This window comes from Triticum aestivum, chromosome 5B, assembly GCF_018294505.1.
Source record: "Triticum aestivum cultivar Chinese Spring chromosome 5B, IWGSC CS RefSeq v2.1, whole genome shotgun sequence".
NCBI lineage: Eukaryota > Viridiplantae > Streptophyta > Magnoliopsida > Poales > Poaceae > Triticum > Triticum aestivum.
Genome location: NC_057807.1, coordinates 34,286,751 through 34,358,839, shown reverse-complemented (window position 1 = coordinate 34,358,839; position 72,089 = coordinate 34,286,751). Strand labels below are relative to the sequence as shown.

The window sequence follows — 72,089 nt, the reverse complement described above, 5'->3', positions numbered from 1 at the left end:
ATCTTGATAACCCACAATCAAAGAATCAATGTTATATTAAGAGAGACTTCGTTGCTAGGAAGCACGGTAAAGAAAGAGAACCATGGGTTCAGAAACCCATGCCTTTTCCTCCTAAACCATCCAAGAAAAAAGATGATGAGGATTTTGAGTGCTTTGCTGAAATGATTAGACCTATCTTTTTGCGTATGCGTTTTACTGATATGCTTAAAATCAATCCTTATGCTAAGTACATGAAAGATATTGTTAAAAGTAAAAGAAAGACACCGGAAGCTGAAATTTCCACCATGCTTGCTAATTATACTTTTAAGGGTGGAATACCTAAGAAACTTGGAGATCCAGGAGTACCAACTATACCATGCTCCATTAAAAGAAACTATGTTAAAACTGCTTTATGTGATCTTGGAGCCGGTGTTAGTGTTATGCCTATCTCTTTATATCATAGACTTGAATTGAATAAGTTGACACCTACTGAAATATCTTTGCAAATGGCCGATAAATCAACTGCTATACCTGTCGGTATTTGTGAGGATGTGCCTGTTATGGTTGCAAACGTTACTATCTTAACGTACTTTGTTATTCTTGATATTGCCGAGGACGATAGTATGTCGATTATCCTTGGTAGACCCTTTTTGAATACTGCAGGGGCTGTTATTGACTGCAACAAAGGCAATGTCACTTTTCATCTTAATGGTAATGAGCATACGGTACACTTTCCGAGGAAACAACCTCAAGTTCACAGTGTAAATTCTATTGGAAAAATTCCATCGATTATTATTGGAGGGTTTGAATTTCCTCTTCCTACTATCAAGAAGAAATATGATATTCTTATTATTGGGGATGTATATATCCCCGTTGACGTAACCTAGTGCTATTCGAAAATTCTCCGGTTTCATGTGATTTGGAATGAGTTTGTTAACAAGACTTGATCAACCTTTTTAGTGGATTCCTTTTGATGAGCATGATATGGATGAAGTTAGAAAGCACAACTCTGTGTACCCTCCTTTTACTTTCTATCATTTAGATATAATAAAGCAAAAATAGTATTTTTTGTCTGTCTTCTGAATTATCCTTGCAATAAAAAATACCCCGAAAATAAAAGTTCTCCAAATGCCCTGAAAATGAAATATGATTTTTTTCTAGAATATTTAAGAATATTTGGCACATAGAACACGCCAGAGGGCACCTGGCCACAAGGGTCCAGGGCACGCCCACCCCCCTGGGGTGTGCCCCCTGCCTCGTGGGCCCCTGGTGGCCCCCTCCACTTATTCCTGCACCCACGCACTTCTTCTTCCTCTCAAAAAAAATCACCAACCAGCTCAAGCACCAGTTCTAGCTCATCTTGCTGCCATTTTCGATCTCCTTGCTCAAAGCTTCACTCACAAAACTGCTTTTGGGGATTGTTCTTTGGTATGTGAGTCCTCCAATCACTACTAGGGAAAAGCCTATACACAGAGGTATAGCAGTAGCGCCGGTTAAAATAGGGCACTACTGCTAATTTGCAGTAGCGCGTTCGTGCAAAGCGCGCTATAGATTAAAGTATAGAAGTAGCGCATGTTCAGAAACAAGCGCTACCACTATAATTTCCACCGTGTTGGCGGTAGGCTAGGAGTAGTAATAGCGATTCTGAGCGAAGCGCGCTACCACTATGCTCATTGTTGCAATGTGTTTCCTGCGTACAGTGCTACTGCTAAGAAAGAAAAGAGAAATGAAAAAAATAGAAAAATAAATGAAAATGATAGAAGTAGGAAACAGAGAAATGAAAAGAAAAAATGTAAGGATAAACAAAAGAAATTACTACGTCCTATAGCAGTAGCATGTTTTTGTAAAACGCGCTATAGCTAACTTAGCTATAGTGCGTTTACGAAACAGCGCTACTACTAATTCGACTTAACCACACGCGGGCTCAAAATTTTGCTAAGTCCTATCCTTTCCCCCCACTCCCCCCGGCCCTGTTACCCCAACTCCTCTGTCGCCGCCGCCCGAGCCTGCCCTCACCGCCGCCGCCCGCCCTCAACCTCAGCGCCGCCACCCGCCGCCGCTCTCAACCTCACCATCGCCGCCCTCGACCTCACTGCCGCCGACCTCGACCTCATTGCCGTCGCCCGAGCCCGCCCAGCACCGCCGCCTCCTGATCCCGAGCCCGCCATCGCCGCCCCTACCTCTCTGTCGCTGAGCACCTCCCCGCCACCGTCGCTCCCCTCTCTATAAGCCCCCCACCCCTCCCCCACCCCCTTTCTCTCTGCTTAGTTAGTACTAGATGTTTTTTAATAGTAGTAGATGTTAATTTAGGGTTCATGGATAATGATTTTTAGTAGTTGAACTAGTTTAGTTTTAGTTGAACTACTTTAGTTTTAGTTGAACTAGTTTAGTAAGTAAATTAATAAACTAGTTGAACTAGTTGAATTAATAGAACTAATGTATTTTTAGTAAGTAAATTAATAAACTAGGTGAACTAGTTTACTTTTAGTTGAACTAGTTTAGTAAGTAAATTAATATAACTAGTTGAACTACTTTATTTTTAGAAAGAACTAGTTTTTTCTATTTATAGTAAGTTTATATTTAGTAAGAACTAGTTGAATTAGTAGAACTAGTTGAAAACATGTCATATTTGTTGTTATTTTTTTAGTTTAAGCAAATATTCGGGGTGTATTAGTGATAACTTATAGGGTTTTTGCTTTTGCAGAAATCAAGGAGCCCCTCCATCATCCCCGCCGTCATCCCCGTCACCGACCCCCTCCGACCTCGAGGTGAGACCAGCCAAATCTCCATGTATATCTTGTGTTGCTCATATAGGATATGTGGTTGCCCAAGTGGCCGGTCATGTTCAGGTTACACCTCCGAGTTGAAGGAAATATGCCCTAGAGGCAATAATAAAGTTATTATTTATTTCCTCATATCATGATAAATGTTTATTATTCATGCTAGAATTGTATTAACCGGAAACATAATACATGTGTGAATACATAGACAAACATATAGTCACTAGTATGCCTCTACTTGACTAGCTCATTAATCAAAGATGGTTATGTTTCCTAACCATAGACATGTGTTGTCATTTGATTAACAGGATCACATCATTAGGAGAATGATGTGATTGACATGACCCATTCCGTTAGCCTAGCACTTGATCGTTTAGTATATTGTTATTGCTTTCTTCATGACTTATACATGTTCCTATAACTATGAGATTATGCAACTCCCGTTTATCGGAGGAACACTTTGGGTACTACCAAACGTCACAACGTAACTGGGTGATTATAAAGGAGTACTACAGGTTTCTCCAAAGGTACATGTTGGGTTGGCGTATTTCAAGATTAGGTTTTGTCACTCCGATTGTCGGAGAGGTATCTCTGGGCCCTCTCGGTAATGCACATCACTATAAGCCTTGCAAGCAATGTAGCTAATGATTTAGTTACGAGATGATGTATTACGTAACGTGTAAAGAGACTTGCCGGTAACGAGATTGAACTAGGTATTAGATACCGACGATCGAATCTCGGGCAAGTAACATACCGATGACAAAGGGAACAACTTATGTTGTTATGCGGTTTGACCGATAAAGATCTTAGTAGAATATGTAGGAACCAATATGGGCATCTAGGTTCCGCTATTGGTTATTGACCGAGAATAGTTCTAGGTCATGTCTACATAGTTCTCAAACCCGTAGGGTCCGCACGCTTAAAGTTACGATGACAGTTTTATTATGAGTTTATAAGTTTTGATGTACCGAAGGTTGTTTGGAGTCCCGGATATGATCACGGACATGACGAGGAGTCTCGAAATGGTCGAGACATAAAGATTGATATATTGGACGACTATATTCGGACACCGGAAGTGTTCCGGGTGATTTCGGAGAAAACCGGAGTGCCGGAGGGTTACCGGAACCCACCCACCCCCCCCGGAGAGTTAATGGGCCACATGGGCCTTAGTGGGAAGAGAGAGGAGCGGCCAGGGTGGGCCGCACGCCCCCTCTCCCTCTGGTCCAAATTGGACTAGGAGGGGGGCGGCGCCCCCCTCTTTCCTTCCCCCCTCTCCCCCTTCCTTTCCCCTCCTAGTAGGAGTAGGAAAGGGGGAGTCCTGCTCCTACTAGGAGGAGGACTCCTCCTCCTTGGCGCGCCCACAAGGGCCGGCTGGCCTCCCCCCTCCCTCCTTTATATACGGGGGCAGGGGGGCAACCCAGGACACACAAGTTGATCTACGGATCGTTCCTTAGCCGTGTGCGGTGCCCCCCTCCACCATATTCCACCTCGGTCATATCGTCGCAGAGTTTAGGCGAAGCCCTGCGCCGGTAGAACATCATCATCGTCACCACACCGTCGTGCTGACGGAACTCATCCCCGAAGCTTTGCTGGATCGGAGCCCGGGGATCGTCATCGAGCTGAACGTGTGCTGAACTCGGAGGTGCCGTACGTTCGGTACTTGGATCAGTCGGATCGTGAAGACGTACGACTACATCAACCGCGTTGTGCTAATGCTTCCGCTTATGATCTACGAGGGTACGTGGACAACACTCTCCCCTCTCGTTGCTATGCCATCACCATGATCTTGCGTGTGCGTAGGAAATTTTTTGAAATTACTATGTTTCCCAACACGAGTGGCCTATGTTTTGCCGAAGTGTTGATTAATTTCCGTTCCGGCAAATTTCAGGCGCTCGATATGTCCTTTTTTAGCAAAGATCATGCCGGATTTTTCCGTGAATTCTGGCATGACTTGTGCTAGAATATGTAGGAAATATCGAGTGGCCTGGATTTTCTCGAAAAATAATGATCTAATTTAGGTTTTTTAGTACATATATTTAATTGTACAAGTTTAATCTTTGAATTATGAACATAGGAAATGTCGTACTCGGACGACGACAGTCTCCCGGAGGAGTGCAGCTGGTGCCACGATGATCGAGGTATGTGCGACAGGTTCGTTGAGCTGGACGAAGATCGGCGCTTCAGCATTAAGCTCGAGGAGACCTTCGATGTTGAAACGGTACGCAACAACGACAAGTGTTTTTTTGTAATTAAGCATGACTTCAACTATTTCAACGTCTAATTTTCATCTTTTACAATTCGACTAGCTTATCCCATGCCATGCAAGATGCTATGTCTTGGAGAGGATGGGTTTTGAAGACCATGAAAATTTTGAAACAAAGAAAATACACCTAAGGACCCATCATGATATGGATTTTGAAGTAAATCTGTGCAATGCTTAGAGCGTAACCTATTTTGGTTGCCAAAATTGGGAAGCACTTTGCAAAATGTATGGTTTTTATGAGGGTATGATTATCACCATGGATCTTGCTGATCCTGACATCGAGCAAGACAATATGGACATTTGGGTCCTTGTTGATACGCTTACGATTGTACCACAATGTGAGTTTCTCAAACATAGTTATTAACTAATTTATATTGTTTATTTCAAAATAGTTGACAGCTTATTTCCATTGACAGCTTATTTTGATTCTTCAAATAATGTGCGGAAGATGGTAGACAAAACCCACTACACTGATGGCTCCGAATTAACTTATAAGGAGAAAAGTCATCTGATCGCATTTTGTACTTATCTTGAGGATTAAAATACCTATTATCAAACTCCTCCAAATTATGGCGAATATGTGCCACTAGTGCACGTGTTGAACCACGGTAACTTCTATGGAGATACCCTGGTAAGATTTTTTACTATTACAACATATGTGCATCTTTTGCAAACTTCTAAAACTAGTACATCATTGCTAACTATGAAGTAATTACTATGTTTTTCAACAGAAACTCCCGATGGATTGTGTGCCTCATCTGATGTATCTGAATGGTTGCCTTACAGTTCTGAACATACTGCCAGGTAAATCTAGGGAGCTCACATGTGCATATCAGATTTCTAAAACTGGTGAACACATGCTCATCAAAGAATGGAAAAAATGTTTGTACATTCGCAAGGAGGTTCTTGGAAGTAACATTCAGCAAAAGGCAAGAATTGGAGACAGGATAATCTCCATTCTCCATAATGGAGAGTCAGGGGCTATCTTGTTTTTTGCTATTTTACCTTAGAATTGTAGTAGGTCCTAAGAGAATGTAGTAGGTCCTATGAGGTACAATATGTTTATTATGTGGTACAATGTGTTAGAGTTGATGATGAAGAGTACTTGTGATTACGACTAGTGACCAAATTGCTATGTGATGTCATTGATGAAAATGATGATCTTGAGGAGGTGTTATATGACAATGATGTATTATGATGATAAGTTGTTAATGATATGATGATGATGATGATATTGTTAAATCATTGGGTGGAATAACCGTGGATTAGTTTCAAGTGGATGGACATCTACTTGAAACTAGTCCACGGTTCTTTCACCCCATGATGTAATAACTCAGCATGATGTAAAAACAATCTCTAAATTCATGTTGTATGCAAACTTGTGTAAAGGTGTATGAATACAACATGAAATAAAAAAGAAATAAAATATGAAATAATAGTAGTAGCGCGGGCAGGGAGAAGCGCTACTACTAATTACCAGTAGCGCTCCTCTGGGGAAGCGCTACTACTAAGTCGATTTAGCAGTAGCGTGGGTCGAGGCACGCTACTGCTAAGCTTTAGCTGTAGCGCCATACCAGTAGCGCTCCAGCCCGCACTACTGATAGGCCTAAAACCCGCGCTGATGCTAGGCTTTTCCCTAGTAGTGAATGGTCCAATTAGTTTTTGTTTTAGTGCTTTATTCATTGCAAATTTTTGCTGCTAAGGTGACCCTGTTCTTGAGCTTACGTGTCGAATTTATTTGGTCCCAAGTAGTTTTAATGCATGATATAGTCTCTAGGCACTTGTGGGAGTAGTTGCTATCAATTTTGTTAAGTTTGGTTCACTTTTATTATGAGTTACTAAAAATTTCAGAAATTTTTTAGAGAAAGAAAAATGCATAGGAAAATATACCAAGGTGGTTCTTCAAGGAAGCAAGGACCAAGGCTCGCGATACGTGAGCCAGATGATGAACCACCAAGGGAAGCTCAAATGCGTCCTTGTGAATGGCCGTCAGAAGATTTCATGGTCCAAGCAGGAATTAAGGAGGAATTTGATGCATATGTGCGTAATGCTGAACTCAAGGGCTTCATGCTAGATAAGTGCCCTTAGTATTACCATTTAACTGACTCTTTTGTGAGAAGGTTCAAATTTACATCATCACGCAATTCTCACACTATCCTGTTTGATCTTTATAATAAATCTTATACCATGGACTTAGAAGATTTTAATACTGCTTGTAAACTCCCGCAATGGGGTAGTGCTAGTGAACCTCGCAAATCTGAATTTAAAGATTTTCTTGCTAGTATCATTGTGGGGGAATCCAAATAAATAGCACAAGCTACCATAGGGAGCTTCCATTTTCCTGCTATACATTATTTTCCTCTCTTTATAGGTAGATGCATAAATGGTAAGGACGAGGCATGTCACATGTGTGTTCCAGATCTTAGTGTTCACAAAAGTGTTGTGTTAGGAGATAAACAATATAACTTGGGGGGCCATTGTTGCATGTAGGTTGCATAATAATAGTTTAAATGGAGACTTGTTTGGTGGGATTTATGCAACCCATGTGGCTAATTTTCTTGAGATGCCCATACATGAAAACGATACGGAGTTGCTTCTTGCTTATCTAGATTATAGTGCCATGGTTAGCCATCAGTTTCTTGAGAGGAATGAACAGTTCCTCCAGTATCAACTAATCTTTGACAGACGGTGTACCGTCCATATTCCTCTCCCTGCTCCTATGTTCTTTGACTTTCAGGCAAAAGGGAGATACTTTATAACCAGGGAGGAGGTAAACGAATATGAGAGGAGGACAGAGCCATCTCGCCTCCAAGCTGTAGCTCTTGAGGCAGTAGCTGCTGCATCCCAGTACAACCCAAGTTACAACTTTGATCCATGGGCATAGACCAACTTAGGCCAAAAACCTAAGCTTGGGGGAGTACATATTTCTCACCGACATTACATTCATGTTCACATAGTCATGCTAGTTGTCGGTGTTCATACTTTTTCATTGTACTATCCATGCTAGTTTATTTTCCTTTTCTTGCTTTCTTCTTGTGCGTTTGAATAACCTTAAGAAAAACAAAAAAAAATTAGTTGTAGCTTTTAGCTAGTTTACTTTCCATGCTTGTAGTAGTAGTAATTAAAAGAAAACCCAAAAAATATCTCGTTCTTCTTTTGCTTGTTGGGAGCTTTCCCGTGTAAATAGTTTTATTTCTATTTCTTTTCTTTGGGGGTCGAAAGGAGAAGGCCATGATGAAAATGTTGAGTGGCTCTTTTATGCATTATTTATTGATTTAACCAAGAGCCCATATTACCTTGTCTGCTCCCTTGAATTGAATGTTTGCAGATTTCAGCTTAGTCCAAGGCACGTGCACTATTATTATTATACACATCGTTCAATCGTGCAAGTGAAAGGCAATGATGACGATATATGATGGACTGATTGAGATGAGAGAAGCTGGTATGAACTCGACCTATCTTCTTTTTGTAAATATGATTAGTTCATCATTCCTGATTCAGCCTATTATGAATAAACATGTTTGCAATGACAATTAGAGATTATAGTTGCTTGTGTCATGCTTAATTAGCTAGGAGTTTATAATGGTTTACCTTGCGTGCCAACATGCTATTAAAATGGTTGTGATGTGGTATGATAGGGTGGTATCCTCCTTTGAACGATTCAAGTGACTTGACTTGGCACATGTTCACGCATGTAGTTGAAACAAAATCAACATAGCCTCCACGATATTTATGTTCATGGTGGATTATATCCTACTCATGCTTGCACTTAGTGTCTATTAATTTTAATGCATGTTCAGATTGTTGTCGCTCTCTAGTTGGTCGATTCCCAGTCTTTTTCTAGCCTTCACTTGTACTAAGCGGGAATACTTCTTGTGCATCCAAAATCCTTAAACCCCAAAGTTATTCCATATGAGTCCACCATACCTTCCTATATGCGGTATCTACATGTCGTTCCAAGTAAATTTGTATGTCCCAAACTCCAAACCTTCAAATGAAATTCTGCTTTGTATGCTCGAACAGCTCATGTATCAACTAGGGTTGTCTGTATATTCCATGCTAGGCGGGTTATTCTCAAGAGGAGTGGACTCCGCTCCTCACTCACGAGAAAATGGCTGGTCACAGGGATGCCCAGTCCCATGCTCAAATCAAATCAAAATAATTGCAAACAAACTCCCCCATGATTGTTGTTAGTTGGAGGCACCCGTTGTTTCGAGCAAGCCATGGATTGATGCTTGTTGGTGGAGGGGGAGTATAAACTTTACCATTCTATTTGGGAACCGCCTATAATGTGTGTAGCATGGAAGATATCGAGATCTCTTGGTTGTTATATTGACAATGAAAGTATACCGCCCAAAATATTATTTATCTCTATTTCAAAATCGAGCTCTGTCACCTCTACAAATCCTTGTTTCCCTCAGCGAAGGGCCTATCTATTTATTTTTATGTTAAGTCATCGTCCTCTTATTAAAAAGCACCAATTGGAGAGCACCGCTGTCATTTGCATGCATTACTATTAGTTTATATTGAGTATGACTATGACTGGATCTCTTTTTCCATGAATTACAATGTTTAGTCAGTCCTTGATCTTCAGAGGTGCTCTGCATTTGTCTTTTGCAGTCTCAGAAAGGGCTAGCAAGATACCATCTTGTTATATCATATTATGATTGTTTTGAGAAAGTGTTGTCATCCGAGCTTCATTATTATTCCTCGCCAGTTGATTATGCCATTGACATGAGTAAACATGAGACCTAAGTGTTATTGTGAATATGGTTAGTTCATAATCTTTGCTGAAAACTTGAATGTTGGCTTTACATATTTGCAACAACAAGAGCAAACAGAGTTTGTAAAAGGTTTTCTTTATCACTTTCAGTTTATCAACTGAATTGCTTGAGGACAAGCAAAGTTTAAGCTTGGGGAGTTGATACATCTCCATCGTATCTACTTTTCCAAACACTTTTGCCCTTGTTTTGGACTCTAACTTCATGATTTGAATGGAACTAACCCGGACTCACGTTGTTTTCAGCAGAACTACCATGGTGTTATTTCTGTGCAGAAATAAAAGTTCTCGGAATGACCAGAAAATCCACGGAGAAACTTTTTGGAATTAATAAAAAATACTGGTGAAAGAATAAAGACTAGGGGGCCCACTCCCTGTCCACGAGGGTGCCCCCCCTAGGACGCGCCCCCTGCCTCGTGGGCCCCCTGGATCTCCACCAACCTCAACTCCAACTCCATATATTCATGTTCGGGAGAAAAAATAGGAGAGAAGGATCCGTCGCGTTTTACGATATGCAGCCGCCGCCAAGCCCTTAACTCTCTCGGGAGGGCTGATCTGGAGTCCGTTTGGGGCTCCGGAGAGGGGATTTCGTCGTCGTCATCATCATCAACCATCCTCCATCACCAATTTCATGATGCTCACCGCCGTGTGTGAGTAATTCCATTGTAGGCTTGCTGGACGGTGATGGGTTGGATGAGATTTACCATGTAATCGAGTTAGTTTTGTTAGGGTTTGATCCCTAGTATCCACTATGTTTTGAGATTAATGTTGCTATGACTTTGCTATGCTTAATGCTTGTCACTAGGGCCCGAGTGCCATGATTTCAGATCTGAACCTATTATGTTTTCATGAATATATGTGAGTTCTTGATCCTATCTTGCAAGTCTATAGTCACCTATTATGTATTATGATTCGTTAACCCCGAAGTGACAATAATCGCGATACTTATCGGTGATGACCGTAGTTTGAGGAGTTCATGTATTCAGTAAGTGTTAATGCTTTGGTCTGGTACTCTATTAAAAGGAGGCCTTAATATCCCTTAGTTTCCAATAGGACCCCGCTGCCATGGGAGGGTAGGACAAAAGATCTCATGCAAGTTCTTTTCCATAAGCACGTATGACTATATTCGTTAACATGCCTACATTAAATTGATGAACTGGAGCTAGTTCTGTGTCACCCTATGTTATAACTATTACATGAGGAATCGCATCCGAGATAATTATCCATCACTGATCCAATGCCTACGAGCTTTTCACATATTGATCTTTGCTTATTTACTTTACCGTTGCCACTATTACAATTACTACAAAACTGCTATTGTTACTTTTGCCACGGTTACCATTACTTCCATACTAGTTTGCTACTAAATACTTTGTTGCAGATATTAAGTTATCCAGGTGTGGTTGAATTGACAACTCAACTGCTAATACTTGAGAATATTCTTTGGCTCCCCTTGTGTCGAATCAATAAATTTAGGTTGAATACTCTACCCTCGAAAACTGTTGCGATCCCCTATACTTGTGGGTTATCAACGATCCTCCCATCAGGATAGACATGTTACAAACAAATCCTTTGATGACCCCGTTCATCCTCTTGAACAACATCATGTTGTGAAGGATTGTCGGCCTGAGGTCGATGATGTCATCCATGATGTGGACACACAGATGCACCATGATGTCAACGTGGGCGGGAAGTACATCTCAAGCTCACATAGTATGACAATGATCTCTTCCTGTAGCCTTCGGAACTGCTTCACACTGATGGACTTTCGAGAGATAACATCGAAGAAGTTGCACAGACCAGTAAGCGTGTCACGGACGTGCTTCTCCATTATCCCTCTAATGGAAACCGAGAGTATATGCGTCATCATCATGTGACAGTCATGAGACTTCATCCCGCTGAACGTTTTCTTCTTGGTGCCTAGAAATCTGCTTATCTTCCCACAGTAACCAGAACTGACTTTGATTCCCATAAGGCACTTGATGAATTGATCAATCTCCTTCGCACTTAAGGTGAAGCAAGACAAGGCAATAATTCTCCTCCTTCTTGTTGACTTTTCTGCCCCTTTCCCCCGCCTCTGTCTCCGTCGACTTTTTACGGTGGAGATCTATCCTGATCTCCAAATCTTCCAAGTCTTTCCTTGCCTTCGGGCCATCCTTGGTCTTCTCCGGCATGTTCATCAGTGTGCCAAGCAAGCTCTCGAGGACATTCTTCGTGATATGCATTTGATCAAGGCAATGAGGCGTGTCGTGATTGGGCCAATACTGCAAGTCCCAGAAAACATACCTTGTTTTCCATACCTTCAGCAGCGGCTCCGACACCTTTTTCATTTTTCCTGGCACAGGGCAGTTTTCCCAGTTTTTCAAGAGCTCGTTGATTTCGGCCCCGCTCCTCTTATGTGGAGTTCCTCGATGCTCAGCCAAACCATTGAATAGATCTCCACGAGTCATCCTTCTCAAGCCATCTATGATGCCCCATGTGCACAATTTACCCAGATCCGCCATCTTTCATTGACGTAAGCTGCTGAGACGTTGTATCATCCATGCACCTTGTGCATCCGCAGTATCCATGGCACACCTGGCCTGAGGTGTACCTATAACCGAGATATTCATGCACCATCGTCATCAGTGCGGCTCTCATATAGAAATACTCTCCTTTGCTGGCATCCCATGTCCATGCCAGTGTTTTCCATAACGTGTCTAGCTCCTTTTTCAAAAGCCCCATATACAGGTTAATATTATTTCCTAATTGTTTCGGCCCTTGAATCAACATGCTCATGTGTATGTAGTTTGTCTTCATGCACTTCCATGGGGGGAGGTTGAGGGAGTCCTGGATTATGGGGTCCTCGGGGAGCTGGCCTATGTGACATGGGCCGACTGATGGGCTGTGAACATACAAGACAGAAGGCCTTCTCTCATGTCCGGATGGGACTCTCCTTTGCCTGGATGGCAAGCTTGGTGTCCAGATGTGTAGTTTCCTTTCTCTGTAAACCGACTTTGTACAACCCTAGTCCCCTCCGGTGCCTATATAAACTGGACGGTTTAGTCCATAGAGGCAATCATAAACATACATGCTAGACATCTAGGGTTTAGCCATTACGATCTCCAGGTAGATCAACTCTTGTAACCCCTATACTCAGCAAAGTCAATCAAGCAGGAAGTAGGGTATTACCTCCATTAAGAGGGCCCGAACCTGGGTAAACATCATGTCCCCTGCCTCCTGTTACCTTCGATCCTTAGACGCATAGTTCGGGACCCCCTACTCGAGATCTGCCGGTTTTGACACCGACATTGGTGCTTTCATTGAGAGTTCCACTTTGACGTTGCTAGAAGGCTCAATAGCTCCATCGATCATCTACAACAATACCGCCTTGACGGAGACTTTTCTCCCCGGCCAAGTTTTTGTATTCGTCGGCTTCGCACTGCGTGCCAACTCGATTGGCCATCTGGAGTAGATCGACAGCTACGCCCCTGGTCATCAGATCAGTTTTGGAAATCTGAACTATGTCGCTGATATCCGAGGAGACTTGATCTTCCAAGGGTTCGCAGCCCCAACCACCGCTCTAGCCTCAGATCCGAAGCGCAATGCCAGGTCCGAAGACAGGAGTTTAGAGCCCGCCGGACTCTCAGCATCTATAAAGCTTGACACTGGAGAACCAGAGGGGATCGTGTCACCCGCAGGCCCGGAGTTACGCCAGGCTCCCTTTATCATCATTAAGCGGGACTCGCCTCCGGACACTAGCTCCGAACTCTCGAGGTCCGCGTCATATGAGATTGGCATGGGAACTTCTGTCCCACCCAGCTCCACGGACTCTCGCTTCCCCGTCCTAACCTCGCTCTTAAACGAGGCCCTGGACTTAATGCGATCTCTCGCCATTGCAGAAGAATCACTGCCGAACTACGCCCAGCCCATAGTAGGGGCTGAGAACGGGGAATTTTACATCCCAACCACCATCCACTTCATAGCCACTATCGAGGACTTAACCGACATGCTCGACTACGCTTCCAAAGACATCGACGGTATGGACGACGATGTCGGAGAGCAAAGCCAGAACCCGCTGTTCACCGGACACTGGACGGCCACTTCCACATATGACGTGTACATGGTGGACACACCCAAAGAGGATGACGGTGATGGTGGGAAGGATCCAGTCGAGGACAAGCCTTCTGAGGCACCACCAAAGCATCGACATCAGCATCGTCACTCAAAATCGCGTCGCGACAAAGACAGCAATATCGGCACCGGAGACAATAATACTCCAGAGAATGTCGAAGACCAAGAAGCCCCTATTGAGCCAACATCCGAACAGGACAATTGGGAGGATGGGCAAGTTAACCCCGACGATCCTGCCGGGAACAAGGGCTCGGAGGGTAGTAACTATCTACCGATCTCCGAAGAGGATGAGAGCCTCGGCGATGAAGATTTCATCATGCCAGATGAACCCCCTCGAACAAGAGCGCTTTAAGCACCGGCTAATAGCCACTGCAAGAAGCCTGAAAAAGAAGCAACAACAGCTCCAAGCTGATCAGGACTTACTCAATGACAGATGGACTATCGTCCTAGCGGCCAAGGAATACGGCCTCGAACGCCCAACAAAGAGTTACCCAAAGCGCAAGATGCTACCCCAATTCGACGATGAGGCCCTGGAGCCTATACTGCCAACGCATAACGCCGCCGATGGATAGGACCCACCACCACGTGGTCCGGACAAAGCGGCAACTCAAGCCGAACACCAGCCCGCACCACCCTGCCGTAGAGGCCGAGAGACAGTGGCTGCAGGATACACTTATGACCTACGGCGGGACCTGGACAATAGAGCCAGTCAGACTAGATCAATATATGGATCAAGGGGGCGTGCCCCAGCGTGAGAAGACGGCCATTAGGCCTAGCGCGACAAGCATAACCTCACCCGGGCCAAAAACCGCATACGGACTTCATCCGAACTGCATCGTGACGTTGCCCGATACAGGGGCGCTGCACACAGCCTATGCTTCACCGATGAGGTAATGGAGCACCAGTTCCCAGAAGGGTTTAAACCTGTGAACATTGAATCATACGATGGCACAACAGATCCCATAGTATTGATTGAAGACTTTCTTCTCCACATTCACATGGCTCGCGGTGACGATCTACATGCCATCAAATACCTCCCCCTAAAACTTAAGGGAACAGCTCGGCACTGGTTAAACAGCCTCCCAGAAAACTCTATTGGAAGTTGGAAAGACTTGGAAGATGCCTTTAGAGACAACTTCCAAGGCACTTAAATCCGGCCTCCGGACGCCGATAACCTCAGTCACATAGTCCGGCAGCCCGGAGAGTCAGCCAGAAAATTGTGGACCATGTTCCTAATTAAAAAGAACCAATTTGTTGATTGTCCGGACGCCGAAGCCTTAGCAGCTTTTAAACACAGCATCCGCAATGAATGGCTGGCTCGACACCTCGGCCAAGAAAAACCGAAGTCCATGGCAGCCCTCACAGCACTCATGACCCGCTTTTGCGCGGGCGAAGATAGCTAGCTAGCCCGTAGTAGCAACAGTACCAGCGACCCTGGCACTTCTGAAGCCAAAACGGCAATGGCAGGCCCCGACGCAACAAAAACAAGCGTCGAAGCAACAATGACAATGTCGAAGACACGGCGGTCAACACCGGATTCAGTGGCTCCAAATCCGGTCAGTGGAAGAAGCCATTCAAAGGTAACAAAGATGGTTCATCTAGCCTGGACCGAATACTCAATCGACCTTGCCAGATTCACGGCACCCCCGACAAGCCTGCCAACCATACCAACAGAAGTTTTTGGGTCTTTAAACAACCGGTATGTTAAACACCGAACATAAGGGGGAAGGGTCGCCCAGCGAGGACAATGACGAGGAGCCTCGCCCACCGAACACAGGGGGACAGAAAAAATTTCCCCCGAGGTCAAAACGGTGAACATGATATACGTTACTCACATCCCCAAGAGGGAGCGCAAGCGCTCGTTGAGGGACGTCTATGCGGTAGAGCCAGTCGCCCCAAAATTCAACCCATGGTCAGCATGTCTGATCACTTTCGATCGCAGAGACCATCTAACCAGTATCAGTCACGGAGGTTCGTCCATGTTGGTCCTCGACCCAATTATCGATGGATTCCACCTCACAAGAGTCCTCATGGACAGCGGCAGTAGTCTTAACCTACTCTATTAGGACACGGACTGCAAAATGAGAATTGACTTGTCAAGAATCAAGCCCACCAAAACTACCTTCAAAGGAGTAATACCTGGTGTAGAGGCCCGCTGCACGGGCTCAATCACATTGGAAGTCGTCTTTGGTTCGCCGGACAACTTCCGAAGCGAAGACTTGATCTTCGACATCGTCCCTTTCCGCAGTGGCTATCATGCACTGCTCAGACAAACTGCGTTCACTCGTTTCAATGAAGTCCCGCACTATGCCTATCTAAAACTCAAGATGCCAGGACCATGCGGTGTTATAATAGTCAATGGAAACATGGAGTGCTCCCTCCGTACTGAGGAACACACTGCGGCCCTCGCAGCAGAAGTACAAGGTGGCCTTATCAAGCCAAACCCTACATCGGCTGTCAAGCCCCTGCACACTATCAAACGAGTCCGGACAACCCCGCAGAACGACAGTCCAGCTTGTCAGGAGCTCGATTAGTAATTCGGCCTCCGTCTGAGCCCCAACCGAATTGCGGCATATGTGCCACACGTACATAACTGTGCACTAAAGATACCATGGGCAAAGATGGAGGCATATCAAAGATAAATTCCACAATACGACTCGACCCTACCTGGACCCTCATATCCTCTTTTTTCTTATTTCTGTTTTTAGGTTCCTTACAACCCACATCACCTTTTGATGGTGCCAAGGGCCCTTTTTTCAGGCCCCTTATGAAAACCCGATCATTGATCCTCTCAAAGGATCATACACCAAGGTGAAAAGCAGCGCAGACATACGGCAGAGTATCTAAAGGATCTTTAAAGATCACCTCTTCCTTTTTAAGGACCTGTACACAGCTTTCCCTTGTGCTCGACATGTAAAACAGCCTCGATGCTTATAGCATTATCTGTACAAATACGTTTTAACGTATCAATCAGACTATAACGGAAACAATTTTTTACCCAATCTATTTGGTGCTGGCTTATTTCATAACCTGTATTCCCTCTTTTTTCGTCCGATTGTCATGTACACCTCGGCACGACTTAAATCGCCACGGGCTCCATTCAGCCACGTACATTTCTTAAAAATAAAATAAGTCCGAGCACTTTTATAGTACAATTCGGCGTCCTGAATATAGCATTATTGTTGGGGAACATAGTAATTTAAAAAAAATCCTACGCACACGCAAGATCATGGTGATGCATAGCAACGAGAGGGGAGAGTGTTGTCCACGTACCCTCGTAGACCGAAAGCGGAAGGGTTAGCATAATGCGGTTGATGTAGTCATACGTCTTCACGATCCGACCGATCCAAGTACCGAACATACGGCACCTCCGAGTTCAGCACACGTTCAGCTCGATGACGTTCCTCGAACTCCGATCCAGCCGAGATTTGAGGGAGAGTTTCGTCAGCATGACGGCGTGATGATAGTGATGATGTTGCTGCTGACGCAGGGCTTCACCTAAGCACCTCTACGATATGATCGAGGTGGAATATGGTGGAGGGGGGCACCGCACACGGCTAAGAGATCAAGAGATCAATTTTGTGTCTCTAGGGTGCCCCCCTGCCCCCGTATATAAAGGAGGGAAGGAGGAGGAGGCCCACCCTAGGAGGGGCGCGCCAAGGGAGTAGGATTCCTACTCCTAGTAGGAGTAGGTTTCTTCCTTTCCTAGTCCAACTAGGAGAAGGGGGAAAGGAGGGGGGGTGGAGAAGGAAGGGAGAGGGGGGCCGCCCCCAAACCCCTTGTCCAATTCGGACTGGGCTTGGGAGGGGCGCGCGCCACTTCCTGGCTGCTCCCTCTCCTTCCCACTAAGGCCCAATAAGGCCCATATACTCCCCATCGAATTCCCGTAACTCTCCGGTACTCCGATAAATACCCGAATCACTCAGAACCTTTCCATATCCGAATATAGTCGTCCAATATATCAATCTTTACGTCTCGACCATTTCGAGACTCCTCGTCATGTCACCGATCTCAACCGAGACTCCGAACTACCTTCGGTACATCAAAACACATAAACTCATAATACCGATCGTCACCGAACTTTAAGCGTGACCCTACGGGTTCGAGAACTTTGTACACATGACCGAGACATGTCTCCGGTCAATAACCAATAGCGGAACCTGGATGCTCATATTGGCTCCCACATATTCTACGAAGATCTTTATCGGTCAAGCTGCGTAACAATATACGGTGTTCCCTTTGTCATCGGTATGTTACTTGCCCGAGATTCGATCGTCAGTATCTCAATACCTAGTTCAATCTCGTTACCGGCAAGTCTCTTTACTCGTTCCGTAATGCATCATCTCGTAACTAACTCATTAGTCACATTGCTTGCAAGGCTTTTAGTGATGTGCATTACCAAGAGGGCCCGGAGATACCTCTCCGACAATCGGAGTGACAAATCCTAATCTCAAAATACGCCAACCCAACAAGTACCTTCGGAGACACCTGTAGAGCACCTTTATAATCACCCAGTTACGTTGTGACGTTTGGTAGCACACAAAGTGTTCCTTTGGTAAACGGGAGTTGCATAATCTCATAGTCATAGGAACATGTATAAGTCATGAAGAAAGCAATAGCAATATACTAAACGATCAAGTGCTAAGCTAACGGAATGGGTCAAGTCAATCACATCATTCTCCAATGATGTGACCCCACTAATCAAATGACAACTCATGTCTATGTTTAGGAAACTTAACCATCTTTGATTCAACGAGCTACTCAAGTAGAGGCATACTAGTGACACTCTATTTGTCTATGTATTCACACATGTACTAAGTTTCCGGTTAATACAATTCTAGCATGAATAATAAACATTTATCATGAAATAAGGAAATAAATAATAACTTTATTATTGCCTCTAGGGCATATTTCCTTCAGTCTCCCACTTGCACTAGAGTCAATAATATAGTTCACATCACCATGTGATTTAACACAAATATTCACACCTATATGTGATTAACACACATAGCTCACATCGTCATGTGACCAACACCCAAAGGGTTTACTAGAGTCAATAATCTAGTTCACATCGCTATGTGATTAACACCCAAAGAGTACTAAGGTGTGATCATGTTTTTCTCGTGAGAGAAGTTTAGTCCACGGGTCTGTTACATTCAGAGCCGTATGTATTTTGCAAATATTCTATGTCTTCAATGCTCTGCATGGAGCTACTCTAGCTAATTGCTCCCACTTTCAATATGTATCCAGATTGAGACTTAGAGTCATATGGATTAGTGTCAAAAACTTGCATCGACGTAACCCTTTACGAAGAACATCTTGTCACCTCCATAATCGAGAAACATATCCTTATTCCACTAAGGATAATTTTGACCAATGTCCAGTGATCTACTCCTAGATCACTATTGTACTCCCTTGCCAAACCAGGGCAGGGTATACAATAGGGCTGGTCCATAGCATGGCATACTTTTATAGAACCTATGACTGAGGTATAGGGAATGACTTTCATTCTCTTTATATTTTCTGCCATGGTCGAGATTTGAGTCTTACTCAATTTCACACCTTTGCATCACAGGCAAGAACTCTTTCTTTGACTGTTCCATTTTGAACTAATTCAAAATCTTGTCAAGGTATGTACTAATTGAAAATCTTATCAAGCATCTTGATCTATCTCAATAGATCTTGATGCTCAACATGTAAGTAGCTTTACTGAGGTCTTCCTTTGAAAAACTCCTTTTAAATATCCCTTTATGCTATCCAGAAATTCTATATCATTTCCAATCAACAATATGTCATCCACATATAATATTAGAAATGCTACAGAGCTCCCACTCACTTTCTTGTAAATACAGGCTCCTCAAAAAAGTCTGTATAAAACCGTATGCTTTGATCAACTCATCAAAGCGTATATTCCAACTCCGAGATGCTTGCACCAGTCCATTGATGGATCGCTGGAGCTTGCACATTTTGTTAACACCTTTAGGATTGACAAAACCTTCTGGTTGTATCATATACAAAACTTCTTTAAGAAATATCCATTCAAGGAATGCGGTTTTGACATCCATTTGCCAGATTTCATAAAATGTGGCAATTGCTAACATGATTCGGACAGACTTAAGCATCGTTACGAGTGAAAAAATCTCATCGTATTAAACATCTGAACTTGTCGAAAACCTTTCGCAACAAGCCGGGCTTTGTAGATACTAACACTACTATCAGTGTCCATCTTCCTCTTGAAAATCCAATTATTTAACATGGCTTGATGATCATCAAGCAAGTCAACCAAAGTCCATAATTTGTTCTCATGCATGGATCCTATCTCAGATTATATGGCCTCAAGCCATTTCGCGGAATCTGGGCTCATCATCGCTTCCTCATAGTTTGTAGGTTCATCATGGTCTAGTAACATGACTTCCAGAACAGGATTACCATACCACTCTGGTCCGGATCTTACTCTGGAAGACCTACGAGGTTGGTAGCAACTTGATCTGAAGTTTCATGATCATCATCATTAACTTCCTCACTAATTGGTGTAGGAATCACTGGAACTGATTTTTGTGATGAAATACTTTCCAATAAGGGAGAAGGTACAATTACCTCATCAAGTTCTACTTTCCTCCCACTCACTTCTTTCGAGAGAAACTCCTTCTCTAGAAAGGATCCATCCTAGCAACGAATATCTTGCCTTCGTATCTATGATAGAAGGTGTACCCAACATTCTCCTTCCAGTATTCTATGAAGACGCACTTCTCCGATTTAGGTTCGAGCTTATCAGGTTGAAACTTTTTCACATAAGCGTCGCAGCCCCAAACTTTAAGAAATGACAACTTTGGTTTCTTGCCAAACCACAGTTCATAAGGCGTCGTCTCAACGGATTTTGATGGTGCCCTCTTTAAAGTGAATGCAACTGTCTCTAATGCATGACCCCAAAACGATAGTGATAAACCGATAAGAGACATCGTAGGTCGCACCATATCCAATAAAGTGTGGTTACAACATTTGGACACACCATAACGTTGTGGTGTTCTAGGTGGCGTGAGCTGTGAAACTATTCCATGTTATTTTATATGAAGGTTAAACTCGTAACTCAAATATTCTCCTCCACGATCAGATCGTAGAAACTTTATTTTCTTGTTACGATGATTCTCCACTTCACTATGAAATTCTTTGAACTTTTCAAATGTTTCAGACTTGTGTTTCTTTAAGTAGATATACCCATATCTGCTCAAATCATCTGTGAAGGTCAGAAAATAACGATACCCACCATGAGCATCAACACTCATTGGACCCCATGCATCGGTATGTATTATTTCCAATAAGTCACTAGCTCGTTCCATTGTTCCGGAGAACGGAGTTTTAGTCATCTTGCCCATAAGGCACGGTTTGCAAGCATCAAATGATTCATAATCAAGTGATTCCAAAAGTCCATCGGCATGGAGTTTCTTCATGCGCTTTACACCGATATGACCCAAACGGCAGTGCCACAAATATGTTGCACTATCATTATCAACTTTGCATCTTTTGGCATCAATATTATGAATATGTGTATCACTACGATCAAGATTCAATAAACCATCAACATTGGGTGTAGGACCATAGAAGGTTTTTATTCATGTAAACAGAATAACAATTTATTCTTTGTCTTAGATGAATAATCGTATCACAATAAACTTGATCTAATCATATTTATGCTCAACACAAACACCAAATAACATTTATTTAGGTTCAACACTAATATCAAAAGTATAGGGAGTGTGCGATGATGATCATATCAATCTTGGAACCACTTCTAACACACATCGTCACTTTTCCCTCAACTAGTCTCTGTTTATTCTGTAACTCCTATTTTGAGTTACTAATCTTAGCAACTGAACAAGTATCAAATACCCAGGGGCTACTATGAACACTAGTAAGGTACACATCAATAATCTGTATATCAAATATACCCTTGTTCACTTTGCCATCCTTCTTATCCACCAAATATTCAGGGCATTTCCGCTTCCAGTGACCATTTCCTTTGCAGTAGAAGCACTCAGTTTCAGGTTTTGGTCCAGCTTTGGGCTTCTTCACAGGAGTGGCAACTTGCTTGCCATTCTACTTGAAGTTCCCTTTCTTTTCCTTTGCCCTTTTTCTTGAAACTAGTGGTCTTGTCAATCATCAACACTTGATGCTCTTTTCTTGATTTCTACCTTCGCCGATTTCGGCATCACAAAGAGCTCGGGAATCGTTTTCATCATCCCTTGCATACTATAGTTCATCACAAAGTTCCAGCAACTTGGTAATGGTGACTAGAGAACTCTGTCAATCACTATCTTATCTAGAAGATTAACTCCCACTTGATTCAAGTGATTGTAGCACTCACACAATCTGAGAACATGCTCACTAGTTGAGCAATTCTCCTCCATCTTTTAGTTATAGAACTTGTTGGACACTTGACATCTCTCAACTCGGGTATTTGCTTGAAATATTAACTTCAACTCCTAGAACATCTCATATGGTCCATGACGTTCAAAAACGTCTTTGAAGTCCCGATTCTAAGACGTTAAGCATGGTGCACTAAACTATCAAGTAGTCATCATATTGAGCTAGCTAAACGTTCATAACCTCTACATCTGCTCCTGCAATAGGTCTGTCACCTAGCGGTGCATCAAGGACATAATTCTTCTGTGCAGTAATGAGGATAAACCTCAGATCACGGACCCAGTCCACATCATTGCTACTATCATCTTTCAACTTAGTTTTCTCTAGGAACACATATAAAACATAGGGAAGCAATAACGTGAGCTATTGATCTACAACATTATTTGCAAAATACTATCAGGACTAAGTTCATGATAACTTAAAGTTCAATTAATCATATTACTTAAGAACTCCCGCTTAGATAGACATCCCTCTAATCATCTAAGTGATCACGTGATCCAAATCAACCAAACCATAACCGATCATCACATGAAATGGAGTAGTTTTTAATGGTGAACATCACTATGTTGATCATATCTACTATATGATTCATGCTCAACCTTTTGGTCTCAGTGTTCCGAGGCCATATCTTCATATGCTAGGCTCGTCAGGTTTAACATGAGTATTCTGCGTGTGCAAAACTGGCTTGCACCCGTTGTAGATGGACGTAGAGCTTATCACACCCGATCATCACGTGGTGTCTGGGCACGACGAACTTTGGCAACGGTGCATACTCAGGGAGAACAATTTTATCTTGAAATTTAGTGAGAGATCATCTTATAATGCTACCGTCAATCAAAGCAAGATAAGATGCATAAAGATAAACATCACATGCAATCAAAATATGTGACATGATATGGCCATCATCATCTTGTGCCTTTGATCTCCATCTCCAAAGCATCATCATGATCTCCATCGTCACCGGCATGACACCATGATCTCCATCATCTTGATCTATATCAATGTGTCTTCACATGGTCGTCTCGCCACCTATTGCTCTTGCAACTATTGCTATCGCATAGCGATAAAGTAAAGCAATTATTTGGCGCTTGCATCTTATGCAATAAAGAGACAACCATAAGGCTTCTGCCAGTTGCCGATAACTTCAACAAAACATGATAATCTCATATAACAACTTATATCTCATCACGTCTTGACCATATCACATCACAACATGCCCTGCAAAAACAAGTTAGACGTCCTCTACTTTGTTGTTGCAAGTTTTACGTGGCTGCTATGGGCTGAGCAAGAACTGTTCTTACCTACGCATCAAAACCACAATGATAGTTCATCAAGTTAGTGTTGTTTTAACCTTCTCAAGGACCGAGCATAGTCACACTCGGTTCAACTAAAGTTGGAGAAACTGACACCCGCCAGCCACCTGTGTGCAAAGCACGTCGGTAGAACCAGTCTCGCGTAAGCGTACGCATAATGTCAGTCCGGGCCGCTTCATCCAACATTACCGACGAACCAAAGTATGACATGCTGGTAAGCAGTATGACTTGTATCGCCCACAACTCACTTGTGTTCTACTCGTGCAGATAACATCTACGCATAAACCAGGCTCGGATGCCACTGTTGGCGAACGTAGGAATTTCAAAAAAAAATCCTACGCACACGCAAGATCATGGTGATGCATAGCAATGAGAGGGGAGAGTGTTGTCCACATACCCTCGTAGACCGAAAGCGGAAGCGTTAGCACAATGCAGTTGATGTAGTCGTACGTCTTCACGATCCGACCGATCCAAGTACCGAATGTACGACACCTCTGAGTTCAGCACACGTTCAGCTCGATGACGTCCCTCGAACTCCGATCCAGCCGAGCTTTGAGGGAGAGTTTCGTCAGCACGACGGCGTGATGACGGTGATGATGTTGCTACAAACGCAAGGCTTCGCCTAAGCACCGCTACGATATGATCAAGGTGGAATATGGTGGAGGGGGCACCGCACACGGCTAAGAGATCAAGAGATCAATTTTTGTGTCTCTGCGGTGCCCCCCTGCCCCCGTATATAAAGGGGGGAACGAGGAGGAGGACGGCCCTAGGAGGGGCGCGCCAAGGGAGTAGGATTCCTACTCCTAGTAGGAGTAGGTTTCTTCCTTTCCTAGTCCAACTAGGAGAAGGGGGAAACGAGGGGGAGTGGAGAAGGAAGGGAGAGGGCGGCCGCGCCCCAAACCCCTTGTCCAATTCGGACTGGGCTTGGGAGGGGCGCGCGCCACCTCCTAGCTGTTGCCTCTCCTTCCCACTAAGGCCCAATAAGGCCCATATACTCCCCGGCGAATTCCCGTAACTCTCCGGTACTCCGATAAATACCCGAATCACTCGGAACCTTTCCGATGTCCGAATATAGTCGTCGAATATATCAATATTTACGTCTCGACCATTTAGAGACTCCTCGTCATGTCCCCGATCTCATCCAGGACTCCGAACTAACTTAGGTACATCAAAACACATAAACTCAGAATACCGATCGTCACCGAACTTTAAGCGTGCGGACCCTACGGGTTCGAGAACTATGTAGAGATGACCAAGACACGTCTCCGGTCAATAACCAATAGCGGAACCTGGATGCTCATATTGGCTCCCACATATTCTACGAAGATCTTTATCGGTCAAACTGCATAACAACATACATTGTTCCCTTTGTCATCGGTATGTTACTTGCCCGAGATTCGATCGTCGGTATCTCAATACCTAGTTCAATCTCGTTACCGGCAAATCTCTTTACTCGTTCCGTAATGCATCATTTCATAACTAACTCATTAGTCACATTGCTTGCAAGGCTTATAGTGATGTGCATTACCGAGAGGGCCCAAAGATACCTCTCCGACAATCGGAGTGACAAATCCTAATCTCGAAATACGGCAACCCAACAAGTACCTTCGGAGACACCTATAGAGCACCTTTATAATCACCCAGTTACGTTGTGATGTTTGGTAGCGCACAAAGTGTTCCTCTGGTAAACGGTAGTTGCATAATCTCATAGTCATAGGAACATGTATAAGTCATGAAGAAAGCAATAGCAACATACTAAACGATCAAGTGCTAAGCTAACGGAATGGTCAAGTCAATCACATCATTCTCCAATGATGTGACCCTGTTAATCAAATGACAACTCATGTATATCGTTATGAAACTTAACCATCTTTGATTCAATGAGCTAGTCAAGTAGAGGCATACTAGTGACACTCTGTTTGTCTATGTATTCACACATGTACTAAGTTTCCGGTTAATACAATTCTAGCATGAATAATAAACATTTATCATGAAATAAGGAAATAAATAATAACTTTATTATTGCCTCTAGGGCATATTTCCTTCAATTATATGCATCGGCTCTGAATCATGTCTTTGGTCAATAGTTGGGTTGCCCGGCTCCTGTGGTTACTGCCTTACGTTCCACTTGTTCGGCTAAGTTAGTAAAGGGAGAACTACTGCGATTGTGTTTCTGGTTTATCCGGATAAATGCCTTAGTAGAGAAAGCCGAAAACTGACTGTCATGATGCGGCAAGAGCTGGTCAGCTAATCGGTGACTAAGTATAAATCTCTTGCGATTTTTTCCGTGTTACGCGAAGGACCGGTCTTCACCTGGTCAGGCGGTTACAACACCCAAGTTCAGATAATTGAACAATATCAGGGGCTGCGCCTATAATCCTATTTTCAAACTCCTATGGCTAAGTGAGAGTGATAAAGCCGCATAGTCTGATTGCCTAGTTCGCCGCACTAATACCTCCTTCAAGGACCAAGACGTTGGGTTAAGTGTGTTCATGTGCTATTCCGAACACCCCCGTACTACCTACATGGGGGCTGAAGCCGGCGACTGGCCAACTCTCAGATACCATAAACGGCCGCATGGGAGGAAAATCATTTGAGATAAAACAAGCAAAAATATTATACAAAAGCCTTGTTTTCATAATACAAAGTTCGGGCAGCACAGATACATTCATTCAAAAATGATGTCCTTCGAACACTAGCCCTCTACAATGCAGGATCCTTCCAGGACTTCGTCAAAATAACGCTCCGGCGTGTGGTGCTACTTGCCTACGGGCGGTCCCTCGGTTGCAAGCTTGGTAGCATTCATCTCCTCCCATTGCACCTTGACACGGGCGAAGGCCATCCGGGCACCTTTTATACAGACTGACCGCTTTATAGCATCAAATGACGGCACTAGCTGCTTCACGAGCCCGAAATAACTGTTGGCTATGGGTTCGGCTGGCCAAAGACGAATTATAACATCCTTCATGGCCAATTCGGTCACCCTATGCAGTTCGGTCAGCCGCTTCAGCTGATCACTGAGGGGCACTAGATGCTCTGGCGCAAGGTATTGCGATGAGAACATCTTCTCCGTTGAGCTCCCCTCTTCGGCTCGGAAGAACTCCGTAGCATCAGCAATACTCCGGGTAGATCCGCAAACGCACCTGGAGAACTCCAAATGCGGGTCAGTAAGATGTACTTTCTCCTTACAAATTTGCTCTGCGTATTAAAGACCCTACCCACCGCGATTTGCTTTGCCTCTTGGATCTCCCAGCAGGTGCCTTGGGCTTCAACTCGGGCCTCCTTCGTGCTTTGGAGCACTGTAGCAAGTTCAAAGTCTTGATCCGACACCTTGCGCTCCAAGGACTCACATTTGCTTATAGCATCCTTGAGCTCTTGCTGGAATTCATCCAACCTCACTTTATGTTTTAGGTGGGCGACTTCTTCCTCCTCCGCCTCCTTCTTGGCTTCGGCCAGAGTGCTCTTGAGGGTCTCGACCTCAGACGCGCAACTATTAGCACAATTATAAAACTCATTTAGATAACAAATCAGAACTCATATCATTTCAGATATGTTTCGTATCGCATACCTTGTTTTTCCTCCAACTTCTACTTTAGTTCGGACACTTCGGTGGCGTGGGAGGTTGCCAATAACATCGAAGCATGTTTATCCAAATAGACATATATGTTATCACCCGCGAAGAATGATTCGATCCTCTGTTCGGCCTTTCTTCACGAATGCCGAACATAGTCTCAGGGGCTACTATCTATACACAGGCATTCCTTTTACATATACAAACAGCCAAAACAATATATTACATCACATACCCCAAAGCCTGTTAGAAGGCCGGTATAGGCTTCGTTCAATCCATTTTTAGCGGACCGAACTTTTTCAACCACCGTACCCATAAGGGTATGATGTTCCTCCACAATGGAAGCACTCTGAAGCACTTCCACTAGAGTGTCCGGCGCCTCCAGATTGACAAAGGTCGCTGGTGGAGGTGGTGCGCCCCCTTCTTTCGAAGGAGGCTGCTCGCCCGATTTCGGAGCCGTGTGGATCTCCGGAATAATATTCAGTCTGGGGCCGAATTGGGCATGGCACCCGTCGCCGGTCTCCATGGGGGGCGGTTCCCTCCTCTTTTCGGCAACAGAGGTATTGCCCTCTGCCACCAACTTCACGGCCTCCCGCACCTCCCCGTGATCTGGAGGTTCTTTTGGACAACACTTTGGCGAAGAGGCCTGCGGAGGCGACTCGCTCTCCATCATGTTCGGCCCCAGCGAAATCCTAGAGGAGTATGATCATTGGTGGAGATCGCGAGCCAGACTGCAACACGCAATTCAATATGTCAGAACCACAAGACATTAAACCGAATATATGTACGGTGTCTTTGCATACTTATGATCCGGCCAGGGGCTTCGGCCTGGGGTGCCACTCGGGGGTGGCGTCGGCGTCCGATTTGGAATCATCTGAAAGGGAGAGTTTCCCCTTCATGGACGCCTCCGCATCTAGGTCCATGGAAGCCGCCCTTTTCTTCTTTCCTCCCTTAAGGGAAGAATTGCTCTCTTCCTCCTCTTCATCTTCGTCATGAGAGGAGAGAGTCTCGGTGTCTTCGAACACAATGTCCGAGGTGCCTTTACGGCGGAGGCCACCTCTGGTCTCCTTGCCCTTCTTATTGGCCTTCTTCTCTGGCGCCTGATACGGCGCCGGAACCAGCATCCTCGTCAACAGAGGAATGGCTGGATCTTCGGGTAGCGGAGTCGGACATTGGATCTGCTCTGCCTTCTTTGTCCAGCCCTGTGGGAAGAATGGAAAGCTCAGTATACAACTTGTATTTACAAATTAAGGTCATCAAAAAACTTACAGGAGTGGACGGATGAGCCCACTCAAGGCCGAGGTCTTCGCTCGTTTTCGGCCACGACTTCTGAGCCTTGAAAAGCAGCTTCCGTATGTCTTCGTGCGTCATGTCGAAGAACCACTGCAGGGTCCAAGGACTGGCCGGGTCGAATTCCCACATATACAGAGTCCGACATTGGCAGGGAGAATTCAAAGAAAAAGCATCACCTGGATCACGCTGGCAAGACTGGTGTTCTTGTCTATCATACCCTTGACGTGCTTCTGCAGCATCATCACCTCGTCGGACGACGCCCAATCTAGGCCCTTGTCGAGCCATGATGAAAGCCACATTGGAGTCCCGGACTTGAACTCAGGAGCGGCGGCCCATGTGGCATCACGAGGTACCATGATATAGAACCACTCCTGCTGTCATCCCTTGACGGTCTCCAGGATGGTCCCCTTGGGCCAGATGACGTTGGGAAGATTGCTCACTATGGCGCCACCGCACTCTGCGTGTTGATAATCAACCACCTTCGGCTTCACATTGAAGACCTTGAGCCATAGGCCGAAGTGGGGGAGATGCGGAGGAATGCCTCGCACACGATGATAAATGCCGAAATGTTGAGGACGGAATTCAGGGCTAGATCATGGAAATCTAGCCCGTAGTAAAACTAAGACCGCAGATGAAAGGATGGAGGGGAAACCCTAGTCCGCGGAGGAAATGGGGGATGAACACTACCCTCTCATTACGCTCCGGGGTGGGGATGATATGCTTCTTGGCAGGAAGCTGGTGGGCTATGTCTGCAGCCAAGTACCCTGCTTCCTGGAGTTCCTCGATGTTCCCCTCTATAACATAGGAAGCTATCCACTTGCCCTGTGCTCCAGATCTGTACATGGCTATAGTGTTTGGTCGTGATGGAAAAGATTGAAACTTGGGTGATGGAGCTCGAGGGCAGATGGGCTGAGGAGGAAGAAGGCGTGGGGTAAAAAGGCGGATCCTTATCTTCTTATAAAGACAGTGGATATCAAGCGTCCCCCCACAAGCCTTAAAACTCACCTATTCCCAAGGGGACGTGCGAGCGGCACAATTGGATTACTCAAACCCGTATTGATGAGGATCCCGTGATAAGGGTACACGATCTCTACTTTGACAAGACGTGTTAGTGGCAGTGCCTCGAAACACGAAGCGGGGGCTGTAAAATGGTTCAGAATAATAACAAGGCCAGGACATAATGCCTCGCCAAAAAAATTGCCAGTGGACGTGACTTACTATGTTTTGAGTATTTTGGCCCTTACAACTTAGGGTTGTAATTATTAAATAGAGCCACATACAGCTCTTATGTGCGGAAGACTGCTTTGGAGTATTCGGAGAAGGAACCCACCTTGCAATGTCGAAGACAATCTGCCACCGGATACATCATTATTGAAGCCCGGTTCAGGGGCTACTGAGGGAGTCCTGGATTATGGGGTCCTCGGGGAGCTGGCCTATGTGACATGGGCCAGACTGATCGCCCGTGAAGATACAAGACAGAAGGTCTTCTCTCATGTCCGGATGGGACTCTCCTTTGCGTGGATGGCAAGCTTGGCGTCCGGATGTGTAGTTTCTTTTCTCTATAAACCGACTTTGTACAACCCTAGTCCCCTCTAGTGCCTATATAAACCGGAGGGTTTAGTCCGTAGAGGCAATCATAAACATACATGCTAGACATCTAGGGTTTAGCCATTACGATCTCGAGGTAGATGAACTCTTGTAACCCCTATACTCATCAAAGTCAATCAAGCAGGAAGTAGGATATTACCTCCATTAAGAGGGCCCAGACCTGGGTAAACATCGTGTCCCCTGCCTCCTATTACCTTCGATCCTTAGACGCACAGTTCGGGACCCCCTACCCGAGATCTATCGGTTTTGACACCGACAAAGGTTGTACATCCGTACAAAGATGGGCCATGTGATGTGGTTGGTGTTCTAGTTTCCAAAAGGATTCATGTCATCGGTACTCGCACCAAGCACGACGTTTCTTGCATCTTCTGTGAAAAATCCATATTCGACGCTGAATGCTCTCCACTGGCTAGCATCTGTGAGGTGTCCCGGCTTCGGAGCATCTCCATCGTCTGGCTTATTCCTCTCTATGTGCCAGCGCATGAGCTTTGCTTCCTTAGGATCTACAAAATACCGCTACAGGCGACGAGTGATCGAAAAGTACCATACAAATTTCTGAGGAGCTCTCTTTCCTGCCTTCTTGTATTGAGAAGCATTGCACACTGGACAACTGGTTTTTTTCCATGTGCTCCCCCCGATAAATGATGCAATCGTTGATGCATGTGTGGTATCTAATGTGCGGAAGATCAAGAGGGCAAACGATTTTCTTGTCCTCCTCGACACTAGTAGGACACAGGTTCCCCGCGAGAAGAACTTTATTATGTAGGTACTTCAAATGCTCATCGAGGCTTTTGTCTGTCCATTTATTTTTGGCCTTCGTCTTTAGAAGTTCAAGCGTGAAACTCAAGCGGGTCACCTCGGGATAGCAACCGTCATACAATGGAGTCTTCGAGTCTAGTTCAAGTTGCACCAGCTTGGCCTCCTCTCTAGAAGCAGCTCTATCGCTAGTCGTACTCTTGCAAAGGAGGTATCGAACATGAGGGTCCTACACGACTGAACTTAGTAGCGTTGAGGACGGCGGCATGTAGTCTACCACCTCTTCTCCACCATGTTCGAACTCTACTTCGCCGAGTCTGGAATATTCTCCGCCGCCGCCATGTCCAGACTCTTCCCGCCACCATGTTCGGCGCCGTCATCTTCATGTCGATCGGTCATCTCTTCATCTAGCCCCATTTCGTTATTCCCTACCATGTGGACGTTGACGGTGTCCTGGACTAGGGGGTACTCAATGCGTCATCTCTCGATCTGTTAGATTGGGCCGAGGACCCCCATGGCCATATAGTCATGGGCCAGTCCGGATGGCTGCCGCATACAAGGAAGATTCCACAAGACTTGGTGATCAAGACAAGGAATCCTCCCCCACCGGCGTATTCGGCTAGGACTCTTGTTATCCTAGGCCTCTGGTGCATTATATAAACCGAGGTCAGGCTAGTCGATAGAGATATATACAATAATCATACCATGGGCTAGCTTCTAGGGTTTAGCCTCTCTGATCTCGTGGTAGATCAACTCTTGTACTACCCATATCATCAATATTAACCAAGCAGGAGTAGGGTTTTACCTCCATCGAGAGGGCCCGAACCTGGGTAAAAACATCGTGTCCCTTGTCTCCTGTTACCATCCGCCTAGACGCACAGTTCAGGACCCCCTACCCGAGATCCGCCGGTTTTGACACCGACATTGGTGCTTTCATTGAGAGTTCCGCTATGTGTTCGGCAAAGGTCGATGGCTCGCCTGCAGATCAACTGCGACTTCAGCATCTTCGTCACCAGCTCGACTGGTCACCTTGGTTCGACCGAGGACTGCGCCCTACCTTCGATCGTCATGTTTGGATGAGTGCCTTCATCAACATCAACTCCGATCTCTATCAAGATCATGGAGGAATCGTCCAGGGAGCCTGGGGCTCGACGTCAACATTGCCCTTGGGCGACCGTGCTATTTTTCTGGACAACGAACTTGTGTCCGCCGTCACCGCCTCCTCGAACGTCGGTTCGACGATTGCTTCGGTGGAATAGTGCGGAATTGAATCTACAACAACCCTATAAAGTTTCGTCGAGTTCCGATGGAGGAATCTCCGGCAATCTCCGATATACCGGAGCCGTGTTGAATCTGGACAAGAATCCGGACGAGTTTGGAGCGGGGTGTCCAGCATCTCGCTCGGACGTCCTTTGGAAGATCCAACCATTGATCGGATGCGGAATTCCTATATCTACCACCTCCCAAAAGTTCAGGTCGATCCGATCGTCCAAACTCCGGGAACCTTCCGATTAGTGCATCACTTTTCGGATCTGTTTTCTGCGCGAAAACGAATCCGACCCGAGTTCGTCTTTTTTATGAACGGGGATTCGGACATCCTTTTGAAAGGAAGTTTTGTATGGGGTATCGTGTTTTGTTCCCGAACACATCCCACTAACCTTAAAATCTTTTGAACATGATCTTCAACATCATGCTGGTGTCAAACCAGTCCGGCAATATTGCTCCACGGCTGCCGACCTGCGCTAGACACGTCGTCACTTTGTTGAGTCGTGCTCAACTTCTTCGTATCATCATCTCGGCAATCCAAACAAGAGTCCGGCATCACGAAGGATAAATCATCACCAACATCGCCGCCCCACGGATTACACGGAGCGGGCACACCTGCATCGCCGCACGGTCACTTCATCAAGCCGGCATCGACCACATCATGACCTCCATCGGCAGGGCCGCACTATTGCTTTTTCAAGCTGGTGACCATCACGCCGACCTACTTCGACTCATCGGCTGACACCAAGGCTTCATCACGTTAGTTGGACCGGGGGCTTCATCATCTCTTCATCAACCTACTCCGGAGACTTTGGCGTTGCTGGTCGACCAGCTCCGTCACGTTAGCTGGACCGAGGGCTTTGCCTCGGCGAGCCAACCTTTGCCAGCATCGCCATGCCGTTGCTTTATCGCCCATCAGGCGATAGGTGTGCAGATCGAGTCCCAATTTTGGGAATCACCTTTCTTCGGATTGCTACAACAAATAAGCCAGGTGCTATTAATCCTGGTATTTTTTTGTTTGGGTTCATTTTTTCCAACGAATTATTACTCTGGTTTGTCCATCATATGTACGCAGGTCTATCAAATGGTGGCCGCATTAACGACGGTCTCATGGTGGTTCGGTCAGTTTCCGTACATAGTCCGGCGAGCGCCGCATCCGGAACTCGAACCGACCGGTGAATTCAGGCCTTGCCATGCCTTTACCGCATCACGCCGCCGCCCTGCATCAACATTGACTTCGGTGCCAGGCCATATTTCATTTATTTACTCACTTTGCATAAATTATTTGTTATGCAACGAATTTTTTTATTATTATTACTATTATCTCTGGTTTGCACTATTTTTTGTGCACAGGTAAATGATCCAGCCGGACTATATCCTTTGGCGTCACCTCGGCTGGACGGGGGGCTTCGTCAACACTTCATTACCCCATGCTGGGGACTTTGGCGTCACCCTGCCGTCCTGCATTGCATGTTCTATGTTACCACTTCGGAGTGCCGAGATCTTTGCTCCGCCACCTCGGGACCGACTTGGGGGATGGAACCTTGTCCCGTATCAAGCTCGGACCACGTCATCAATACCGAACACATTAACCAGCTAAGTTGCCTTCATGCTCAAAGTTTTAAATTTTTAACATGTGTTCGGCTCGACCAAGCATTATACTTTTTTGGAAAAAAAGTTGTTTGTAAAAATTTCCTTGTCCAAACTTTGTTTGTGACGCGCAAATTCAAATACCCCGTTTACTTGGGGGCTCCCTTCATGAAGCTTTTTCCTCTTGCATATGATTAAACTTGTACGGCTTCATTCCTTGTTCGTGTATTACGCCACAATATGCACCATATTGACTTAACTGATTTGCAAGCTGGGTTGCCTGGCTCCTGTGCTTACCCCTACGTTCCCGATTGTTCGGCTAGGGAGTAAAGGGAGCACCTCTGCGATTGTCACGATCGGGTCACCCGAGCCAGACCTCAGACTGGGTGAAGCCGAAAGCTAGCGCTCTTATTGTTTTCAATCATGGTCGGCACACAACGGAACTCATGAGTACAAAAAATCTATTGCACAAGTCTCATAATAACAATGAGCACCGAAGAAAGGTATCGGTGGGGGTACTATTTTCTTCGAAGATGCTTCTTACACTTTGCAGTAATATAGCATAAGTTCCATGAGCGCGCTTTGTCTGTTACAGCCTTATGGCCTGATTGCCTGGTTATTGGAAACACCATCGATATTCTCGATAGATGGAGTACATAACACTTTTTGGTCCTTGACCGAAGAGGGAGAAGCCGACGGTCGGTTAAGACGCGTTTAAAGTTCGGTTGAACATAGATATGATATAAGTACTTCGGTACATGCAATCATTCTTTTACCCAAGTCACTTGGGGGCTCTTATGTTTATTTGAGCCGTTTTATAATAAGTGTTTTTCTTCTTAGTCGTTGCAAAGTTATTATTATTATTTATCACTCCTTTTTTAGACACAAGTGTGCGGTCACTAACCGGGGAGCCTAATTTCTCTCTCAAAGCCGCTAGAGTTTAGTTTGCTAAACTGGCCTAGTAAGAAGTACTCCGCCTTCGGGATAGGAGGTTGAAACCGTAGGCTGACCCGCTCGAAGTTTTGATATAGGATGTGTCATGTTAAAGCACGGCAGAAGCACCTTTTTTTTCTAAAGTCCAATTTTGGATTGGCACCGAACACTTGATCTAGTTTGGACATTAACCTTTTGAATAAGTTTTTTGGCTTTTCGAGCCCATGGCACTTTTAAACTATTGTGTGTTTTCAGCACAAGTCTCACAGTGCAACGCCGGACACCTTTAGAGATTCGGCAAAAACATTCCCGGATATTGCTCTATATGCATCAGTTTCGAATTGTGTCTTCGGTCAATAGTTGGGTTGCCCGGCTCCTGCGCTTGCCCCCTACGTTCCGCTTTGTTCGGCTAGGTGTGCAAAGGGAGAACCACTGCGATTGTGCTTCCAACTCACATGGTTAAGCACCTCAGTGGAGAAAGCCAAAAACTGACTGTCACAATAAGCATAAACTGGTCAGTGATCCGATGACGGTGTTAAACGATGGGCCATTCATAACATTGGCCGAAGTGTTTACGGCTGGACCTCAACTATCGCCGAACACTACCGGGGGCTAGTAATTGGCCTCCCAAACTAAATCCTCAATATTTTTCTCTTACATTGGAGCTGAGATTTCATGATCATGCTTAGCATGACAACCCAAAGAAAGGAACCGATAGCGGGACTATTTTCTTTGGAAGACATTTCTTCTGTTAAACAGTAATATAACATATCTCTCTGCGTACCTTTGTTTATAAAACCGTATGGCCAGATTGCCTTGTTTGTTGTAAATCTTTGCCCTCATAAAGGCTTTATAAAGTAGGACAAACACTCCTCGGCTATTGGCCGAGGAGGTGGAAGCCGATGGTCGGTCAACAAAGTTTTGTACAATGCAGATCCGAGCATTAATGACGTAAAGTACTTGGATACATAGAGTCATTACACATAATTTGTGATTTTACTATGGATATCAATCCTTAATTCGGCCACCCGTGCCCGCATTAAGGCTCGGGGGCTACTGGGCTTCGGGCTTATTATTTACAAATATTAAAGGGGCACATTGATCCCCTGATCTGGTGTTGCCACCCGACCAGTATCTCGGGGGCTACTGCATTGCTTGTCCAATGCAGAAAATTTTAAGTGTAATACAGTCTCCGAGGAGATTTTGATCCTCAGGTTGGTCGGCCGCACCCAACCTGAGTCTCGAGGACTGAGCACGCCGCTTTTTGTGTCCCGAAGTATTCTGCCGAGCTAGGACTTGATCCTCAGGCCGATTTTGCAAATCAACCTGAGTCTCAGCGGTTACTGGGATCAGCGGTCGTATGTCATCCTTTAGGTGCATCTCGGGTTTTAGACCGATACACACCTTGAGGGCTACTGGCTATATATCTCGTCAGAGAATAAATTGCATCAATCAAAAACATTGACCAAAAATCAGCCCATGACCGAGGTGCTTAACCACCTCGGAAGCAGTTCGGCATATAGCTCGGAAGCAAGTGGCTGGCTCCTTAGAGGGCATTTCCGGCATTAAGCTCAGCTAAACTCCTTTAACTTTTTTGGACCAAGATGATCTATGACATCTTGGATATAGTCCGGCGTTGGAGCTTGACAAAGTCCGGCGTTGGAATTCAGATACATTTCAGCGTTGGAGCTCGAAAGCAGTCCGGCATTGGTGCTCGGCTGCAAGAGATACCTTGAATGCAGTCCAGCGTTAGAGCTCATACGCAAGAGGACACTACCTCCCGGGAACAACTTCGAACCCAAGGTGTGGCATAAAAATAACAAGGCATTGATAAAGGCTAGAAACTTAAAGGGGCTCCTCGGATACCCAACTGGTAGACTCGTCGAATGCATTTCGGTGATCCTCAAGATCGAAGATGAGAAGATTTGTTGAACCAGTTTTCAAGACCGACGACTGAAGATGAAGAACGGTTCGGAAGAATCGAGGAGCGTCCCTAAACTTGAAGACCGGTTCAGGGGGCTACTGATGGTGTCCTGGACTAGGGGGTACTCAACACGTCATCTCCCGATCTGTTAGATTGGGCCGAGGATCCCCATGGCCGTATACTCATGGGCCAGTCCGGACGGCTGCCGCATACAAGGAAGATTCCACAAGACTTGGTGATCAAGACAAGGACTCCTCCCCCACCGGCGTATTCGGCTAGGACTCTTGTTATCCTAGGCCTCTGGTGCATTATATAAACCGAGGCCAGGCTAGTCGATAGAGATATATACAACAATCATACCATAGGCTAGCTTCTAGGGTTTAGCCTCTCTGATCTCGTGGTAGATCAACTCTTGTACTACCCATATCATCAATATTAATCAAGCAGGAGTAGGGTTTTACCTCCATCGAGAGGGCCCGAACCTGGGTAAAAACATCGTGTCCCTTGTCTCCTGTTACCATCCTCCTAGACGCACAGTTCGGGACCCCTGCCCGAGATCCGCCAGTTTTGACACCGACAGCCATCCTCATCATCATCTATCCACCGAGTATAGCCATCCATGAAACCATTCATCAGCAGGTGCACCTTCAAACTGCCATGATCAAAAGGGTCCAAAGGAATCCTTCTTTGTATCTTGTAGACGTACATCTAATCCTAGTCTGATTATTGCATACATGTCCATCATCGCGAATTGCAAGTATCGCTCTGCTACCTCTTGAGCTTGCGTTGGTTTTTCCCTTGAAGAGGAAAGGGTGATGTAGCAAAGTAGAGTAAGTATTTCCCTCAGTTTGAGAACCAAGGTATCAATCCAGCAGGAGACAATGCACAAGTCACTGAATACTTGCACAAACAATCAAACAAACTTGCACCCAACGCGATAAAGGGGTTGTCAATCCCTTCACGGTTACTTGCAAAAGTGAGATCTGGTAGAGATAGATAAACGGTAAAGTAAATATTTTTGGTATTTTTGGTTTATAGATCGGAAAGTAAAAGATTGCAAAATAGTAGATCGAAAACTTATATGATGGAAAAGAGAACTTATATGCTGGAAAAGAGACCTCGGGGCCATAGGTTTCACTAGTGGCTTCTCTCAAGATAGAAAATAATACGGTGGGTGAACAAATTACTGCCGAGCAATTGATAGAAGAGCGCATAATTATGACGATATCTAAGGCAATGATCATGAACATAGGCATCATGTCCGTGTCAAGTAGACCGACTCCTGCCTGCATCTACTACTATTACTCCACACATCGACCGCTATCCAGCATGCATCTAGAGTAGTAAGTTCATAAAGAATGGAGTAACGCATTAAGAAAGATGACATGATGTAGAGGAATTAACTCAAGCAATATGATGAAAACCCCATCTTTTTATCCTCGATGGCAACAATACAATATGTGCCTTGCTGCCCCTACTGTCACTAGGAAAGACACCACAAGATTGAACCCAAATCTAAGCACTTCTCCCATTGCAAGAAAAACCAATCTAGTAGGCCAAACTAAACCAATAATTCGAAGAGACTTGCAAAGATATCAATTCATGCATATAAGAATTCAGAGAAGATTCAAATAATATTCATAGATAATTTGATCATAAATCCACAATTCATCGGATCTCGGCAAACAAACTGCAAAAGAGTATCACATTGAATAGATCACCAAGAACATCAAGGAGAACATGGTATTGAGAATCAAAGAGAGAGAAGAAGCCATCTAGGTACTAGCTATGGCCGTGTAGGTCTGTGGTAACTACTCACGCTTCATCGAAAAGGCAATGGTGTTGATGCAGAAGCCCTCCATGATTTAATCCCCCTCCAGCAGGATGCCAGAAAAGGCCCCTAGATGGGATCTCACGGGTACAGAAGGTTGCGGTGGTGGAAAAGTGTTTTCGTGGCTCCCCCTGATGGTTTTGGTGTATAAGAGTATATATGGGCGAACGATAGGTCAGGAGACCCACGAGGGGCCCACAAGGCAGGGGGCGCCCTCCACCCTTGTGGCAGCCTCGAAGCTCCTCCGACTTTATCTGCAAGTCTCCTGGTTTGCTTCTAGTCCAAGAAAGATCATCGCAAAAGTTTTATTCCGTTTGGACTCTCTGTTTGGTATTCCTTTTCTGCGAAACTCTAAAACAGGCAAAAAAAGAGAAACTGACAATGGGCTCTAGGTTAATAGTTTAGTCCCGAAAATAATATAAAATAGCATATTAATGCATATAAAACATCCAAAACAGATAATATAATAGCATGGAACAATCGAAAATTATAGATACGTTGGAGACGTATCAAGCATCCCCAACCTTAATTCCTGCTCGTCCTCGAGTAGGTAAATGATAAAACAAAATTTTTGATGTGGAATGCTACCTAACATATTTATACATGTAATTCTCTTTATTGTGGCATGAATGTTCAGATCTGAAAGATTCAAAACAAAAGTTTAATATTGACATAAAAACAATAATACTTCAAGCATACTAACAAGGCAATTATGTTTTCTCAAAATAACATGGCCAAAGAAAGCTTATCCCTACAAAATCATATAGTCTAGCTATGCTCCATCTTCAGCACACAAAATATTCAAATCATGCACAACCCTAGTTTCAGCCAAGCAATTGTTTCGTACTTTAGTATTCTCAAACTTTTTGAACATTCGCACAATACATGAGAGTGAGCCATGGACATAGCACTATAGGTGGAATAGAATGGTGGTTGTGGAGAAGAAAAAATGAGGGAGATAGTCTCACATCAACTAGGCGTATCAACGGGCTATGGAGATGCCCATCAATAGCTATCAATGTGAGTGAGTAGGGATTTCCATGCAACGGATGCACTAGAGCTATAAGTGTATGAAAGCTCAAAAAGAAACTAAGTGGGTTTGCATCCATATTTCTTGCTCATGAAGACCTAGGGCGATTTGAGGAAGCCCATTGTTGGAATATACAAGCCAAGTTCTATAATGAAAAATTCCCACTGGTATATGAAAGTGACAAAATAGGAAACTCTCTATCATGAGGATCATGGTGCTACTTTGAAGCACAAGTGTGGAAAAGGATAGTAACATTGTCCCTTCTCTCTTTTTCTATCATTTTTTTGTTTGGGACTTTCTCATTTTTTTATTTGGCCTTTTTTTCCTCACATGGACAATGCTCTAATAATGATTATCGTCACACTTCTATTTACTTACAACTCGAAAAATTACAATTTGATACTTAGAACAAAAACATGACTCTATGTGAATGCCTCCGACGTTGTATCGGGATGTGCAACGAATCAAGAGTGACATGTATGAAAGAATTATGAAAGGTGGCTTTGCCACAAATACGATGTCAACTACATGATCATGCAAAGCAATATGACAATGACGAAACATTTCATAATAACGGAATGGTAGAAAGTTGCATGGCAATATATCTCAAAATGGCTATGGAAATGCCATAATAGGTAGGTATGGTGGCTGTTTTGAGGAAGGTATATGGTGGGTGTATGGTACCAGCGAAAGTTGCTCGGTACAAGAGAGGCTGGCAATGGTGGAAGGGTGAGAGTGCGTACAATCCATGGACTCAACATTAGTCATAAAGAACTCACATAATTATTGCAAAAATCTATTAGTCATCAAAACCAAGCACTACGTGCATGCTCCAAGGGGAAGGGTTGGTAGGAGTTAACCATCGCGCGATCCCGACCTCCACACAAAGGATGACAATCAAAAAATACCTCATGCTCCAACTTCGTTACATAATGGTTCACCATACATGCATGCTACTGGACTCACAAACCTCAACACAAGTATTTTTCAAATTCACAATTACTCCACTAGCATAACTCTAATATCACCATCTTCATATCTCAAAACAATCATAAAGAATCAAACTTCTCATAGTATTCAATGCACTTTATATGAAAGTTTTTATTATATCCCCCTTGGATGCCTATCTTATTAGGACTAAATTTATAACCAAAGCAAATTACCATGTTGTTCTAAAGACTCTCAAAATAATATAAGTGAAGCATGAGAGTTCATCAATTTCTATAAAATAATGCCACCGCCATGCTCTAAAAAGATATAAGTGAAGTACTAGAGCAATATGGCCTAGCTCAAAAAATATAAGTGAAGCACATACAGTATTCTAATAAATCACGATTCATGCATGTCTCTCCCAAAAGGTGTGTACAGCAAGGATGATTGTGGAAAACTAAAAAGCAAAGACTCAAATCATACAAGACGCTCCAAGCAAAACACATATCATGTGGTGAATAAAAATATAGCCTCGAGTAAAGTTACCGATAGACGGAGACGAAAGAGAGGATGCCTTGCGGGGCATCCCCAAACGTAGGATTTTGGTTGTCCTTGAATATTACCTTTGGGTGCCTTGGGCATCCCCAAGCTTAGGCTCTTTCCACTCCTTATTCCATAGTCCATCAAATCCTTACCTAAAACTTGAAAACTTCACAACACAAAACTCAACAGAAAATCTCATAAGCTCCGTTAGTACAAGAAAATAAATCACCACTTTAAGGTAGTGTTGCAAACTCATTATTCATTTATATTGGTGTAATATCTACTGTACTCCAACTTTTCCATGGTTCATACCCCCCCCCCCCGATACTACCCATAGATTCATCAAAATAAGCAAACAACACATAGAAAACAGAACTGTCAAAAACAGAACAGTCTGTAGTAATCTGTGACTCTCGAATACTTATGTAACTCCAAAAACTCTGAAAAAATAGGACAACCTGAGAAATTTGTGCACCAATCCAGAGCAAAAAGAATCAGATCAAAAGGACGTTTCAATAAAATCCTGAAAATTATTTACTGAGCATAAAAGTTTTTGTTTTTCAGCAGGATCAACTACACAACTATCACCGTAAGCTATCATAAAAGTTTAACTTGGCACAAACACTAATTAAAACACAAAACCACATCTAACCAGAGGCCATATGAATTATTTATTATTAAATAGGAACTAAAAGCAAAGAATAGAAATAAAATTAGGTTGCCTCCCAACAAGCGCTATCGTTTAACGCCCTTAGCTAGGCATTGAGAATTTCAATGATGCTCACGTGAAAGACAAGAATTGAAGCGCAACGAGAGCATCATAAAACACGTGACAAACACATCTAAGTCTAACATACTTCCTATGCATAGGCATTTTATAAGTAAACAAATTATCAAGGCAAGCAAAAACTAGCAGATGCAAGGAAGAAGAAAGAGACGATAGCAGTCTCAACATGAAGAGAGGTAATTTAGTAACATGAAAATTTTTATGACCATATTTTACTCTCTCATAATAATTACATGTAGGATCATAAGAAAATTCAACAATATAGCTATCAGATAACATATTCTCAACATGATCCACATGCATGTGAAGTTGACACTCTTCCAAAATAGTGGGATCAACATTAATTAAAGTCATGACCTCTCCAAACCCACTTTTATCAAAACTTTCATAGGATTGAATATTCTCCAAATATGTGGGATCTAAAATTTACAATCTTCCAAACCCACTTTCAATATTATTGCAAACATTATTATCAATCTCATATTCATCATGGAGCTTAAATAAATTTTCAAGATCATAAGAAGAATCACCCCCAATCATGATCATTGCAACAAGTAGTAGACATAGCAAAATTAGCATCCCCAAGCTTGGGGTTTTGCATATCATTAACACAATTGACATTAATAGAGTTTGTAATAACATCATTGCAGTCATGCTTTTTATTCAAAGATCCATCGTGAATCACTTCATAAAGCACTTCATCACAATTTTAAGATTCACGAATTTCAAGCAAAACCTCATAAAGATAATCTTGTGCACTTAACTCACTAGCAATTGGTTCATCATAATTGGATCTCTTAAAAAGATTAGCAAGTGGATGGGGATCCATAAACTTTTAGCAAGCGAAGATGCAAGCAAAAAAGGCACATGGTAACACAAGCGAACAAAAAGATCGAACAGAAGAGGGGCGAAGAAAAGGCAAATCTTTTCGAAAATCATTTTATAAGTGGGGGAGAGGAAAATGAGAGGCGAATGACAAATAATGTAATGCAAGAGATGAGAGTTTATGATGTCTACTTGGTATGGCTTGACTTGGCGTAGATCTCCCCGGAAACGGCGCCAAAAATTCTTCCTGCTACCTCTTGAGCTTGCGTTGGTTTTTCCCTTGAAGAGGAAAGGGTGATGCAGCAAAGTAGAGTAAGTATTTCCCTCGGTTTGAGAACCAAGGTATCAATCCAGTAGGAGACAACACACAAGTCACCGAATACCTACACAAACAATGAAACAAACTTGCACCAACGCAATAAAGGGGTTGTCAATCCCTTCACGGTTACTTGCAAAAGTGAGATCTGATAGAGATAGATAAATGGTAAAGTAAATATTTTTGGTATTTTTGGTTTATAGATCAGAAAGTAAAAGATTGCAAAATAGTAGATCGGAAACTTATATGATGGAAAAGAGACCCGGGTGATGAAGCCGTGTACCTGGGGTAGGGTCATGGACTTGTCCAAACTACCCTACCCAAGGACATCTCTAGAAGAAACCACCTGTCAATCGAATCAGAAGTGTTCCACACGACGGACTCGAGGACACTCGACCATGAAGCCAACCACTCGACCACGAAGCCGACCACTCGACAGCCAGGAGATCTAAAGACACTTTGCACATTAACGGTCAGTCATTAAGTAGCTTTTATGGTCATCACAGCACTTTATGTATGGCGTTACCAGTAACGCCCAACCTTAATGTATCTTAAACCCTGCATAACTAAGGGCCGGAGGGGTCTGGCGGACTCTATATAAGCCACACCCCTCCTCAGTGTAAAGGGTTCGCACCCCTGTAACTCATATGCATATAATCTAGTCGACCGCCTCCGGGCTCCGAGACGTAGGGCTGTTACTTCCTCCGAGAAGGGCCTGAACTCGTAAACCTCTTGCGTATACAACTACTCCATAGCTAGGATCTTGCCAAACCAAGCGGTGTTGTCAAACCAAGCACTACTGCTAAAATCTTTGCGGTAGCGCTTTATTTTGGGCCGCGCTGCTAAGATTTTAGCAGTAGGTGGGCTCGTTGGGACCCACTTATCAGTAGCATTTTTTTTATTTCCAGCGCTACTGCTAGAGCATTACTTGTAGCGATGCCCAAGACCAGCGCTCCTGCTAATTAGCAGCAGCGCTTGTTATTTTCCAGTGCTACTACTGATGTCCTGCCTATAAGCACTTGCCTAGTAGTGCGGGGAGGAACCCTACCGCGCTGCCACCAACTACCTTCTCTACCCCCTCCTCCTCCCTCGACCACCAGAGGGCCTTGGCGCGGGCTGGCGCGGGTAGATCGGGGTACCTCCCTGACCCAGGGCGAGGCGGCGTGGTGATGGTGTTGTAGCGTAGCGGTGGCGCGACGGGCTAGGCGTCTGAGGGCGTGTTGGTGCGTGGAGCGGCAGGGGCGGCTAGCAGCTGGTGCGGGACCTCATGGCGGCGGGCGGATCTGGTGTTGTGGCAGTCGCGACGAGGCAGGTCATCGGTGGCGGGGTCCGATGTGGCCTGGGCCGGTTCCTAGCCTAGCGTAGAGTGCACGTCGCGGGTGACAGGGATCTGCAGGTGGCCGCCCCTGCCCTAGCTTCGGGTTGGTGGGCATGACGGCACAATGGTGGTGGCTGGCGGGGTGTGTTGGTCGAGTCTGCGTCGGGATCTTCCTGGTCTGGCGCTCGGACGTCGGCGGACGGCGTGAGGAGGCATCTCCGGGCGGCATCTCTGGCAGCGGGAGGTGCGGCGTTCGTGGGCGGAGCATGCGTCTCAGGTGCGGGCGGGCAACCACGGTCACGCCGGTGGCGTGGTTGCGGGTAGCTGACGGAGTTTAGGTGCACCGGTGGGGTGTGAGCGTCGGGGTACACCACTTGTCTAGTCCTTTGACTGGCCGAGGTGGCGGTGGCCGTTGTCGCCGTGCCCTTCCTAAAGGCTCTATCGCGGTGTTCCCACTCTTGTCGTCTTGCTCCGTATGAAAACTTAATCTTCTCATATCGAGCGGTGGCGGCTATCCATTGGCGTACCCTTTTTGGAGATACCACTTTGGAGGCCTGGCTTCATTGTGGTCCGGTTCACCTCTCTATTGTTTGTCGGTAGGGTGGTGTGTCGGTGCCTAGCACCTTCTTGTCTCGGGTGTGTGTGGTGTGTGTGTTGTTTGGTATCTGAATGTATTCGGTGATGGTTACTTTATTATATAAAGCGGGAGGAATCCCTTTTTCTGTAATTTGAGGTGCCAGTTGTAAAATCAAATATTTGAGGCATGATCGATCAGTGTCCATGGGCGCGCCCGTGGGCGTTTGGACGGACGGATTTGCCCATCGTGGATGTATGTTGTAGATGCTCTTAGGACCAACCTAGAAGTTTAAATAATTTTGAACCATAATTGGTGATCTGCAATCCTAGATAACCAATCACACCCTAAGGTTGCCCACAATCCGTTGTTGCTCTTCAAGCGCATACTCCATGACACCACTTCACTCTTCTCAAATTTGACATTGATGCCCTTGCCTGCAAAAGAAAAAAGTTGATATTGATGCCTGACAACGGGCTTAAAGCAGATGAGGAGGAACTAAAGATTGACAACATCAAACTTCAACCCCTCCACCATGATTTTCATGTACATGAAAGGATTTAGAGCAACTCTAGCAGACCCCGCATCCGCCCCCGACCCGCAAAATAACCGCCAAAATGCGGGTACGGGCCGGAAAGCCTGCCCGACCAGACCCGACATCCCGCCTCGGCCCGCAAAAAATTTTAGGGGGCGCGGCAAATTCTCCGCCACAACCCGGGAAAAGGCGGGTTTCCCCCTCGCAGCTGCAGTGCCCTGCATCGGAGAGAAGCAGTTGGCGGGAGGGACATTTCAGCCCGCGCGCTTTCCCCCTCCTTCCGCCGCCGCCCGCCCTTTGCTTCTGCCCGCCCGCCGCCGGCGATTCCGGCCATATCTGCGAGGGGGAATCGCGCCCCGGGGCCGTCCCACACCCTCCCGCGCCGAGCCGCTGCACCGCCCCTCCGGATCCGGTGAGAAGAGTCGCCCCCATCGCCGCCGCTGCCAGGGATCGACCGCCGTCGAGCGCACCCCCTCGTCGCCGCCCCAGGATCAGCCGCCACCGGTGAGTCCCTTTTTTGTGATTTTTGCGAGCTACGTAGTAGATTGACGCGCCGGTGTGCGTGTAGATGGAGTTGACCCCGTGCGAGAAGTTCTTGCTATCCGATTCGTCCGATTTGGACGACTCGAATGTTGAGAGCATGCTTGCGAACTTCCGGCAACAAACATTAGTCATGGCGTTTGCCGTGAAGGAGCATGAAGACGAGCACCGGAAGAGGAGGTGAGGATCGACTGTCGGTCGTTTGTGCATTCCTCGGAATCGCCATCTTGGGAATGAGATGTTGATGCAAGACTATTTCGCGGAGAATCCTACATATCTTCCGCACCTCTTCCGGCGAAGGTACCGAATGCGCCGATCCCTCTTTGTGAAAATTGTTGAAGCTTGCGAGACAAATTGTCGATATTTTACTCAAAGAAGAAATGTCGCGGGCTTAAAGGGATTTAGTGCATATCAAAAAATCTCCGCAGCTATGCGGGTGATTGCATATGGTGTTCCGGCTGACTATGCCGATGAGTATCTTCGCATTGGTGAAGATAGCACAATTGAGTCAGTGCGTAGATTTGCGAAAGTGATCATTCGTATCTTCGGTCCTAAGTATCTTTGGGCACCCAATGAAGATGACACCAAGAAATTGATGGCATCAAATGAGAGGAGAGGTTGGCCTGGCATGCTAGGTAGCATTGACTGTATGCATTGGAATTGGAAAAATTGCCCCAAGGCTTGGCAAGGAATGTATTGTGGCAAGTCTCGTGATGCAACAATTGTGCTAGAGGCCGTAGCATCCGAGGATTTATGGATTTGGCATTGCTTTTTTGGTATGCCAGGTACTCTCAATGATATCAATGTGTTGCAACGGTCTCATTTGTTTGCTAGGCTTGCTAGTGGTGATGCTCCTGCTTGCAACTACACTATCAATGGGCATGAATACACAAAGGGGTACTATCTTGCAGATGGTATATACCCTCCTTGGTGCACATTTGTCAAGAGCATCAAAGAACCCAAAACAAAAAAACAATGTGAATTTGCAAGGGTGCAAGAGGCAGCCCAAAAAGACATTGAAAGAGCATTCGGTGTTTTGCAATCTAGGTTTGCCATTGTCCGTGGTCCTGCTCGTTTTTGGGATAAAAAAACCTTGAAGAACATAATGACATGCTGTGTTATCCTGCACAATATGATTCTTGAAGATGAGAGAGGATTGAACTTAGAATTCTTTTACGACAATGTGGGTAGCCGTGTCAAACCAGCAAGAGACCCAAACCGCATTAGAGCTTTTCTTCAGACATACAAGGAGATTGAAAATGCAGACACCCACTTTCAACTTCAGAAAGATCTCATTGAGCACCATTGGCAAAGGGCTGGACAGTGACTTATTTTTGTATTCATTTGTATTTGTATTCATGACAAATTTTGTATTGCACTATTTAAGTTTGCTATGGTTATTTGAATAATTATTTGTAATGCGGATGATTATTGTATTATGTTTGATTGGAATAATGCAGTTTGTTTCTGATTGTTGAATTATGTTCTATTTGACATTTGCGGGCTGATGATATGCGGGATGCAGCAGCGCACAGAGCAGACCCCGCAAAGCCGACCCGTAAAAAGAAATATTTCGCGAATATTTTTTTTTACGGATCCGTTTGGGGGGTCTATATCTGTGCCAGCCCAAGCCAACCCGCAAAAGCTGTTTTGCACTAACTGCAAACGCGTTTTACGGACCAGCGGAATGCGGGGTCTAGAGTTGCTCTTAGTACGTAGTCTTGTGTGCATCGGCAGACGACATACGTACATATGCTGATAAATACTCCCTACATTCCACAATACAAGGTGTTTTTTAGGGGAATATAAGGTATTTTTGCAAGCTGAAAAACATCTTACATTGTACGACGGATGGAGGGGGTAGAATGGAGTATGATGTTTTGACCGCCTGGGTGTTGGTGAAGCTCGACGACATCTCCTGATCCCCGGCCGTGCCGTGGCGCGGCGCCTCCCCGTGCGGACGCGGCTCGTCTGACGTACAGCCCACACACTGACGTGTGGGCCCGAACCCACCCGTCAGCGGCCCAACGGCAGGGGGCCGTACGTCAGGGGATCCGGCTCCCCCCGTGCTGCCTGCCGACAAGTAGTGCTAATCTGCAATTAAGAGCAGACTCGTTGCCATGCTACAGAAGTGGAGATTCCCTGCAGTTTCGATCGTACCGCTACCACTAGGCACGACAACATACGGCGGGCGCCAAACCAAAACACGCACGTACGAGTGCCTCCTGAGTCCTGTCCGTGGTCGACGCACCCAAACGACAAACGACAGACGACGTGTGGGTGCATGCATGAGCACGTACGCTGGCTAATTATAATCGCACAACGACAGTCTTGCTCCGACCGACACGCCATACTATGCTCTACCAGTGGCCGGCCGGCCTAGTGGATACGCGCGGACAGGACACGGACGATGTGCAGCACCCAGTCGCGTTGTTTATTCGGCGGTCGTGCGGTGAATAATCTCGCCACGACCCGCTCGCCGCGGGACGGGTTATACTATGCCATCCGCTCTTGTTTTGTCGTCCGTCCGTCTACAGCGGTCGACCTGAGGTGAGGTGACCAGTGAAGGACCCGTGGGCGTACGTCCTGGAACCATGCATGCCCGCATATGGCGAAGCAGCCCACGACGGGCAGCTCCTACTCTGGGAAATGGCGAGGACGTCTCGCCACCGTCGTACCACGCGTGGCGCTTTCTTTACTTTACAGCCCTAGGCCAATGGGCCACTGAGTGAGTGAGTGAGGGTACGTTTCCCGCCCTGTGCCACGATATGCTGTCCGGCCCGGCCAATGAGCCACCGGGGTGAAAAATGGAAACGATGGCGTTGCATTGCACCTCTCCCAGATTTGCAAATCCAGCCTTGCCTGCCCCGATGCTCCTCTTCCTATTCTACTCTGCTGCTGCTGCAGCTGCGGCCAAACCACAAGAGAACAACGGACTGACTAGTTGGAGCAAGCAAGTCGCTCGCTCTGTTTGAAGCGTGTGAACTCTTGACCTCCTGCCCTGTCCTCTGGGGCACACGCACAAGATAGGTATGAGCCCTGGCTGCATCTATACTTCTTAGGAACTCATCATACACGCATGGCAAGTGGCGTCAACATCGTTGAGCTATGCAGTGCAGTGATCATCCATCCAACGGAGCCGGACACCACCACTTCACAAGAACAAGGACTCATCATACATACAGGACGTGGTAAATAAATGGCAAATGGCACCAACACTGCTAGCTTCTATGTGATGTCCAGAGTGAAATCAGTGAAACAAAGATTACGAGGGTGGTGGTAAATGAATAACAGCAGCACACATCCTCCACCGACCAAGCAGAAAGATGATCAAAACCCAGGACCATCACAGCTAAGGGTACACAGTTCAGTCTTCCCAGTACAGTATAATGCAACGTCCACGGGATGACGAAAAACACTAATTACACGACAAAAACAAACTGAACACGCACGCTGCTTCCGAAACGCCGAAACACGTAACTCATGACAGCGTTACGATTGACAGATCTCCTCCACCGCGGCCACGATCTGCGCCGGCTGCACGACGGTCGCGTCCTCCAGGGTCGCGGCATACGGGGTCGGCACGTCCTGCGACGACAGGCACACGGGGCGAGCGTCCAGCTCGTCCCAGAAGTTGTCGATGATGGCCGACCTCAGGCTGGCGCCGATGCCGCCCGTCCGCATGCACTCCTCCACGATCAGCACGCGGTGGGTCTTCTTGATGGAGTTCCCTATGGTGTGCAGGTCGAACGGCTTCAGCGACCTGATGTCGATCACCTCCGGGTCATACCCCTTGTTCACCAAGGTCTTGACGGCCTGCATCACGTGGTACCTCATGCGGGAGTATGTCAGGATGGTCAGCTGCGAGCCTGGACGCACCATCTCAGCCTCCTCCAGGCAGCAGATGTATTCCTCGTCGGGGATCTTCTCCTTCAGGTTGTACAGAAGGACATGCTCGAACAGCACCACAGGGTTATCGCTCCTTATGGCAGCCTTCAGAAGGCCCTTCGCATTGTAAGGGGTAGAGCAAGCGACCATTTGAATGCCCGGGATAGACTGGAAGTATGACTCGAGACGCTGCGAGTGCTCCGCACCAAGCTGACGACCAACACCGCCAGGGCCTCGGATCACGATTGGGATTTTGAACTGGCCGCCCGAGGTATAAGGAAGCATACCGCAGTTGTTTGAGATTTGGTTGTAGGCAAGGAGAAGGAAACCCATGTTCATGCCTTCAACAACTGGCCTGAGCCCCTTCATCGCTGCTCCGATTCCCATACCGGTAAAAGAATTCTCAGCGATAGGGGTATCAAGGACACGAAGGTCTCCAAACATCTCAGACAGGCCTTTGGATACCTTGTATGAACCTCCATAGTCACCGACATCTTCACCAATCATGCACACTGTTGGATCCAAAGTCATCTCCTCTATCATGGCTTCACGAAGGGCCTCAAACATCAAAACCTCATGACTAAACAGAACAAAAGGACAATCAGTCAGGCATTTTCCGACAGGCAGAATCATAGATATGGTATATGAAGTGCAAATATCTTTATTCAACAAATGCAAGATATGTGATATCTGCAGTTTCGAGACAAAACTTCAGAATTCATTCAATTATTCAAACACTATAACACTTATTCTCAACAGCAGAATTCATTTAATTATTCAAACAGGATAACACTTGCCATTCTTGTGATGGAACTTAAACTAACTATGGTAGATTCACTGCTTATAATGTGGGAAGAAGACTGATTAGTTTACCCCAGTAATTAAGGTGAGACACTGGTCAGTCAATTTTACAGGAGGTATTTGATGGGTTTAGAGTTTATATTGCTTGCATCTAAAACATATGGTGTACTAATTTTTGCACCATTAATTGAGCATGTGTAATAATTGTGTATGGATGCAAATGGTAATAGTCTTCCTCTTTATTGCTAGATACATGCCGGAAAGGACGGCTTCAGGGGAGTATCAAGGAGTTCCTGCCACAAGTTCTGTTTGCAACAAATTTCTACTTCCAACTTGAACCTCAAACACAAGCAAGTTAAACGGTTAAACCCAAATGGATGGCTGCAAATTCTTAAGCACATATCTTTATATTTGCATACTCACACCTAGTACTCCCTCCGTCCCATAATATAAGAACGCTTTTGACACTAGTGTAGTGTTAAAAACGTTCTTATATTTTGGGACAGAGGGAGTACTTACTAACATCAAGTCTCGTGCCTAAGTTTTTACAATTTTTATTATATTAGTTTTGATTCTTCACATACGGCTAGTATGAAGACAAGGTAACCACATGTTGCAAAACCAAGTAAGGTCTATGTGGTCACAACCAGTGTCTAGAATTTTCAAAACATTGAATATATAAAAACTTCAAACAGTATAATGAGCAAAATCAAGTGGAACTGAAACATGAATTCCCTAGGTGTCAGATAAGCTGAGTCATGAAACATGATATAAATTCAACTAAACGTACAGGAAAAGACAGAAGTTTCCAAGGAATAGGCCACCTATATACGAGTCGTCACATCTATAAAAAGCCACAAATCTTCGAATTGTCTAATTATACAAGGCGCAGGCACCTATTACAGCTACACAAATCTAGCAGTCTACTCATATGAAGTAAGCAACATCTGGTGCAGGGGACATCTAAATTAAGCTGAACTGTTAGTCCAATTAGAACATGTTCATATGTTTTTTCCCTTCCCACTATGAATGAAATACGAGCAGATCATTGCATATTCACGCATATATAAAGCCACAAATCTTCTGTCAATTAAACAAGGCGCAGGCACCTTACAACTACACAAATAAAGCAATCTATTCATATGTACTCCCTCCGTTCCAAAATAGATGACTCAACTTTGTACTAACTTTATACTAAAGCTAGTACAAAGTTGAGTCATCTATTTTGGAACGGAGGGAGTAGTAAGCAACATCTGATGCAGGGAACATCTAAATTAAGATAAACTGTTTGTCCAATTAGAAGCAGTTCACGTTTTTCTCTTTCCCAAGAGCAATCACACCCTTGCTACTGTGAACAAAAAACGAGTAGAAGATCGCACAAAACTCACCCGCCCGTATCGGAGCTCGCAACCTCACCCTTGGCCTGCAAAAGGCACAAAAGCAGACCAATCAATCAGTGCGCGCGACGCAGCACAGCAACCAATGAGAGTTAAAATCACAGAGGGAACGTAACTGCAACGGCGGCCCGGGCCACCAGCCCGCCCCGCGCCCGCGTCGAGCCCGCCGGCCTCCTCGCCGCGGCGGCCACCCGCGCGCTCCTCGGCACTGCGCGCGGTCGAATTCGTCAGCGGCTTCGCGTAATCGTAGAGCGCGCGCGCGCGCAGAGGAGAGATTTTGAGGTCGAGGGGACTCGGCGCGTGCGTACCTGGTGGGACCGCGCCGGATCTGTGCCTGGAGAGGGCGGCGACCGCCGCCGTGGCTTGCGGCGACGGGGCGACGGCCATCGGTCTCGCGCTCGCGCTCGTGGTGGTGCGGACGCGGCGAACGTACACGGTGTGGCGCCGATTCAGGCGAGGTGGGGTGAGGCGAAGGGCACGAGGCGACGACGCTGGTCGCGGCGGCGTAGGCGGGGTTTATCGGCCCGGGAATACCAGAGGGGCCACCTGTCCGGCGCGATTCAGGACACGCGGTCTATGGACTTGGTGTATGCAATATTGAAAGGTAGAGAGCAACTTAGTTGATGAGCGCTCGTTGCGAGCCTCCATTTTAAACTGATGAGCGCTCTCTTTAATTTTTTTCATTTTTCGCACACATTTTCGGCTTTTTAAACTGATTTTTTACTGGTTTTTTGACACTTTTGATTTTTTCTACTGGTCTTCCATAACGTTTGAAAAAATTGCAAGAAAAAACGTGGTTTTTTCTTTCGCGAGAGGCGCGATTTTTGCTTTGGGACAAGGCACAACCATGCATCTCGGAAACAGAATTCCTTGCGCGACAGGCACGGGTTTGCTTTCGCGAGAGGCACGGCTATGCCTCTCGGAAACAAAAAAAAGGTGTTTTTTTTCTTTCGCGAGAGGCATGGTCTAATTCGGCGAGAGGCGCGGTTGCGCCTTCGAGAGAGGCACCGTCGTTCCTCTCGATAATGAAAAAAACATGTTCTCTGTTATTTTTCTTTTGCGAGAGAGACAATTTTTGCTTTGGGACGAGGCACAACCATGCATCACGGAAACGGAATTCCTTCTGCGACAAGCACTGGTTTGCTTTCGCGAGAGGTACGTCTGCGAAAAAATGTGTTTTTCTTCTTCTTTTTTCTTCTGCAAGAGGCACGGTCGTGCCTATTTTGGAAAGAGAAAAAAATGTGCTCCCGGTTCGATTTATCCGTCCGATTTTTTCTATGTAAAAAAATGTTCACCAAAATCTATCGAGGTGGGATCTAGTTTTGAAGAACTCGATGTGAGGATTTCAACAATGAAGACGGTTCGAGATTTGAATGCATGATTTAAGAAATAAAATGTTTTAAATAAACGGATATATAAAAAATGGCACTGTTTGCGACAAGTGACGCGCATGCAGTGTGCTACTTATCGCAACCTGAGGTGGTGGATGTGATATTTAGAAAGACTACTTTTAAATTAGCGATTTCGTGGGTGATGGGAACTTCATTGTGCATCCATGGCCTCTTATTTTGGATGGAGCTGGTCCAGTCGGGCCCGCTGGCCCAATACTGTTCTCTGACAGCAGCCTAGGGCTTCTATGAGACTTAGGGCCAGATCTTTTTGGCAATTTTTTAAAATAAGTGTTTTTTCATACGACATCTCTCTTACTTATTGGTGTTTCTAGACTAGTATTAAGCTAACTAAATTAGAAGTCTCAATAAATTTTAGGCACGGCTTATTTGTCTCGGTCTCGCCTCAGTGGTACCGCTACTGGGCCGACCCGGTACCGTAGCTATTTTGTTTTTGAATGATTTTCTTTATCAATTTTTCACTGTTTCCCACTTTTGATCGGTTTCCTTAATGTTTTCTTTGGATTTTTTCCCTACAGTTTTCTCCCTTTTTTCGCTTGGTTTCCTTTGTTTTTTCTTTTGTATTCACCATTTTTCATTGTTTTTTGCTGTGTTTTTCTTTTATATTCAAAACACATGTCTAGTTTTTCATACACATTTAAATTTGTCGTATACATCATGAATATTTTGCATACATGTTTAAGATTTAAACTACTTAAATAACATCTTTCAGATATACGTTTTGATGTATAATTTTGAATACAATGTTCTTGAGCATTATTTATATACATTTTAAACATTTTTTAACTATATTATTAACATTTTTTGAAATGTGTGGTGTTGAAGATTTTTTTCGATGTGTGCTAAACATTTTTCAGTTACACATTGAATCATTTTTCTGGATGGTATGAAACTACTTTTTAAAACTGAGCAGACATTTTCCTAAATTGCAAAAAAATGTCATAGACATATTTTTGAAATGTGTGAACATTTTCAATTATTCTTTTGAATTACGCAGGTATTATTTATATTGACATTTTTCTACAATTTCAAGTAAAAACGTGTGGCCATTGTTCAAATCACAACATGTTTTTAAAATGCTATCAACATTTTGTTTTCCAAATTCCTTATAATTTTTTTAAAAAAATAAGCTATGAAATGTCCAAGGTTGAAACTAGGATTTGATGGCAGATTTGAAAAGCCACGAAGCAAGAGCCAAGCAGAACGGCAATCGTCACTTCTCGTATAAATGGAGAATAGCCGCACGAGGGAATTTCGGATGGAGGACCCGTAATATCTCTATAGATCTGGGGGAAGCAAAATAAGAAGTCTCTTGAGTAATGAGGAGCACAACGGTTTGTGCTCTAAGCGGTAGACGTAAAAGGAAGGAGTAGAATTACCAAAGGATCCGTTGCTTCCACTTGTTTGTTGCCATCTTCGACCGACAGACATGGTACCCCCTACCTCTGCCTAGAAAAACTAGAGTTCCAGTCTCCCTCGTGGGGGAAGATCTCAATCTATAATGAAGAAATGATAGTAGCTCGTTGTTTTATAGGCTCTTTTCCTCGGTGAATTTAGAATATTTTTTGTTCAATCCAAATTCATTTTTTTCATAATTCGGTATCAAATTTAAACTTTAAAATAAATGCGTTTAGAATGTTCATGAAAATATCAACGAAATAAAACAATGACCTATTAAAAATGGAGAAGAAAAAGAAAATAACTTACAAGATGCTACTTAAACCGGCCCATCAGTAACTATGTCTGAAGCGAGATGACCTTGAGTTAGTGAGGGCATCGCTATTTATCGCGTTCAGCGAAACGAGCGTACCGACTCGCTGAATCCACTGAGCATATGGGACGGCCCACGTACGCGGGTAAGCCCAGCCTGTTTCCTGCTTCATATTTTCACGTTTTTTCCTTTTAGCTATCTTTTTTTTACTTTTGGTTGTACTTTGAAATATTCTAAATACATACATTATCAAAACACTCTCCCAAGAACACATTTGAAAAAAAATTGAACAGGGATTAAAAAATGTTGAACAAGAATTCGAAAAATGTTGAAGAAGTATTTAAAAATGTTGAATAAGTATATTAAAAAATGTTGAACATGTATTTGAAAAAATGTTGAAATACGTATTGAAAATGTTGAACAGGTATATGAAAAATGTTGAACAAGTATTTAAAAATGTTGGACAAATATTTGAAAAATGTAGACCAAGTATTTTAAAAAATGTAGAACAAGTATTTGAAAAGATATTGATCATGTATATAAAAAATGTTGAACAATGATTTGAAAACGGTTGAACAAGTATTTGCTAAATGCAGCACAACTATTTCAAAAGATGTTGAACAAAGTAGTTGAAAAAATGTTGAACAAGTAAAAAATGTTGATCATGTATCTGAAAAATGTTGAACAAGTATTTGAAAAAAATTAACCATGTATATAAGAATGTAACGCGAAAACAAAAAGAATCAAAAAAATGAAAAACCGAAAAAGAAACAAAAAACCAAAGAAAAAGGAAAATGAAACAACTGAAAAACAATTGAGAAATCCCAGAGAAGAAGAAAGAAAAGAAAGAAAAGAAAAAGAAAAAAGAAAAAACAGAGAAGAAAAAAGAAAAGAAAATAAAAAAAGAAGGAACATCTAGTAAGATGCAATCCTACCTTTAACCAGTAATACCACGCTGGCGGACTGGTTGTGCTCACTTTTATGTCCGGTGTTCTTTAATACATTTTGTACGGGCCGGCCCATTACTGTATGCGATAAATAGCATTCGGGACTTAGAGCAAACCTTACGACTGCTGAACGGGAGCTCCTAACCGGCGCCTTAAGCGCCGGTTCAGGAAGCTGGCGCTCACAGACGCGCGTGCTGGGCCGGCCCACGACACGCCTTATCTATACCACAAAAAATCCCCTAAAAGGGTTGCTCCCGTGAGGATTCGATCACACAACGTCGAGTACCCGTTCCACTCGCCTAACCACTAGGGTAACCAACTGATCATGTATATCTTCAGCGCGAACATCTTAAGAATAATTAAAGTCGAGCTATTTATTGCGCAGAGATTTGGGAAAACGGAAAAACTTTGGGAAGAAATTTGAAAGTTCACAGATTTCAAAATACATCACGAATTAAAAAGGTTAACGAACTAAAAAAATCATTGATTTTCAAAAAGTTCACAAATTTCAAAAAAGTTCATCAGTTTTGAAAAATAGTTCATCAATATCAAAATAGTTCGTTCGAATTTAAAAAAAGTTCAACGAATTTGAAAAATGTTCATCGAATTTGAAAAAAAGTTAAATCAAAGTTGGAAAAGGTTCATCAAATTTGAAAAAAGTTCATCAGATTTGAAACAGTTCATCAAATTTGAAAAAAATCTTCAAAATTTCATGGAACTTAAAAAAAATGTATTTTTCGTTTTTTGTTCGTGATTTCAAAATTTGTTCATATTTTTCAAATTTATTCACTTTTTGAACTTTGTTCACAATTTTAAATTGTTCAGTGTACATAAAAAATGTTCAATGGATATTTAAACGGTTTTTCAGAACATATCACAAAATTGTTCAATGTGTAGTTAAAATTTGTTCAGATTATAATACAAAAATGTTCAATGTATAAAATTTGTTCATATTATATCAAAAATGTATAAATATGTTTTAAATTATTTCAATGTATATCGCCAAAATGTTCACTGTGTAGTTAAAAATTGTTCATCGTACACCGAAAAAAATGTTCAGTGTATATTTGAAAATCGCTCATAGTATATGTATTTTTGTTCATGTTCTCATTAATTGTTCACGTTTTAAAAAAATCATGGAATTTCAAAATTTTCATTGAATTTAAAAAAAAAGTTCATTCAATTTAAAAAAATCACGAATTTATAAAATTCTTATTTTTAAGAAAGTTAAAAAAGAAAAATGAGAAAAGAAAAAGAGAAAAGGAAACAGAAAAAAAACGCCCAGAAATCAGCGAGCAGTGAAAGCTGGTTTGGTGGGCTCTCGCGGCCTACGTAAATAAATAACTAAAAATAAGTAAATAGCCAAAATCGGTGCGGTGGTCTGTTGGTTAGTGCGTTGCTATTTCAACGGACAGATCGTGAGTTCGAGCCCTCACATTCGAAATAAGATTTGTGCTCCATTTTTTTTAACATAAAGACAAAGAAGGAAACGGGCCGGCCCAGCGCTGCGCGGGGGTATGCGCCCGCTTGCGGCAACAGAAGAAACGGGCGCTTAAGGCGCCCGTTAGGAAATGCCCTGCTGAACTCGCGCGAGCGCATGGGCAAGCCTAGTGTGCGGAAGGCCACTGCCTTGTTTTTTTTCACGTTTTTCGTTTTTTCTATTTCTTTTTTTGCCATTCGCTTATACTTGTTAAATATTATAAATAGATATATTACAAAATACATTTTACATCAAACATTAAAAAAAAGCTAACCAAGCATTTGGAAAATGTTAAATGTACATAGAGAAAGGGTTTCTCATGTATACAAAAAATGTATACAAAATGTTTATAATGCGTGTGCAAAAACCTGATTGTGTATTTAAAAACTGTTATCCCAAGCATTTGAAAAATATTAATCAAGCATTTAAAAAACGTTAAATGTGTATAGAAAAATGTTGACCTTGTATTCAAGAACAAATGTTGAACTTGAATTTAGCAAACGATAATAAAGCATTTTAAAAATATTTAAATGTATAAATAAAAATGTTGACTATGTGTTATAAAAATTGTTGAACTTTTATTTAAAAAATGCTAATCAAGCATTTAAAAGAATGTTAAATGTATATAGAAAAAATGTTCACCATGTATTAAAAAAAGCTAATCTAGTATTTGAAAAGTGGTAATCAAGCATTGAATTTTTTATCCGTACAAAAAATCTTAATCAAGTATTGAAATTTTTTTAATCCATACAAAATAATGTTGACCATGTATTGAAAAAATGTTAAACTCAAGAATTTAAAACAATGTGAAATATGTATTGAAAAACTATTGACCATGTATTAAAAAATGTTAATCTAGTATTTCAAAAATGTTAAATGTGTATTGAAGAAATGTTGACCGGGTATTAAAAAATGTTAATCTGCTATTTGCAAAATGTTAATCAAGCATTTAAAACATGTTAAATTTGTATTGGAAAAAATGTTGACCATGTACTCAATCAATGTTATTCATGTACTTGAAAAATATTTAATGTCTATTAGAAAACTTTATTAGATGTGTATCAAAATGTGTGTAGAAAAACAATGAAAACTGGAGAGTAAGCAAAAGAAAACAAATGAGAAAGAGGAAAAAATGAAGAAAGAAGAAAGAAAAGAAAAAAAAAGCTAGTGAAAAAGAAAAATAAACAAAGAAAAACAAAGGAAATAAAAAAAGTAAAAACTGAGGAAAAGAACGGAAGAAAACCCGATGAAAAAACAGAAAAAAAATAGGAAACCAGTAAAAATCTGACTCTGTTGCTTTAACAAGGTCATGACCTACAGGTAAAATAGAAACCATAGTGGCCCAATGCTACTTCTTGAGCTTGTGTTGATTTTTTTCTTGAAGAGGAAAGAGTGATGCAGCAAAATAAAGATAAGTATCTCCCTCAGTTAAGAACCAGGGTATCAATCTAGTAGGAGAAACACTCAAGTCTCCAATAGATGCACCTACACAAACTAACAAACACTTGCATACAACACGAAAAAGGATTGTCAATCCCTTCACGGTCACTAGCAAGAGTGAGATCTAATAGAGATAGTTGTAAAAGATAAGTAAAAGTGCAAAATAAAGTAAAGGTAAATAAATTGCAACAATGTATTTTTGTATTTTTTGTTTTATAGATCTGAAAATAATATGATGGTAAATAGATCCGGGGCGCATAGGTTTCACTAGAGGCTTCTCTCTTGAAAGAAACCATACGGTGGGTGAAAAATTACGGTTGAGCAATTGATAGAAAAAGTGCATAGTTATGACGATATCCAAGGACAACGATCATGAATATAGTGTTGGAGATATGCACTAGAGGCAATCATGTAATGATGATATTTCCATATGTATCGACGAGTCATTTGTATTGTCCTTGAACATCATCAATGATATGTATCAATAAGTATGTGACTTGTTTGTGGAACTATGTATTATATGATGATTGTTCTAATGGTCCCTAGTTGATAAGGTTATGCGGACACATATCCTTGACTAGTATACGATTCGGTTGATGCTAAGCCGGTAGTATGGACTCGGGGATGGAGATCACCGAGTCGGACATACCCACTTTGAGACGCAACGAGATATAGTCATATGTTAGTCTCAAGTAGAATGTCTATGCCATGCCCTAGACCTAAGGTCCTCACATGTTCTCGGGATGAGGATCGACTCACTTAGGGTCTATCAAACGCTACTCCATAACTAGGTAGTTATAAAGGTAGCTTTCGGGTGAGTCGTGAGACATGCCGCGAGAAAAGGCTGACCAAGATGGGATTTGCCCCTCCTATATGGAGAGATATTCTCTAGGCCCTCTCGAGTGATCAAATTCGGAAAGCATGGCCATGCGACTTGGGTTAAGTATTAAGCTAGTTCGGGAATCTGTGTCGCCGTTTCGAGAAGAGAGGTCGAGCTATCACAAGGGTGACAAGTACTCGCCTTGACAAATATCGTGAGGCAAAAGGAATGTTGTATATGAGATATGACACATTGTAGAGATTCGTCAAACGACTTTACACGCATATGGGAGTTGGCACGTTATGCTAGGAGCCGCTACCAACTATCGACTCTTGTCGTGTCCATGTGTACGTGAACCTATAGGGTCGCACACTTAAGGGGCTGCAACCCATTCGGTTTGGATCCGAGTGGAAAATGGACGCAGACTCCTAGTGGGCTCAAGTGTTGAGCCCACCACGGAGGTCTATATAAAGGGGAGTGGGCGCACCACTTAGGGTTGATCCTTTTCCACCCTCGATAGCCGCTGTCACTCCCCACGCCCATAACGTGTGACCGGACCTAGCAGTCCGCCGCCCACCACTATGGTGTTCTCCCTCATGGATCAACTTCCGCCGGGCATACCACATAGCCCACATGGTAACAACCAACCTGGTCAGCTGGACATGAGTTAAGGAGTCGAACATGGAGAAAAGCCAATTCCTGGCAATTGGTTCTACCGTGTTATGAATGTGGTGCAACATGTCATCTTTTGCTAAGGACCAAATGCAACAGGCTTATGTGCACTGAATCAAAGAGTGGAACCAAGAACCCTCTGCGTTGCATATTTGACAGTTGCTTGAAGTTGACATGTTACTATAGTTGAGCAAGTCGGCGGTAGGAATATACGGGTGTGCTAGTCGGCAGAGAAAGACTCCTACTTTTGATGGTACTTCAACATGTCATGGTTTGGTCCAGGACTTTTGCTCCCTGATAGATCGTATGAAGCACCATTTCCTTCTATCCATGCCTCTCTCTATATCTTGGCTGTGATCAACATGTGTAGGCAGACTTAACAGAAACAAATCCTTTCTTTTCACGACCCCATGCCCAAAAATCATCTTGTTGCATTGTCTTCCCATCACCCTTGGTAAACAATTTTGCTTCGAGCTCTCAACGACACATCGCCAAATATGGGACGGGCTACTTCCAAGTTGTGCATGTAAGGTATCTGCATTAGGATGGTATTTTGCTTTCAATATTTTGGCACTCAAAGTATCTGGTTGCTGCAAAAGGCGCCATGCCTGTCTTGCAAGGAGAAGAGAGAGGTTGAATAATTATATCCTAGACCAACGTGTTGCCTAATGAGACCCGAGATATAGATACTTATTTTTTTTGAGCTAGAGAGTTACATGGGCCGGCCCTTTTTAGCTCCCCACCTTGGTTTTTTGGCTTGTGTCTTTGTTTTTCTTACTTCGGTTTTGTTTGCTCGGTTTTCTTAGGGTTTTCTATGTATTTGTTTGACCAGTTTTTCTTAGGTTTTTTTTCCTTTTCGATTTTTTCTCGTTTCTGTTTTCTCCCTTGTCATTTTCATTTTTTTATTTTCGTTTTAAAATCTGTGAACTTTTTCCTGAATTCATGAAATAAGCGTACATTTCTCAAATTCATGAATGCCTTTCAAAGCCGTGATTTTTTTTTCAAATCCATGAACTTTTTATGAATCCATATTTTTTTTCCGAATTCACGCGTGTTTTTCAAATCTACAAACATTTTCTAAATTAGTGAACAATATTTTTATTGGAGGGGACGGTGTTGCGGTAACATACTTTTTGCGTCAACTTTATTTCTCATGTTATTGCAAACTACTTGTCCATCATTTGAGGAATAAAATGTTATTGCTGTAAAAAAAACATACCCAAAACATGGTGGGGTACAAACAGGTCACGAACAAGAAGCATTGTGCTGAAACGTGTCAAGTATGAGTTGACGCCACATCCACCAGACTTTAATAAACACATTAGATCAATATAAAGTTGCATCCCTCCCCGCAAAATAAAAATAAAAGATGGAGTTGCATCCTGAAAACAGTGATGGGCGGCTCGGTTGCAGCTGGGATAATCATGTACGTGCACTTTGGTCACCACTCCCAGATAATGAGGTGACTGAGACGGGACACAAATACCATCTGGATCAGGGCGGGCAAATAGTGTGATACTGTAATAGGCTAGCGGCTACCAAGCTAGGCCGTCAAGTCAGTCAGGTACACCTGCAAAAAAAAAGTCAGTCAGGTGTGCAGATATAAAATTACCTGACGGAGGTACATGATAGCCGACCTTAAGATATCACGAGTGGATCACATGTCTCACCCATCCATCCAGTGGTACGTGTTTAATTTGTCAAACTCTAGCCATGCTAAGCTTAGCCTAGGCATCAAGGCGAGGGAATTACCGCGCCTAATTAGACGATGGATGGACGAGACGGATAAGATACATGTGTCGTAAAAGCTGGCGACAGGGACAAACGGGAAGGTCAAATCTCCACATATCCTAGTCAACTCGGCGCCCTTTTGGCCAAACTCTGAAAATATCGGCTGGATGTGCGCAAATAGTAACAGTTGGAAGCTTATTAATCAACGGGCGGTCTAAAAACACCACAGGTTATCTAGCTAAATGTCGCAATTATATTACTACAGGTGGTACTATGAGTGGATGTGGTTCCCAAGTGCCGTCGCTGACCCTCTGCTGGGGACAAGTCTGCGTGCGGGCACTGTGGTTAAAGTTTCGTCCGTAATAGCTACAGGAATAGGATCCGACACTGGGACTTTTTTTTCTCTAGAATACCTATATTAAAGAAGGAGAGGGGTAAAGAGCACATCCATATTTCGTTCTTACAATAAATTAGAGCAACTCCAACAGGCGACCAATTTCATCCGTCGCCGTCCGTTTGGGTCGCCGCGGACAAAAGTGACAGCACAACGCGCTGACCCATTCTAAAATCGCGTCTGTGCGGACCCGTTTCCAGCCCAAATTTGGGTCTGAGATGCGTTGACGCGAACGCGCCGCGCGTCCTCTTGATGTCCGTTGCGTCCCTACCTGGCGGCCGGTCAACTACCTCCCGTGTCTTTATTAAGGACGTGGGACGACCGCGGGCCCACGCATCAGCGACGGCCGGCGCCTTTTTTAATCCGAGAGTGGGGGTGGGTGCGTCCTCATCCTCTTCTAGACACCCATCCCCATCTAGCCACCCTCTGTTCCCCCGTCGGCGACAACCCTAGCCACCATGGGTTTCTTCCCCGGCAAGAACAAGGGCAAGGCCCCCGTCGGCCCTTCGCGCGCTCCCCCCGCCTCCGCCGGTGTCTTCCCGCCGGCCACGGCAGCGCATTAGCGCCCCAGTGCACCAGTCGAAGTGGCACTGGGAGCATCACATCCCCTTCCCTACCCCGACGTCACGCTACCACATGACTGACACTTGGATTCGGAGAGGATCTCAGTGCCGGCGGTACCTCGGTCGGCGCGGGCGCACGCGGAGGAGGTGCGACGCCGAATTAGCGCCTCAACCCCGCCTACGCATCAGACTCTCCTGATTGGGAGGTCTGGTTCGTGTTGGAGCACGAGGAGCAGCATCGGCGTGGCTTCCGCGACGTGGAGGCTGGCACCCCGCCGCCCCTCGTCGTGCGCGACGAGGACCAGGAGGTGGAGGCCGCCTACCAGGCGGGGTTGGCGGTTGCCCTCCGTGAAAGCGAGGAGGAGGAGTGGCGCAAGGAGGAGGAGGAGGCGACATAGTAGGCGCGGCTGTCGGAGGCCATGGTGCTCTCCGCTGCTGCCGACTACGTTGTGCTGCCGCTGATGCCGTCGTCCTCCGTCAAGACCGAGCCGCAGCCGACCCCCGTCAAGCCCGAGCACTACATATGGCATGGGTACGTGCGTGAGTGGGTCAGCACGCCCCCCCCCCCCCTCGTCTGGCTTGGGGTGATGCCGACGCAGGAGCAGATCTACCTAGAGCAATGGCGGCGGCGCAGGCTGGCGAAGGAGCGCCGCGAGCAGCTGGAGCGCGACACGAACGAGCAGCGCCGCGAGGCGGAGGAGGAGGATTGTCGTGCCCGCGGTGCGGCAGAGCAGCCAGCGATGGTACAGCCAGTGGCGGAGGACGTCGCCACAACCTGGGAGACGGCGTTCCCCTGGGCTGGCCCGGCGCCGACGCTCATCGACCTCACTGGCACGACGACGACGATGAGGATGCCTAGGGTAGCGCGCCTCCTCCTAGTTTTTAGGTTTATTTAGTGTTTTTACTAAATGCAAAGTGGACTCATCGACTCTCGCCGGCCATTGCGGCCAGCATTAATATTTAATCAACGTTTTTTTAAATATCTAGGCATTTTTTCGCGCCAACTAAAAGATGAGCGGGCCAGCGTTGGGTGCAAGCGCCGAACCAAATGCGAAAGCGGACATGGGCGTCCGTTGGGCTGACCCAAACAAACAAAAAGTGGACAAAGTCGTCGTCCGTTTGGGTCGGCCAGTTGGAGTCGCTCTTACGTGCAAAAACTCCACGCCCGTGCGCCGCCAAAAACTAACTAACTACCTCGCTCTAGCCCATATCCTGCTAGGCCCTCTCACGAAAGGGGTGAAATCGCCCTTCAGGAGGCCAGCAGATCTCTCAGTGCCAGGATTCTTAAGGCGGTCTACTTCCCAGACTGCTCCTTGCTTCAAGCGGAACTTGGCTCGCACCCCTCCCAAATTTGGCGGGCAGTTCTGGATGGCCGAGATGTTTTGGCACATGGTCTTGTTTGCAGAATAGGGGATGGAGAAACGACCAACATTTGGCGTGATAACTGGATTCCTCGGGACAACTTCAAGTGTCCTGCCCCATCGCTTGAACCAGACGCTCCAGTTAGAGTTGCAGAGCTTATTGATAATACAACGGCGAGCTGGAATGAGACTTTGGTCCGGTCTGTTTTCACTCAGGGAGATGCGAAGGCAATTCTGCGGATCCCGCTATGCACACGCCAGGTCGATGATTTCTGGGCATAGCATGAAGAGCCCCGCGGAGGATTCAGTGTACGCTCGGCGTACAGGATGATACTGAGACTAAAACACGCCCATGATTCCCTGATCGATTTGGAAGGGAGTACCTCGTAAGATCCCAATGAAAATAGCAAATGGTCTCTGATATGGCACCTGCAGGTTCCCTCAAAGCTGAAAGTGTTTGTATGGCGTCTTGCCCGACAGTCGATGCCCACATGCACTCTGTTGAAGCACCGGCATATGGCTACGGAAGACACTTGCCCAATCTGCGGTGCAGTCGATACATGGAAACATGCGCTTATCTCTTGCCCGATGGCGGCAAGTGTTGGGCTCCGGCCCCTGATGAGTTAGTATCACATATGATTGATCAGGGGGAAGATATTCCGAAGGAGTGGCTGTTTGTTATGAGTGAAATCCTCTCAAGGGAGTTGTTTGATCACCTGGTCGTTACTTTATGGGCAATCTGGGGAGCCCGACGGAAGGCTGTCCACGAAAATACCTTCAAAGCACCAAACTCAGTTAATACCTTCATTACCAAATATCTGGCTGAGCTGCAAGTTGCCAATAACAGATCACCAAGGAACCAGGCGCCGGCGATGGTACGCTCCTCGTCTTGGGTGCCACCTAGTACGGGAAATGCGAAACTAAATGTGGATGCTGCGGTGTCCAGCGCTGGATTTGGGACTGTGGGTGCAATATGCAGAGATGACAGCGGCCTATTCTTGGGGGCTTCGATTCTTTGTTTTAATCACATCATTGATCCGACTACTTTGGAAGCGTTGGCTATAAGAGAAGCCCTAGCATTGGCGGATGATATGTACAAGAGGAGGATTGAAGTTGCATCAGACTGCAAAGTGGTGGTGCAAGATTCACAGCTGGATAGCTCGGCTAGCTACGGTGTAATTGTACATGAAATAATAGACCACTCTGCGCTTTTTGATTTTTACAGTTTTAGTCATGAATTTAGGAGGTCCAATCATGAAGCTCACAACTTAGCGAAGCATACTTTTTTTCTCGGTGGTGGCCGCCATGTGTGGTTAGGGCATCCCGAAAATTTACCATCCGTCCCTGTAAACATCGTGACGAATTAATAAAGCTTCATGAAGTTGTCTAAAAAAACAGATTTCCACGCTTGACACTCGCTCTCTACCCTAGCAATCACGGCCGCGCGGGGCACTCCCCCTGTGTCCCCCAACAGAATTAGCTAGGTTCCAACTCACAACAGAAAGAAAACGGAACTAGCTAGGTGAGGAAGCTGCGGTTGCGGGAGTCGAGAGGCAGGCAGATGAGATCCACTGCTAGCCAGCCAACGACTTGGCGCGCAAATGCTAGCGTCAAGGCCGCAATCTCTGCGGCGAGCAAGCCTCTCTTTTCGCTGGCTTCGTAGGACGTACAGTAGCAGTAGCTAGGAGTAACCGCACTATGTAAGGCGCAGCGTGGCGTTTGTTGGCGCCGACGCTGACGCCGACGCCGCAGGGCGTGGAAGCGCAAACAGTCGAGAGGAGACCATCCATTCCATGGATCCTATGGGCCACTGTCAGACACGTGTTTGTCCCCTGGATTATTACTGCAAGAAAGAAAATACTACTTGACAAGAATTTGTGATGGTAAAATTAAAAAAAGAAGAGAATTTGTGATGGTGCCGGTGTTCAATTTGGCACCCAGCTTGTATTCTATGGCTCGTTGCGTACATGCATGTGCTGGAAGCTTGGTCCATCGTGATCAGATCACGGTGATTGAAGCTTGCGTACATGGCAATGGTTGTGTTTTTACATTTACAGATGGGTGTCCGTGGCTAGGTTATGCATCCGCGTCTGGGACAAGTACATGCATGATCATTGATGCAGGAAGACCGGCCGTGATCAAAACCCTCGGTTTCAGATCAAGAGCTCACGGTCCATCGAGAGTCTAGCCCGGCTTGCATTTTGGCATACTGTTATTGTTGGCGCTGCAATGCGTGCGCCAAGCACACATCTCGACGGAGACATGCATGCTACTCGTAGTCGATAACATCATATTATCACGGAGGAAGTAATCGATCGATCAATATTAGTGATATGATAAAAGACAACAAAAAGAAGGTGATAATTGATCCGGCCGGCCCATGCAGCACCGCTCCACTGCACGGGCACGGTATGGGGAGGACGTGGCGTCGACGTGGAACGTACATGCAGCACCTAGAAACAATTAAAGCTGTGAGATGATGACATATGTACGTGCATGAACCCATCGGCCGGCACGCCGTCCATACACGCAGCAAATTAACGGCGTCTCTGCAGAAACGGACGAACCGCATGCCTGTATACGCAATGACGTGAGTACGTACGTACGTAAGTATGGCTGCCATACCGCCTTGTTCAGCCCTGGATGACTTGTTTAATGTTATCCTGCCGTCTCTGCTTCAGTTTTGGCGGTTTTCATTTCTACTCCTACTACGTGCGGTTTCTTTCTTTGACCACCAACCAACATCAACATGGTTGGTGCTTCTCATCAGGACGTGAGTAAGAAGGACGTACTACTCCTATGGTTTCCCGCAAGCCCAAAAAAAATAAAAATCGTATGGTGCAGTGAGTGCGTGGTCCTTGGCGACAAAACCGTAGCTGCTTCTCCCACGTGGCCGGTACACGAGCGTGGAGCCTACCCAAACGTACTAGTGCTGCTGCACCATCCGTCCGGCGTGGAGACTGGAGCCGAGATCGGTCGAGGACAAGCCTTGTACGTAGGTTCCTCTCCCTTCCCTTCCCCTGGCCAAGGGTGGTGCATGGGGATTGTGAGGGAAAGGGCACACATGCATCTCGTTTTATTACACTCCCCGTTTCCGCCCGCCACCCGCACGGCCGACGACTGACTTAATTTTGACCCGACAAAGCACATATCTATGCGGCTTGTTTTTGTTTTTGAACAAACAAAGCTTGGTCGCGCATGAATGCGAGGAGGGAGAGGGAGACCTTTCAACTCCCTTTGGTCGCTACGAACAAAACCTTTCAACTCGCTCGCTCGCTCGGAGGAACAAAAAACTCCAATTAACAAAACAAGAGCCGCCCAAGTCCAGTACATAATGCTACGTGCCCGTCGGAGCCACAAAAGGGCAAGCGATAGAGTGCGAGTTGCTGATGAGTGTGTAACACTAATGCTACGACTGACTGCACCTCAATCATGAATCATTCATCTGCATCCTCATGCTGACAGGGTACGTAACAATCATGCAGGCAGAGGCAGGCGGCTGCTCGTCACGCACGCAACACATGAGTCCAACAAGACGGGCAAAGAAAGAACAAAAGAGACCAAGGAGATGGACAGTTTATTATCTAATATAATCTGTCAGATAAGATAAGAAAGAAAGAAAGAAAGAAAGAAAAGATGTGGCTGGCTCCTCAATCTCTTCCAAAGGCCAGGATAGAAAGCTTGTGGCTGTGAAAATAACCCTGCACCACCACCGAGAACGCCCTCCCAGTCCCGGCCGGCCTTGGAAGTTGGAACTTCTCGCGGTCACGGATGGCAATCACCACAAAAGAGCAAAACCAGAGCTGTCCGTCCGTCTTGCTTGCTTGCACTGATGCTGCTGCTGCTACTACTACAGCACAGCACTAGCTGATGAGGCTGTAGATCGGTCTCGGCCTTATCGAAATCGCAGGGCCCAAGGATAAGCAAACCCTTTTTCTTCATGAAAAATGTGCGTGTGGTGCGGCTTTAGCCATGGTGCAGTCCAACATCTCATCATGCATGATTCTCCAAAGCTGCTAACATTTCAAGAGCTAATTAATAATTCTTCTAAGGTCGTACTACTACTTTTTCTATGCTCCTGTCAAAGGCGGACCTGCGTCCTCCACCACGAGTCTCGCACCAGCGCCGATGATGATGTAATCGACAGTCAGTCTGCCATTTCTCTCCCAAGCAAAAAAGAAAGGTAGCAATAATTCAGGGATGAACCTTTCCACTTTTAAAAAACAAATAAATCGAGAGTACGTCAATGGCACAAGCTTAGAGCATCTACAACCACATATAACCAATTCGGCCCCTCAAACGTCCGCGGACGCGAGCAGTGACCGAGCACACCTCAAATTTCATTTGTTGCATCCGGACATCTCATAGTCGATTCTTATATCCATATAAAGACATGCAAAAGGAAATAGAACCTACGTACTACGTCGATCATAGCTATTCCTCGCTGGAGATCACCATGATCTCCGTGCCGGCTCCGGCAACATGGGCGGCAGCTGCAGTTCCGGCGCCTCCGGCTGCTCCGCTTCGGCCTCCTCCGCCTCTATCTATGTGTCGAGCTCGGCGAAGAACGCGTCGGTCTTCGCCTGCTGCCGCTGGAGGAACGCCCGGTTGGCCTCCACATAAGCCTCATCCTGGATGGACTCTAGGATGGCCTGCTGCTCGTCCATCTCGTCAGACTGGGCGATGATGAACTCCGCCTCCACCTGCTCCATGTTGAAGGCCGGCGCCTGCTGGTCCGGCTCCTCCACCTTCATCAGAGCCATCTCCTCCTCCTCTTCCCCCAGCATCTCCTCCTCCTCCTGCGGCTCCCACGAGTCCGGAGGCAGCCCAGCAGCGATGCGGGCGGCGCGCGCGACTTCCCTCGCCTGGATCTGCTGCTGGATCTCGTAGCGGCGCTCCAACGTCAGCATGGCATAGTACGTGATCTTGCTCCGAAGCGTGGACAGAGCGTCGGAGAGGAAGAGGGAGGAGGTGGATGGGCTCGGACTGGCGGCTCGAAGAGGGGGATGGGGTTGGGTTACGGGTGCGGGATGCTGGCCGGCTTAAATAGCCGGAGCGACGCTGCGGGGCGTTCACACAGTGGCGACGGACGCGGTGTCCATCGGACCACCGAGTTTCCGGGTGTTTTCGTGTGGGGCCATGTCGTCAAGCCTACGTGGCGGGCGTGCCCAGGTCCACCCGGGCGCCCCTATGTCGGTCAACCGGGCGTTTGAGGGCAGATTGAGAGGCCCGTCTGGATCAAAAAATCATGACCGGACACTGACCGGTCGCCCGCCCGGGCGTATGAGCTGGGTTTGAGAGGTCCAGTTCTAGACGCTCTTAGAGCTTCTACAACCGGGCGCCCTATATCCGTCTCATACGCCTAGGCAGGACATCCGGTCACTGATCGGTCACAAAATACCGACCAAACCAGAGCTCTCAAACGGGCCTCAAATGTCCGGGCTGACTAACACCCCTCATATCCGTGCCAACTGTAGGGCGGGTATGGGGCGGTCCGGGCGCGCCCGCCACGTCAGGCCGGCCCACCACTGGCCGACCCCGACCCCACAAAAATCCATCTCCGGCAGAAATCCTAGCTCACTCTTCTCCCCGCCTCTCCCCTTCCCGACGCTCCCATTTCCCCAAACTGCCAAATCCCTAGCGGCGGCGAGCATGTCCAACACCGGTAGCCACTCTGGTGGCAGCTCCGAAGACGAGGAAGAGTTGGTGCTCCGTATCGCGCTCGTGGGTCGGTACGGGCGGTAGCTTCGGGTCAGGTGCGACACCCCCTGTCGTCCGTCGCACCAACGCCAATGCCAGCACTGGCCCTTCCCACCCGACGGCCTCCTCCACCTATGGCCGCTACTCCACGTGGGTGATACGTCTCCAACGTATTTATAACTTTTGATTGTTCCATGCTATTATATTACCTGTTTGGATGTTTATGGGCTTTATTTTACACATTTATATCATTTTTGGGACTAACCTACTAACCGGAGGCCCATCCCGTATTGCTGTTTTTTTGCCTATTTCAGTGTTTCGAAGAAAAAGAATATCAAACGGAGTCCAAACGGAATGAAACCTTCGGGAGCGTGATTTTTGGAACAAACGTGATCCAGATGACTTGGAGTGCAAGCCAAGAATCAGCCGAGTCGTCCACGAGGGTGGAGGGCGTGCCCACCCCTATAGGGCGCGCCCCCTATCTCGTGGGCCCCTCGGGCGTCCACCGACGTACTTCTTCCTCCTATATATACTCACGTACCCCGAAAACATCCAGGGAGCCACCGAAGAAATATTTCCGCCACCGTAACCTTCTGTATCCGCGAGATCCCATCTTGGAGCCTTCGCTGGCGCTCCACCGGAGGGGGAATCGACCACGGAGGGCTTCTACATAAACACCATAGCCCTTCCGATGAGTTGTGAGTAATTTACCACAGACCTTCGGGTCCATAGTTATTAGCTAGATGGCTTCCTCTCTCTTTTTGGATCTCAATACCATGTTCTCCCCCTCTCTTGTGGAGATCTATTCGATGTAACTCTTTTTGCGGTGTGTTTGTCGAGATCCGATGAATTGTGGGTTTATGATCAAGTTTATCTATGAGAAATATTTGAATCTCCTCTGAATTCTTTTATGTATGATTGAGTTATCTTTGCAAGTCTCTTCGAATTATCGGTTTGGTTTGGCCTACTAGATTGATCTTTCTTGCCATGGGAGAAGTGCTTAGCTTTGGGTTCAATCTTGCGGTGTCCTTTTCCAGTGACAGCAGGGGCAGCAAGGCACATATTGTATTGTTGCCATCGAGGATAAAAATATGGGGTTTATATCATATTGCATGAGTTTATCCCTCTACATAATGTCATCTTTCTTAAAGCGTTACTCTGTTCTTATGAACTTAATACTCTAGATGCATGCTAGATAGCGGTCGATGTGTGGAGTAATAGTACTAGATGCAGGCAGGAGTCGGTCTACTTGTCACGGACGTGATGCCTATATACATGATCATGCCTAGATAATCTCATAATTATTCGCTTTTCTATCAATTGCTCGACAGTAATTTGTTCACCCACCGTAATACTTATGCTATTTTGAGAAGCCTCTAGTGAAACCTATGGCCCCCGGGTCTATCTTTTATCATATAAGCTTTCAATCTACTTTTATTTGCATCTTTACTTTTCCAATCTATATCATAAAATACCAAAAATATATTTATCTTATCATATTATCTCTATCAGATCTCACTTTCGCAAGTGGCCGTGAAGGGATTGACAACCCCTTTATCGCATTGGTTGCGAGTTCTTTGTTTGTTCATGTAGGTGCGTGGGACTTGTGAGGAGCCTCCTACTGGATTGATACCTTGGTTCTCAAAAACTGAGTGAAATACTTATGCTACTATTGCTGCATCACCCTTTCCTCTTCAAATAAAACCAACGCAAGCTCAAGACGTATCAAGAAGGATTTCTGGCGCCGTTGCCGGGGAGGTCTTCGCTCAAGTCAAGACAAACCAAGTACCCATCACAAACTCATCTCCCTCGCATTTACATTATTTGCCATTTGCCACTCTTTTTCCTCTCCCCCACTTCACCCTTGCCGTTTTATTCGCCCTTCTTCCGTTCGTGTTTTCGTTTGCTTTGATGTCCTACTTGGCTCGGTTGCTCGTTTGGTTGGAATAGTAGTTT

At 45.1% G+C, this 72,089-nt stretch overlaps 1 protein-coding gene across 1 annotated transcript; it reads right to left on the bottom strand.

Annotated features, from left to right (window-relative positions):
* Positions 1-49,064: 49,064 nt before the first annotated feature.
* LOC123110244 (pyruvate dehydrogenase E1 component subunit beta-3, chloroplastic) lies at positions 49,065-52,488 on the bottom strand. The gene is made up of 4 exons (XM_044530720.1): positions 52,214-52,488; positions 52,022-52,113; positions 51,897-51,931; positions 49,065-50,287 (listed from the first exon to the last, which is right to left on the bottom strand). The coding sequence occupies exons 1-4, from the start codon at positions 52,290-52,292 to the stop codon at positions 49,312-49,314; spliced, it is 1,182 nt and encodes a 393-aa protein (XP_044386655.1). The 5' UTR covers positions 52,293-52,488; the 3' UTR covers positions 49,065-49,311.
* Between the last annotated feature and the right edge of the window lie 19,601 nt (positions 52,489-72,089).

Excerpts from the sequence above, each read along its gene's own strand:
- LOC123110244 (XM_044530720.1), bottom strand. The coding sequence starts at position 52,292 with ATGGCCGTCGCCCCGTCGCCGCAAGCCACGGCGGCGGTCGCCGCCCTC. Across the intron at positions 52,114-52,213 it reads ATCCGGCGCGGTCCCACCAG|TGCCGAGGAGCGCGCGGGTG; the intron begins GTACGCACGCGC and ends GACCGCGCGCAG. Across the intron at positions 50,288-51,896 it reads GCGAGCTCCGATACGGGCGG|TCATGAGGTTTTGATGTTTG; the intron begins GTGAGTTTTGTG and ends TGTTCTGTTTAG.